This window comes from Mytilus galloprovincialis, chromosome 8, assembly GCF_965363235.1.
Source record: "Mytilus galloprovincialis chromosome 8, xbMytGall1.hap1.1, whole genome shotgun sequence".
NCBI lineage: Eukaryota > Metazoa > Mollusca > Bivalvia > Mytilida > Mytilidae > Mytilus > Mytilus galloprovincialis.
In genome coordinates this window covers 50,144,141-50,216,229 of record NC_134845.1, presented here as the reverse complement: position 1 = coordinate 50,216,229, position 72,089 = coordinate 50,144,141, and the positions used below count along the sequence as shown (strand labels likewise).

The following is a 72,089-nucleotide window of genomic DNA, read 5'->3' as shown; positions in this document are numbered from 1 at the left end:
TTAAGCTAATGCTAGTTTACTGTTAGTTTTTATGTACAATATATGTTTTATATATGTTATCCAATATTTCATGTTATACGCAATGTTTTACATGTATATTAGAATGTACATTGTATAATGTTATACCAGAGGTGAGACTTTAATAAAATATAGAATCTGAATCTTAAAAAACCTGAGTGATTGCACACGAAGATTGAACATTTGTTAAATCTTCATATTTTTTTTATATACAATATATGTTTTATATATGTTATCCAATATTTCATGTTATACGCAATGTTTTACATGTATATTAGAATGTACATTGTATAATGTTATACCAGAGGTGAGACTTTAATAAAATATAGAATCTGAATCTTAAAAAACCTGAGTGATTGCACACGAAGATTGAACATTTGTTAAATCTTCATATTGGAATTGATCGATTGATTGATTGTTGATTGCTTAGCGTCCAGTAGCAAATATTTCATTTATATTTAGGACGAGAACAAGTTAACAATAAATACAATAGGTAGGTTGTGTAATAGTAGAGGCCATCCTGGATGATGGTCGGGTAAATTTATGATGCCACAAGAAAATGAGGGTATATTGGGTATGGACAGAAATTTTGCCTAGCGACAGGCCTTTACGGACCCCTTTAAGAGTTTTTGCAAGGGTTCTTAACGTGCAAAGAGTGTGGCACTCTCTCTACAGGATACATCGGATTTAACGTCCCTATTCTGATCGGACATTGCTGCAAACTTGGTACATCCCGCACAACCAAACGGACGCCCCACTTTCACCCTTAGGGATACTGGAAAGGAAAAAATCTACCAGATTGGGAAAGAGATATTCTGCCATTGTTTGATAATTGTTGCAATATATATGGGGAATTTGATATAATAAAAAAAAAAGGTTTCTTAATCATATCCATTCTCAATTTAGTGACTAACTGTGTATCTGGCGTTATTTTGACTATCAGTTAAGTGGGTTTTTCCTCATATATATATATACAACTCGTCTAAACATCAACCCAACAATGTTAGATCTGTAAATTTGCTTTCGCAAATTTTTGGTTCTTCCCTCGCCGGGATTCGAACCCATGCTACTGTGATATCGTGACACCAAATCGCCTGCACTGCAGCCGTCCCGCTAGACCACACGACCACCTGGGCTCTTAAAAAAAGAGCTTTCGCTGGCCGTGTGTTACCTTTCCACGTCAGTTTTAATCTAGCGGCGTACTGCAGTACATGATATATAAGGCATGAAGATGTTATTGTTACAGATCAGCTAAATTATCTATAGTAAAGGATCCTACAAATTAATGTAAGATACAGTCACAGAAAATAATTATATTTATAAGTACGTCTGAGTCAGTGACAACCTCAGGGGCGGATGCAGGAATTTTCGAAAGGGGGGGTGCTAACCCAGGGCAAAGGGGGGGTGCAGGGGGTGCAAAACATATGTCCCGATACAAATGCATTGATCGCCAAAAATAAAGGGGGGTGCGCACCCCCGGAACCCCCCCCCCCCCCCTGGATCCGCCACTGAACCTTACAACAGATGTATCCATCGGATCGCCATCAATGATGGTGATACATATATATACATCTTGTGATCATCTTGTGATCAATCTTATTTGGCAATCGCCAACGGCAGTCAGCAGGGTTAAAGAACATCAGTTGTTCGACCTGTAAGTCAAATGCGTTTTGTTTAAATATACTTTTTCACTTTTTTGGTCTTTTGGAAAATGTTGTTTGTGCTGTTTTTAGACCCTTCTACAACGAAATTTGTTTTACATGCACACGTATAAAAATTACGGTTTTTATCCAACGCATTCATAGGTCTGAACGTAGTTTTCAATTTAGACTCGTTTATATTTTTTCGTTTGGGCTTGTATCATATTTTCCGTTCGGTTTATATGATCCGTTCACTTATATTGACTCTTAAAATTCAAGATTCTATCTATAAAAATGAGGGTACTTTTTATATGGCCTTCCAAATACCGTTTCGATCCCTAACATCACTGAAGTATGGTGACCTGATGCGGCCATTTCGCCTTTTCGCGTTTTCGCGTTTTCTCCTTTCACTTTCACGCGAAATTGAGAAATCGAGAAATCGGGAAATCGGGAAATCGAGAAATCGAGAAAGCGAAATCGAGAAATCGAGAAATCGAGAAATCGGGAAAGCGAAAACACGAAATCGAGAAATCTATTTCATTTCCCGTTTTCGCGTTTTCGCGGTTTTTGCTTTCTTGATTTCTCGATTTCGGGTTTTCGCTTTCTCGATTTCTCGATTTCCCGTTTCCCGATTTCTTGATTTCTCGATTTCTCTATTTCGCTTTCTCGATTTCTCGATTTCGCGTAAAAGTGAAAGGAGAAAACGCGAAAACGCGAAAAGGCGAAATGGCCATATCCGGCCACCATACTGAAGAGACATTTATTGTTGAAATCCGGATCTGGTGTACTAAAAAAATATTGACACCGTATGTTTGTGGCATAACATCGTGGCCACAAGTTATTTTTTTTTTTTCTGTTTAGTATTAAATTTATATTAAGATCCATTTTGTTACATCTTGTGATCAATTTTATTTGACAATCGCCAACGGCAGTCAGCAGGGTTAAAGAACATCAGTTGTTCGACCTGTTAGTCAAATGCGTTTTGTTTAAATATACTTTTTCACTTTTTTGGTCTTTTGGAACATATTCTTTGTGCTGTTTTTAGACCCTCCTACAACGAAATTTGTTTTACTTGCACACGTATAAAAATTGCGGTTTTTATCCAACGCAATCATAGGTTTGAACGTAGTCTTCAATTTAGACTCGTATATATATACATGTGTGTGTGTGTGTCTAGCGGGATGGCTACAGTGCAGGCGATTTGGTTTCACGATATCTCAGTAGCATGGGTTCGAATCCCGGCGAGGGAAGAACAAAAAAATTGCGAAAGCAAATTTACAGATCTAACATTGCTGGGTTGATGTTTAGACGAGTTGTATATATATACATACATATATATAATTATGCCGTGTTCATTTTATTTTTTTTGTACAGGTTATTTACTTGTACAAAAACTTTGTACCATTAATTACTTGTATGATGCCATCATACAAGTTATTACTAGTACAAATATAATTGTACCAGTAATTACTTGTACAATTTTTGGCGAGAACAATCTAATAACTTGTACAACACAATATATTTGGGTTATATTTGTTTCTTCTTTTGCTTTTAATCTTTAATCTAAAAACTCCTTTCTTTGGGTTTGTAAGTCTTGGAATTTTTGTCAATTGTTGGGTATTTATTTATTCGGTTTTTTTATTTATTCTTATCATTCAGCGTACTATATTTTTTAAAATCTACGTGTTTTCTTTTTCTTTTTTATCAACTGAGTATCAATGATAAAAAAAGTCAAATGTTAGAAGATTACAACAACAACAAAAAACAACTGACGCAAAGTAACAACATAAGGTAACATCACATCTTAAGCAAATTTAGCTAAACAGCTTGTTGCCACATACAGACTACTGGTGCAAAGTGACAAAGTCGTTAAAATCAAGAATAACATAAAACCCTTCTACCATTTTTTTCCAAACATAAATCATGATTAAAATTTGCATATGTAATATCATATATTCGAGACAAAGGTGAAGCTTTATAAATCAAATAACCTATTGGTTAGCACCAGACAAGGACGCATGACATCTAGAACTTCACAATAAGCTCAACCTTTTGCATTTACATGTAACTGTCTTACAGCCACTTTGACACTGCAGTGAACAGTATATACAGCTTGTGAACTGTTGTAGGATGCCTTTTAGGCAATATTCAGCACAACTCTTTTGATATTTCTACAGTCATTTGGACCTCGGGCTTTCAACTGTACAACAAAAAATAATTTCGTTTCCTTTGTGAATGAGTTTGAAACCTTTCAAGTTGTTTTGACAATCAATGCATAGGCAGTGGACGTTCTATTAATATTAAGTAAAATATGGACAATGCGGGAGAAAATAGTGTCCATCAGGAACATATATATATATTGACCTATAGATATACTGTTCCTACTTCCGTATTAAATCAACGTTTGACGGACTGGTCCGATTCTTTTGATATCATTACTGACGCCCAGTTCGGCTTTCGCCCAGATTTTGGAACTGCAGATGCAATTTTTGCCCTAATTTCTGTAATTTTTAAGTCCCTATCAGCAAACAAACGTCTTTATTGTTGTTTTGTTGATTACACAAAGCATTCGATACTGTTCAAAGACTTATGCTATGGTATAAATTATCAAAAATTGGTATTCAAGATAAACTTTTAACTGTAATTAAATTTTTGTCAGCTAATGTTCCTAGATACAGATAACAACGAGAAACCCTTGTATAAATGACCTAGATCAAAGAGTCTGAGCTACAAATGTATGTTTGCTGTTGATAAAACACAAGTTGAGTGAAATGTCATTTATTCAGAAATTAATTTAAAATGCAACTTACATCTTAACAATTATAATAGTACTGCATAAATGACAATGACTTTAATAAGCAAAGGTGGGGTTGAAAAAGTGCCACAAATCCCAAGAGGGAACCCCAACCGAGGACTCTGTATTCAACTAAAGGAACTCCAGAATTAGAAACTTGAGCAAGCCATGTCGACCTCAACAAAAAACACCCAAAATTGAATAAATATACACCTTTTAACTTTTGCATTTCAAATAAAAGTGTAGAGCAAACCATGTTGTCACCTACAAAATTAATAACACACATTATAAACAAAACAAAAAATGATATATACAAAATAATCATTGATAATGAAACTTGTAAAGGAAAGGTAGAGCAAGCCATGTTGACCTCTACCAACCCAATTAATAACATTACATATAGTAAATGACCGAAATTAAAAACTTAAATTTACAGAGCAAACCATGTTGCTCTCTATAATAGTAAATACTTTTAACATGTGTAAAAAAGTTTTGTTGATCCATACAAAAAATAAATCACAATAAGGTAAAGCAAGCCATGTTGACCTCTACCAAAGTACTTAGTAAGCGACTGTGATTATACTAAATCTAAGCGTTAAAATTATCAAGTCGAATATAATGTTGAAAAGCGTTCGACTTCCATCTACCCATGCTTTAGATTAAGGCTAAAGGCACACCTCTGGCAGCTGCAGATGTCGCAGCTCCAATTCGGAAACTGTGACCTTTATAAAAATTAGTGTCTTATCCTATGTAATTAAGCAAACTGTTTAATGAAGAATTGAAATACAAACCCGAAACAGGTTTTCCATATTTAAATCGAAATAAAGAAACATGTTGACAATTATGTAACCTTAGATATTCCTCAATAGCTTTAACAGGACAAAGATCATTTTAGGACGTCTAGCCATTGATAATGTCTTACTTTGCAGATTACTATGTTTGTAGAACTTCATAGTAATTGTCATATTGCTCACATGACCATTTACTCTTTCAAACTTTATACCTTCCCTTTGAATTACTCTATAGATTTCAGACTCAGTTTTAACTGTAATTTCTTCAATTCGTAAGAAACAAAAATAAGCTGTAGACATCATAGCCTTTGACAAAACTTGATTATAAATGCCTACTATTACTTTTGGTAAAGCCTTAACTAATTTAACAAGAATGTCATAGGTTATTGGCAACCGTGTATCAACAGAATGTCTCAACTGTTTTGTACCTTTTAACATTTTTTTAATAAAAAATGTGTCCGTTGGATCCTGTAAGAACTTAATTTTATGTATAAAACTGATGGCTGATATGTATGACTGTTGGTTGATAATTTTGAAAAAAACAAATGTGAAATAAAATGAGCAACCATGACATGAGTAGATGGAAGTACATTAACTCAAGGAAAATATTTCTGACAAAAATTTAAATACACACTTAGCATTCTAGTATATGATGACTGAGTAGCATCAGATAATGATGCACTAACAAGCTATCAGTCATAGATGCAAAAATTGAGGTGGAATGGCCACAGAAGTTGGACGTAACCAAGGAGCAATCTGATGAGCTTCCTGAAATGAAAAACGAGACAACAAGTCACAAATAACGTTTGTTTTCCCAGGAATATGTTTGGCTCTAAAACAGATATTGTACTTTAATGCAGCTAACACTTATCTTCGAATCAGTTTCATAATATTCTTTTCCCGAGCTGAATTATCTGTTAAAAACAGTATTTTATGATTTGCAAATAAAGGGCCCCATATATCATTAGCTAACACAATCGGGAAAAGTTCTTTCACTGTAATGTGTAAATCAACTAACTCCGGTGGCCATTCCCCTGAAAACAATTTGCTGCCAAAAACTGCAGCAAAACCACCATATGTACCTGCAGCATCAGAAAAAAGTTTTAAAAAATCTTATGAAAAATAGTGTCCATCAGGAACATATATATATTGACCTATAGATATACTGTTCCTACTTCCGTATTAAATCAACGTTTGACGGATTGGTCCGATTCTTTTGATATCATTACTGACGCCTAGTTCGGCTTTCGCCCAGGTTTTGGAACTGCAGATGCAATTTTTGCCCTAATTTCTGTAATTTTTAAGTCCCTATCAGCAAACAAACGTCTTTATTGTTGTTTTGTTGATTACACAAAAGCATTCGATACTGTTCAAAGACTTATGCTATGGTATAAATTATCAAAAATTGGTATTCAAGGTAAATTTTTAACTGTAATTCAATCTATGTATACTAATGTGTCTACTTTTGTATGTGTTGATGGTTTTAATTCTGATTATTTTACCAATGAGTTGGGCTTGATGCAGGGAGAGGTGTTATCTCCCATACTTTTTTCATTATATGTTAACGATTGTGAAATGGCTTTCATTAGTAGTAATATCATACCATATGAGATGAAAGAATTGAATTTAGTTCTACTTATGTATGCTGATGATATGGTTATTTTCTCAGAATCTGTTTTAGGGTTACAAAATATGCTGGATACATTATATGAGTATACATCAAAATGTTCATTGAGTGGTAATATTTATACAATTAAAATTGTAGTATTTAGGAAAGGTGGTAGAGTTCATGTCGGTGAGAAATAGTATTATGATAATAAGGAAATTGAAGTTGTTGATAATTTAACCTACCTTTGTGTACTTTTAAATTTTAATGGCAAATATAATATGTTACAACAGAAATTGTCGGAACAAGATAGAAAAGCAATGTTTGCTTTAAGAAGAAATGTGAAAAGTATGTTTTTACACTATGTCACTTTGTTATCACTGTTTGATACTTAGATAAATTCTTTATTGAGTTATGCAAGCGAAATATGGGGTGCACATAAAGCCCCGGCAATAGAGAGAGAGTCCACATAAACTATTGTAAAAAATATACTTGGTGTTAAATTGTCTACTAACAATGTTAACTTATGATATATCAAGAACTAAGTAGATTGCCTCTTATTTTCGCACGAAAATGTAAGATTTTCAAATATTGGTTTAAATTGCTAAACATTTCTAAATACTTGAAACTGTCACGATATTGAAAAATTGTTATCTGCTTACCCTTCCGGAGCACCTGAGATCACCTTTAGTTTTTGGTGGGGTTCGTGTTCTTTAGTTGTGTTATGTGTACTATTGTTTTTCTGTTTGTCCGCAAGTTTTCATTTTTAGCCATGGCGTTGTCAGTTTATTGTCGATAGATGAGTTTGACTGTCCCTCTGGTATCTTTCGTCCCTCCGTTCTTTCGACCAATATTAGCAGATACGTAATTTACAAATAGCTCTTCTAGAATGAAAACTTTTAACCAAAGACAGATAATTCTCATAGCCAAAATTTTGTTTAAATTTGAATTAATTGAATAATTTTCCATCAGAAGCTTTGTTTGGCTACCATACCAATATTTAATATATTAAGCGTGAATTAATTTGTTAGATATATTCTGAAAAATATATTATCCAAAATGTTGTACCTCTTGTTTAATTTTTTAAAAAATCTAATGATTTCTCAATAAATGAGAACCATTGAGTTATGTCAGATTTGTGAAGGTCATGGTTGCATATATACTGTATAAGCATCTTTCAACAGACTTAATTCAGACTAAATATTTCAAATCTATACCAGAGTTTAACATGTTTTTTGTTCCCATTGCCCATATATAATTACTACAGATTGAACGTCTAGTGCTTACATATGTGATCCAGCAATGCTATATCATGATCTTGGTTGATACTCGGAAAAAAAATAAAAAGTTGTGTTATATCATTTCAAAAGATCGTGGCAGAATTAATGATTTTTTGAAATTTGTATTTCTGTCACAAAACCCAAATCTCGCATATGTTTTGGAGCTCTTCAAAATTCGAACCAAACCACAATTTACATATCCACCCTTCCTGTGTCAAAATTATACAATAAATATACAACTTTCTATGTCTTCAATTAGTAAGTATTGTTTAAATTATGTCCTAAATTGTTCATTTTATTAAATCCGTTAAAAGGTCACACTCGCCGTTTTCTGACGTTTTAGCGTATTTGTTAAGTGTCTTATGAAAAGTAATAGGCAGTTGCAGTCTTTTCTACGATATGAAATTTTATTCAAATGTGTAAATTTTTTTTTTAAGTATGAGACAATGTCTGAAAAAGTCTAATTTTTGGAAATAAGAAAAAACAAAAAAATTTTTTTTAGACCCAGTATTTTAATAGCACAAATCGAAGAACACACATTGGGGATCTAGGAACTGTTGTCTGTAATTCAAACAATTGTTTAATAAGGAAACAATGGCTATTTTAAAAATGGTACAAAACAAATCCAGTTCTTTCCTGTTACCAAAGTGAATCAATTTTAAAAAGTTTCTAATGGGAATAAGGAATAAGTTTAAGACAATATTTGTGGTTTACTAGTATATCCTGCAATAGTTTATCAAATGCCAATTATTGATTTTAGCATTTGCAATACAAAAGGTTTAGAAATATACTTAAATATAGTCAGATATGTCGGTAACATGAAAGAATCTTGAGTAACAGCACAACGGTAACAGGACAGAGTTGGTAACAGAAAGGATTTTTCTGCTTTATTTTAAAGTTTAAGAAAAATACATCATTTTAAATTGGTCACAATTGGAAGATAACAGCAAACAATGTCATTTAACCTTTGAAACTGTATTTGCAAGATGAAAAATCTGCCTAGGTAAGGAAAAATTCTAAAATAAATTCCTTTCTGTTACTATCTACTAAACTAGAATTGCACAATGTTCTCTGTTGTTATCAAAAGCAAAAAACCTATTTTTTTTATTAAATATACTGTATATTATTTAGAAATTTATTTAATATGGTGGTGATAACTTATATTAAATAAAATGGTTGGCATGTAGTAGATTAACTTTTCGATTCTTCAGTGAAATTGTCTTGAACATCCTTCCTGTTACTGATGATGGTTATGCTGTTACTTTTTATCAGGTAACATGATAGAACGTAACAGAAAGGAATTACGCGATAGTTTTTGTCCTTTTTATCACATTAAATGTAAGTGTATTTCCTGTGAAATATAACTTTTAAAAAGATGATATAAAAACACACTTAATGCTGTGGTGCACACTTAAAAATATTATTCTCAGAAAGTGCAAGAAAAGACTGTAACAGGATAGAACACCAATAAGTATTTTTTCTATAAATTCTTACCTTGGATGGGCTTGATTTTCAAACCTGGCCGCCTTTCCAACTATTTCTTTGTACTAATGCATTCAGGAAATGATGCTCTTCACAATACATAATGGGAAAATAACTCTTGGTCTTGTAAACGTTTCCACAGGTAAAAAAAAAACGGTGGTAACAGGAGGGAAATCACCCCTGGGACAAATTTTTTTTCTCTTAAAATTTGCAAAATTTTATTACATGCTATAGTTATAATATAAAAAGACAAATTAGGGGCAAGTTTATTATATAATATATCATATATGTGAGAATCGGACACCTGTTTAATTAATTTGGATATTATTTGAATGATTGAGTTTTCAAAAAAACACAGGGGACAACATGATTTTAGGGGGGGGGGGTGAACATTTAAATTACAATATTTTATTGAAAGAAATATAAGAATGAGTGTTTAATTGGCAGGACATGGTGCATTATATAATTCAGTTTATACTGAAACTTAAAATTTTCAAAAAAGATGGTTGAATAAAAAAATAATTGCTGGTGAAGTGCGGGACATTGAAATTAGACTTTTTCAGATATTGTCTCGTATATGAAAAAAAATTGTGTCGAAGTTTTAAGAGAAAACATTGAAAAAAAAATATACGTGATCTTTTTGTTTTTGTCTAGTCAAAATGTCACAAAACGCCGTTTTCTTACATTTTTGTTACAAGTATGATAAGTCATATTATACAGTTTTGGAGGGGGGAATTTGATATTATAATAGCACAAAAAATACTATAGAACATTAAAATCTACTGTTCAGGGATTTTTTTGAACCCATTTTCCGATCACATGTCGCAAGTATTAACGACACAGTCAGCGACTACTTTTATCTAGTCATAATGTCACACCATGCTTTTTTACTTGTTTTGACGTTACGTTCTGTAAAACTTGACATGTAGTGCCTAACGTCGAAAATTGCGGAAGCCTTTACGTGCCATGTTAATTAACTTTTTCCAATTTGATATAACGAATTATGAATTTGATATAACAGATTATGAATTTGATATAACAGATTATGAATTTGATATAACAAATTATCAATTTGATATAACAGATTATCAATTTGGTATAACAAATTATCAATTTGAGATAACAGATTATCAATTTGATATAACAAATTATCAATTAGAAATAACAAATTGTCAATTTGATATAACAAATTGTGAATTTCTCTACCAATAGTACGATTTAATTATAATAATGAGATTGGTTGAAACATTGCGTAACCCAAATTGGCGCTTTTTTGTGTATTGATTCATTGTTTATCTGACGTCCAGCAACAAAGATGTCATTGAATGCTTATTCAAAACTTTCTTAACAAGTTTAATATTTCTGAAACCCTCTCCCTCCCCTTTTATCTATTATTTGAGGCAGTTTGGGGGACTAGTTTGAATGTTCTCTATTCAGTACATGGGACCTGGTGTCTTAGAACGAACGATTAAAATAGAAAGAGGATCAATTTATATTGCACATTTTCAAATCAAGAATGGATAGTGTGTCTCTAGGGACATAGGAACATGCAAGGATAAAAAATGCTGGCATGCTTCTTTATCAATTTCGATGGGCACATGCAAGGATTAATGAAACATCCTTAAGTTCACCCTTGCATTTTTCTTTATATATTTGTTTCAATATTTATTTTTTGCTTATGAAATTGGCAAATTTTATTAAATTAATTTTATTGTGGTTAATTTTGAATTTGCTTTCAATTGTTGATTCTTTTAACATTTCAAGTAATACAGGCGATGAAACAAACGATTCAACTAATAAAAATTTTATTCGGAAATTATCAAAAGCGGATAAAAGAATAAGCCCTTGACATGCACCATTTGCGAGTATGATGGTCTTGTAAAACAATGATAGTCCGTCGGAAGGGGGCGATAAATTACTGACCCATGTTTTATTAAGAGAGAGCAATATCACTTGCACATAAAAGTCACCCTATTAGATTTCGAAAAGAGCAGGCTAAGGTTACAAGGAAGCACTCGCACCCTCAAAGTGAAAACGGATTATTAAAGTTGTTATAACTTGTTTTCCTATCCACTATAAATAAATATATTTAAAGTAAAAGAAAAAGCAGCAGAAAAGACAGTGGTTTAAACTTTTTTTTAAATATCCTGTTTCAATCAAAAGAAAGAGAAAATATCTTTGCTCCAAGGGGATACTAATGTAAATGCATATTATTTGTTCGTTTTAATCTAACTGTACTTAAAAAAAATATGTGCCGCTTTTGCATTTCGGTTCTATACGTAGCAAATCAAGCAAACCGCTGATATAAATTATGCTGTATGATTGAGCTGCACGAAATAAAAAAAAAGTTCGACGTTATTTATACAATGCATGAAAAATAACGTCAAACTAACGTTACCAAAACTAACACCAACACCGTACGCGACGTCACCAGTGTTTAACATGTTTTTTGTTCCCATTGTCCATATATAATTACTACAGATTGAACGTCTAGTGCTTACATATGTGATCCAGCAATGCTATATCGTGATCTTGGTTGATACTCGGGGGGGGGGGGCACTTTCTATATAATTAGTGGTAGGGATGAGCCTCTGGAATAGGTCACTTTTTCATGCTCTATGATATATGAAAAGGGTGAGAAATTCAGATTAAATATATCAATAGGTTGATATTATCACTTGCTTGATTATATCATAAGTATCTGAAACCATGGAAGTAATATTACTTCCATGCTGAAACTAATCAGATGTCCGTATTTATTCTTGATGCGGTTAAACCACAGTCGTAAATGCATCAGTTATTTGTCAAACCAATTAAACTCTATTTATTCTGATGTGGTATTTCCACTGATGCCAGTGATAGATGCAATAAATCCAACTAGTTTGACATTGTCACCTAATTAACATTCAAGGGTTTGTATACATAAAACATGATAACAATTATTTAAAGTAATTCCATTGTGACAGCGTCCTTTACCAGGGAACGGCAAGGAAACTTTTTATCAGTTTTTAATTAATATGTAAACGTGTTAAAATCAGTGAATTCAAAGTGTTACACTCTGGGGTGATATTACATTTATCTGACCATAGATGTAATACCATCTATAATCTGACCAAACGTCTTTTTAATATATGTGTTGTATTTTGGAATTGAAATATTTTCATAATGATAGATGTAAAATGGGCAATAAGAAAAAAGTGTTTAAGATGTGATGAATTTATTGGAAAAGAAGGTGATATTATTGCGACTATTTTGCTTCTTAACAAGAACGTGATGATGAGCGGGAAAAATATTGAAATATATCTATAGGTCTGTTTTTTGTTAATTAATATATGGCAAGGTATATATTTTTGATTAACAAAATATATGAAAAGGGCGGGGTACTTGATGTCTTAGCTGCTCACCCTACCAAAAAAAGTTTGAAGTGCCCCCCCCCCCCCCCCCGATACCTCCCCTTCATAATTGATATAGACTATCCCAGGTTTTGAACCCAATATTAGAAATGACTGGACCTGTCTCTGTTTTATAATTCTTTATTTCAGGGAAGTGTTGTATTTACCCCTTGACTATATTGTGTAAAAGCGTTCCTTTCAGACCTAAAAAAAATGGAAAATCAACTAGTCTAAAATTTATTTTCAAGAGTTATTTTGAATACCTCTATTATAGACCTGTTTGTAAATAAAAAGTGCAATCTTAAATACTCTTTAAAATGATATTATTTTCATAATTTGTGTACTGTTTCGTAGCGGACTTTTGTCCCCTACGAAACTGCTTCTAAACACACATATTTTTGCAATTTTAAATGTTTCCTATAGACATTCCAGTTTGTTTACTTTATATACTAGAAAAATCTCATTTTTTTCTGAATTGGAGAACCATTTTTTATCGATAAAGATTAGACAGTACTTCACATATGAAGGGACAACTCATGTTACGTAGTGGACATTTTGATGCATTTCGTAGTTGACAAAACCGTTTCGTAGTGGACAAAAAGTTTCGTAGTTGACATCAACACTATTCTATGTTAATAAAAAAATAATAAAACTTACATGAAACTAACCTTTGTTATTTGCTTTGCACGAATATAATTGAAAAAAAGAGTAAAAAAGACTGCATGGTAGTGGTAGTGTCCACTACGAAACGTTTTTCTCCCTAACTTGTTTCGTAGGGGACCGTTTCGTAGGGGACGTATTCACATGTTTTATTTTTTTCTCACAACCCCAATATTGCAATAGTAACAAGACTGACTGTATTCATCAAAGCGTTATTAAGCTGTACACTGATATTTTTTTCATAATTTTAAAACCAGTTACTGAAGGAGATTTGACCCGTTTCGTAGTGGACATTTACAAAAATACGGCATCACTCTGGTCCATTTGATGTGCCCAATTTTTCTTACCAACAGTTTAATTGCGTTATAAAAGCATCACTTCTTTTGTAAGACCCTAATGTTTATATCTCTTGCAAACAAAAAATTACATTGATTTTATAAAACTGTTTATAAGCAAGTTTTAATGACTTCGTTTCGTAGTGGACATTGTGTTAGGGACACACCTTCTAAAATAAAAAATCCTATGTTAAAAGCTGTTTATTAAAATATGTTGGCTCTAAACATACTTTTAAATTATTAAAGAACTTATATTGAACAGATATATCATGTTATGGAGGGGTATTTGCAAAAAATACAAGTCGAGGGACTTAAATTTCCCGAGCCGCTAGGCAAGGGAAATTTTGTCCCAAGACTTGTATTTTTTTCAAATACCCCTCCATAACATGATATATCTGTTTAATTACACCGAATGAATTTTAATTTAAACTCTCTGTACTAGGAAAAGGAAATATTTATTTGAGGACAAGTACTATCATAAAATATACCGCGGGAACTATACATGTACTTATACGCGTTCGCGCTGTCTTTATGTAACGTCATATCCGAAAAAAATGGCGGGAAAATGCTCGCGAGGGTAAAAAAGGAATATCCAAAATGGCAAATACCATGGTATTTGAGGCATATTCACCGGCAGTGGTGAAAAACAGTCAGATTCGTTTGAAATGAGGAAGAAATGTTAGAATATGCGAAAAATACACTGGCTATCAGCCAATCAAAAGCTGGCATTCTTATATAAGGTGTAATTATAAGTAAAAGTAATATTTATTTCTACATTTTTTTACGATATTTGAGAGTATGAATGTTGAACAGGCGGTCTAGGGACATGCCATTTTGGTTGTTTTGGACCATTCAGGAATCAAAATCTTATCAATCCCTCTAAAAATAAACTGTTTCTTTGCTTAAAAATGTTATATCTAATTCAATGTACTGACTGCACAAAAAATTACTTGCAAAGATCAAACACATTTTTTTTAAAGTGGCTGGGACAAAAAAGTACGTTTTTATTGAAAAACGCCCATATATATGTAAGACTCAGATCGACGTCCGGTCTCTAATCGACGTCCGTTCCTCATATCGACGTCCAAATCTGACGTCACAATAGAATATCCTCCAAATCGACGGCCAATGTAATGCCTATCTAATCGACGTCTATTTTTTTTCTTCTCTAATCAACGTCCAATTTCTAGCTTCTCCAATCAACGTCCATTTTGGACAAAGAATACACAATTGACCCGAACCGACAGCAGCTGAAACCTTTAGACCTTTAAACATATAGGTTATATTTTTGATTTTTTTTAAAGATTTATAAAAGACTAGACTAAATATATGTAAACAGGTTGTGATATCATTTTCTTTTTTTAATTTTAGAGATTATATAAAAATATTAAGGAGATGTAGTATGACATGAATCATGTAAACAATTCAAATTAGAAAAATAACGGTCTTATTTATAAAGAAAAATGACAGACATAAACCATCGAAAACCACTGCACTACAGGCCCATAAAGAATATGTCGGGGTTATAAACATGTGTGTAAGCACTCAACCTAGATCAGTTGTATAACAGCACAACATAAAACATAATGCCAATTACTTGCGTATATGAGAACAGTTGTGTAAAAGCACAACATAAAACATAAAGCCAATTACTTGCGTATATGAGAACAGTTGTGTAACAGCACACATAAAACATAAAGCCAATTGCTTGCGTATATGAGAACAGTTGTATAACAGCACAACATAAAACATAATACCAATTTCTTGCGTATATGAGAACAGTTGTGTAACAGCACAATATAAAACATAATACCAATTACTTGCGTATATGAGAACAGTTGTGTAACAGCACAATATAAAACGTAATACCAATTACTTGCGTATATGAGAACAGTTGTGTAACAGCACAACATAAAACATAATACCAATTACTTGAGTATATGAGAACAGTTGTGTAACAACACACATAAAACATAAAGCCAATTGCTTGCGTATATGAGAACAGTTGTATAACAGCACAACATAAAACATAATACCAATTTCTTGCGTATATGAGAACAGTTGTGAAACAGCACAATATAAAACATAATACCAATTACTTGCGTATATGAGAACAGTTGTGTAACAGCACAACATAAAACATAATACCAATTTCTTGCGTATATGACGAACAGTTGTGTAACAGCACAACATAAAACACAATGCTGATTTCTTGCGTATATGTTTCACTCCAGGTGTAAAACTAAAAAATGTGATAAAAATATCTTGGCTAAGTCCGAATTATAATACTCTTTAAAACAATGGCTATACTTCTTTATTTTGTCTATTGTTGAATATTGAATAATGACCTCAAGATGTCGTTTGTTTTTCTTTGACGTTATGTTGTTTTCTCCTTGACATACACTTACATGTATGTCATTTATCAACATGCATAGGAATGACACATTACTATGTAGATCGATTCAATTAACTTTTTACCCAAACTTTAATATGCATGATACCTAATTCGGGCTGAAAGAAATCTATATGGAAAGTATGCATAAATGCTTGAACCCTACAAAATTTTTATAATAAATGTAAACAATGAAATCCTGAATTCATTATTTATTAATATTGGACATCAATTAAAGACGACTACACTCAATCGGGCGTAGTTTTAACAATGCATGCCGTCACATTGGACGTCGATTAGAGTATCAAAATATTGGACGTCGATTTGCAAATGTGACGTCAGATTTGGACCCAAACTTTTTATGCATGATACCTAATTCGGGTTGAAAGAAATCTATATGGAAAGTATGCATAAACAAAACATGTACATGTATAAGTTTTACCCAAACTTTAATATGCATGATAACTAATTCGGGTTGAAAGAAATCTATATGGAAAGTATGCATAAATGCTTGAACCCTACAAAACATGTACATGTATAAGTGTAAACAATTAAATCCTGAATTATTATTTATTAATATTGGACATCAATTAAAGACGACTACACTCAATCGGGCGTAGTTTTAGCAATACATGCCGTCACATTGGACGTCGATTAGAGTATCAAAATATTGGACGTCGATTTGCAAATGTGACGTCAGATTTGGATATCGATTTGAGAAACGGACGTCGATTTGAGGAACGGACGTCGATTAGAGGCCGGACGTCGATCTGAGTCTAACATATATATTTTTTTATTTGTGTTTATAATTTGTTGTTTGTGTTTGTTTGTCTGTTTTTATTATATTATTTTGTTCGTTTCGTTTCGTTTCGTTTTGTTTTTGTTTTATTTTTTTTGTAATATTTTTTACATCATTTTTTTATCACGTTGATGTGTTATGAAATGTACGGATGACACGTACACACAATTTAACTCCCCCTTATCGATACTGGTTCCTTGTCATCTACCACAGCTTACCGCCCGTACCAGTTCAACTAAGAGAAATTCATAAAATGGCTGACGAAGTTGTTGACGAGACCCAAAGTGGCGGATTTTTCTCAAATCTTCTGTCAGAACTGATTGGAAGCCCACTTAATCTCTTGCTTCTTGCTATATGTTTGTTTTTATTATACAAAATAATTGGCGGAAGACGTGATACTACACCCTCAGCGCCGAAGCCGCAGATTCCCCGTTTGAAGAAAACAGATTTTGCACTTGAACAATTGAAAGAATTTGATGGCAGGGGTCAAGATGGAAGAATTCTTATAGCTGTCAACTTCAAAGTGTTTGATGTCACACGAGGCAAACGATTTTATGGCCCAGGTAGTTAACAGAAAAATGCATACAATGATTTTAACTTAGAAGTAACACTAACTCTTACACTTCAGGGCTTGACTTATTCTAGTCTAGCTGCGGAACATGGTCCGCAAATAGTTAGAAAATAACATAAGGATCTCTGAGCTATGGTTCCGCAGCTAAGTCTAGTCCAAATAATTAGTATGTCTTGAAAGGGTATTATACTTTTTTCTTTGACATCTTATCCACAGAGGGCGTCCAACAGTGGCGGATCCAGAAATTTTCATAAGTGGGGGCCCACTGACTGACCTAAGAGGGGGCCCGCTCCAGTCACGCTTCAGTGATTCCCTGTATAAGCAACCAAATTTTTTCCCTAAAAGGGGGGGCCCGGGCCCCCTGGGCCCACCCCCTAAATCCGCCTCTGTCCAAGCAAAATTTAAGATAGCCTTCCAAGACGTCATAATTATTTTGTCTAGAATTTGTCCAAATATTGATATAAAGGCAATAAGAGAGGGGATTAATGCCCATTACTGTTGTGCGTCAAACAGTCATTTTGGGCTATGGTTAGTGTCAAATTGGACCACAATTAAAAATATTTTGGTTTGCCCAAACCCTACTCAAAGGTTGAGACAGTGGGTACTGGGTAGGTACATTTGTAGGTAGGCATTTTTTTTTTTTTCAAAAAGAGAAATTGAAGTATTGAGTGTTTATCTGGTCTTCATGTCTATCTGATTAAAAAAAAAACTTCTTCAAATCAGGACAATAAAAGAATTTGAGTAGGCAGCTTTTTTCTGGGTAGGTACATGTAGCGTTTGGGCAAACAAACCTATTCTTTTTGGTGGAAGAAGACTTCAAGTCTTCAGAAGGCCAATGGTGCCGACTTTAAAATCATTGAATTCTCCATATGCCGCATTCATTTCTGTGTATTACAACTTCATAACAACTTCTGATTCCTGACACCGATTTTTACACATGATTAAGCATCTGAATCATTTACATTGTCTTTTGTAAATTAGGATTGAAAAACAATCACTATCGTAAATATGTACCCTTTTATTTATGTAAATTATTAGATTTCATCTCATCTACATGAACGTTATTTGTTTACGTGTAACCGGATGTTTTTACTGTAGATATTTGAAGTACGCATATACATGTGTGAATTTGGTATCGGGACAACTCGCCCTGTTTACATGTTCGCCCTTGAAGTTACGAATTTGCAGACAAAAAGATTTTGTTTTTCATAAATAGAAAGGATCTAGACTATTTCTTATTAAATTATTGTCTTTATTCATTGTTTTCCTTTGTCATGTGAATTAGATGCCCTTCTACTTCAAATGGTTTGAATCTATTGATGAAATTATTCAAGACTCAGTTGACAATCTTGAGCAGTACTTGCTGTTGGGAGAATTTTGAATAAACTCTAAATGCTCATCATTGCTCATAGAATAAGAAATATAATCTAAACTGAATGTACCTCCTTCTGAATAATTTATTACAATATACATGATATAAATATAAATCCCTTTTGACAAGAGAAATCTGACTTTTGTCAGAAATATTTGTTTCAAATGTGCAAAGGTAATCACGTGTGGCGGCCATATTGGTTTGTTTACAAATATGTGAAGAAGCCTCCAGACCATGACCTAAACATTAACAAATGATTAATAGTCTTCTGAAAACGTAAACTTTATGCAATACTATTTCATGTATTTTATCAATCGTGATTATTTTCATAAATTTAAATTTGATTATTTAAAGAAATAAAATTATAACAATTATGATTTTAGATTAGAGATTCTACACAGACATGCTTTGATCTATTACATTTGTATCTAGCCAAATTAGTTTACCTGTGTGAAAATGTAAATAATGGTCTAAATGGATATTAATTTGTTTACTAAACAAGTAAAGACAAACTATGGATGGAAGATAATAATTCACATAAATATTTCAGGACATTTGATTTATTTTAATAAATTTTCAGTTATTTAGTATTTTGTAAAAAAAAGGGGGAGGTTTTTTTTTACATGTTGCGCCGTATCTCAAAAACAATTTATGATTATTGCTTAAAACTTTACACACTTCTTTGTTATATTAATCTTAAGATCTGTATACTTTTTGGTTTTGATTCAAAATGTTATTTTAGTGATATTTAGTTTTTTTGAAGAAAAAAAGAGGGGGGTTCATATGTCCCTCTGTATCTCAAAAACAATAAATGGAACAAAGCAGCCTGGGTTAGGGCTGCTATTATGGTAATTCAAATTAGCTTTTATTCACCTTCTTCCACCTCAGAGCTATCAGCTCTTTGATTTATGGCCTTGGTTAAAAATTGTACTGTGATTTGTCTTAATATCAAATATAGTTATTGTGAAACTGATTTGTCATAGCCATCAGTCTCAAACAATTGTTGTTACCGTTATGTTTGCAAAAAGAATAAACATGATAAACATGATTGACCATGTTGCCTGATTCATCAAAATTTTGTCAATTTTTTTTCGTACCGTTCTACGTTGCATGATTCAATAACACTTGTAATATAAGGCCTTTTTTTTTTAATTAGTTGGTTTACGGACAACTAGTGTCAAAGGTTAGGGTCGGAGGAGGTAAAAAAAATAAAAATAAAATAGCAATCTTCGATTTTTTTTTTGTTCACGTATAACTGTTCTGAAAAATTTGAGTTGGAGGAAAAAAAAAAAAAAAAATGCTGTTCATTCATGACATTACAGGGGTTGAGGAGGAGAAATAGTTTAGCTCTTATCTTGATATGCTTTGCATTTGATGGATGGATGGTCAATTGTTGTTTAATGTCTAGTGGCTAATCAGATGCATAATTAGGATGAGAATATGATAATGAGAAATGAAATGCTAAACTGACACACTGAGCCAGAATTTAAATGTGGTAGCTCACAAGGTAACAGTTCCCCCAAAGATATGTTACCTTACCCAAACACATTATTCTGACTCCTTTAATAATTGCAATTGCCCCAATAATTTTTGCCCCAAAGGACGCAAGCACTTCTACGGGTGTACTGGTAGGGGTGTCTGCCCTAGTTTTGTTTGGTGGCGAAACTGTTTGTACCTTGACAATGGCAACATTTTCATCAGCCATATTGTCGAATATGGCATCGCCGATTGTTTGCTTAGGTTTGCATTTGATAAAAGTGCTCTCAGTACGTTGACCATCAAAGTTAATATTCAACTGAAAGTAGATGAAGCCGTCAGACTCCATGGTCCTCCCTCGTTGGGTTTTTGAATTCGTCTGCGTCATTTCGAAGCTTTTCAAAATACGCCGTTCACTACAAACGCTTTATTGACACAGACAAAACGTTTTGGAACGCCTCGGATTTTTTTATTCACAGCACTCGAAAAATCGGGTCGGCGGAATAAAAAACAACACGAAATCAAAATTTTAATTTTATTTCACTTTTAAACAAAATCGGGTCGGCGGATCCGTAAACCAACTAATTAAAAAAAAAAGGCCTAATGACCAAATAACACTTGAAATTTTAACATTAGCACATAGTAGTGATTTTTAAACATTGATTTTTAAATACATTTAAAAGTATATTATAAAGGTTTTTATAATTTCAAAATGATATACAACGCAGGTAAGTTCATAAAGATCGTTATAAATATAGTGGTTACATCCAACATGGCGACCAAGGACAACCCATATATACATGTACCATGTGGCATGGTCGCCATGTAGGATGTACACACTTATTGACACCATATTTATAAGGATCTGTATGAAATTACCTGCTTGCTGTAAATAATTTTTAAATTATCAAATACACTTGTAATATACTATTATTTGATAATAACAGTCTGCACGGTTAGCCACTAGCCCGATGCCCCAGACTAGTAAAATTTCATTCGGACTAGTAAGTTTTTACAAAACTTTGTTTGGACCAATAAGAAAAATGTCAGAATATGGGTCTTCAGACTAGTAGTTAAAAAAGTTTTTGGTGCAGACTGATAATAATAACATTAGATATATGTTTCTTTATAAATGTTGTTCCAAATATATTCTCTAGAAATGAGTGTCAACTGTTAACTCTCAAAAATTCTGTTATTGGAAGTTTAATGTTTGTAGATGAATTAGTAATAAAAAGAAGGTCTTCAGGAAGCCTACATAAATTTTCTTCTTGCAGTGATAAATCGCAACTCATTATTAATTGTAAAAAGACTTAAGACTATGGGTTATTGGTCATCTTCATAAAAAGTTGCAAAATATGAAATTTAATAACAAGCACACTGTTTTAGAATCAGTAAATAAATTTAGGTTCTTAGGCAACCTGCTCTCACAAAATGGAAACTTATTGTCATCTGCTGAAGCACTTTCTAAAAAGGCCCTAAAAGTTATGTACTCTATCAAAAGCTATATATACAACATGTACAAGTGGTCTGAACGAATTACCTGCAAATTTATCTGTTCATTTATTTGATTCTTTGGTTCGTCCTATTCTTGCATATAATTGTGAAATTTGGTATATGGATGTGTACAAATCATACTATTATGCAATTGTTAGAGCCAGAAAAAATAATTCTCATTTGAATAAACATGATAAACTCAAGTTTTATAACTAAATGTAGTTAAGAGTCCTCCTGAAAAAAAATCACAATAAGTTTTGTAAATTTACACTTGGAGTTAAAAAGTGTGCTAGTAATATTGCCTCAAGATCTGAATTGGGAAGATTCCCCCTTTTTTCTTTCATTGCCACACCATGCAGCATCATGATGCACTCAGTCAATTTTATATGAAGACCAACTTTTGAGTGAAAACTCATCTGATTAACTTAGTGAGTGTTACTACTTTTCTAAATCACTTCATGATCAAGGTATATATACTCATGGTACTCATATCATATGTTAATCATACATGTATGTATAAGGTCTGATAATAATATTAGCAAACCCAAAGATGTAACTAAAAACAAAAACAGAGACTGTAAGAATTTCAGTAAAAAATTCATGATTATAGCTAAAAAATGTAATTCATTTGTAATTATAAGTATTGAATGCTTCTTTTTGTAACTTCATAGGGTTGTAAAAGTGTTGACCGTGCGCACATTTTTAAAATGAAGCGCTTCATACAAAATGTACTTCGGTCAACGCTTTTACACCCCAATGAAGTTACAAAAAGAAAGCATTCAATTCTTAAATGATAAGTCTAAGTACATGTATGGGGAAACAGTAAAAAAAAAAATAATAGAATAAACAGTTACATTTAATGATTTAGCATGGATAGTGATTTGATACTGAATGATGAGGTGAATATGTCATTATTTTTTTTTTAACTCCACAAACCGGACATGTCTTCTTCTTAACCTACAGGACTTTGTTTCTTTCCTCATGTTCCTAGTGGTCTTCTTTACCCAAACAAAATGGACCCTTACATTTCAAGTTTTGTTCTGATACCCTCTTTCAGTATGCCCATGTGCTGTTTTGCCAATGGCAATGTACTATTGAAATTGCCCTTTCAAGTTTGAACGATCAATATCCGTTCAGAAAGTTCAATAACAATAATGTTTTTTGTTTGTTTGTTGTACATGTTGTAATGTCTTTCTTAGTCGAACCACAGGTTAGTATTGATTTACTGCAGATGTTGTAAATATCTTTTTAACTCTACAAACTGTGAAATTGAGAATGGAAATGGGGAATAAGTCAAAGAGACAAAAATCTGACTAAATACATGTACATGTAGCAGAAATCACCTTCCAAAGGCCACCAATGGGTCTTCATGACAGTGAGAAAATCCTACATCCAAAGGTGCTTCTACTGGTTACTCAACTAAAATGTGTTCTATTTCAGCGATAAATGAACTAAAATTATAAATGATACAAGACGAACAAAGGCCAGAGGCTTCTGACTTTGGACAGGCGCAAAAATACGGGAGGGTTAAGCATGTTTTTTGAGATCTCAATCCTCCCCAGTACCTCTAGCATACATGTATCTAGCCAATGACGAAAAAACTATTAAACAGTAAAACTAATAATTAAGCCACAGCAACATTAAAAAGCAGTGTAATTTGCAATTCTGTGAGTGTTGAGTAAAACCTATTAAAAAGTCTATATATCATGATATATTATGGTTGTATCATTATTTTCGAGGCTATAGATTAAGAACTACAGTGCCTAATGGTTGTTCCCCTGTAGTTGTTGTTAATAGTAAAAATAAAAAATCAAACTTCTTGTATTTCAGATGGTGCCTATGGAGTATTTGCAGGCAGAGATGCATCAAGAGGTCTTGGTACGTTCTCACTTAATGAGGATGCTCTGAAGGATGAATATGATGATCTATCAGATCTCAATATGGAACAGATGGAAAGAGTCAAAGAATGGGAGATGCAATTTACAGGTAAAAAAAACTGATATTATAAAATTCAAAATACATTGGACCAGAAATAAAATTGAAATTGTTTGATGTTTCTCGCCTAACAACCTAAAAAATGTAAAAAGCAGCCCCAGCATAACAGAGGAGACATTAAGTTTTACCCTTGTCTTTCTGGAGGTACATCTGTTCATTCATCACAAAATTGGTTTCCATTTTCTATCTTTAGTTTGCCTCAACCAAATGTTATGAAACTTAGCCACAATGCTTATGGTCACAACATGCACAAAACACTTACATGTATATATCAAGTTTGATTTTTAATTGCTTTAATCACACTCATTTACATGTATAAATAGCAAAAACAAAGACAATTTCTCTGAAACAAGCACGTAAAAACCTACACCATCAGCGACCAATCACCATGGTTTCTGACTTGAACAGAAACAGTATTATCACAATAAATGGAAGTTTTCTTTCCCCTTCGAAACCTCAACTTGTAACATATATATATAGTCTTAGCCAAAAAAAAAAATTCCTTACCTATCCACTAGGCATGGATAGGCAACATATATCAAATAATTCGTTAAAGGTGGCCATGTTATGAATGTACATGTTGCATTCACATGTCACATGTCTATATGCATGTTAATACACATGTAGCACATAAAATGTAAAAGCAATTTATCAAGCATTGATGAGGACATACAGTATGCACTAAAATAAAATCAATTCTGGGGCATTAGACTAGTGGTTAATGGTGACAGACATCATGTAGGACACTTTATCAATCATTACTGGAACTGACTGTGAAGTTTGACCCTTTCAAAATTGCTTTCATAAATTTTCTCAATGTTCCCATCTTATTTGTTTATTTTTTATAACAATCTTTCACAATTATATCATTATATCATTATATCTTTATGTTTGTACATCAACAAAGAAAAATTCACAAAGAAAAGCATTAAACACAGTACAATTATGTCAACACTAAGTCAGTAGGTGGATACCATTTATACTTGTCTAGAGTCCTGCCTTTCATAGCCGTTTTAAACATACCAAAGAAATATGCATCTTTTGTTAACTGACCTGCTTACTAGCATTTCAATTTATAGCACTTAATGGAAATCAACCAAGGTGTTATCTAATTCAAATATGACTGCCGTTTGCACTGAAATTAAACTGGTGATGAAAGATTTTAAAGACATCAATAAAAAATCATGCACTTGCATCAGTTTATATCCAAATTAAAAAAAATGTTTAATACTCTAATTTTAAGATTATAACTTTGTTTTTAAGCTATTTTATTGTATGTAAATAAAAAGACTCGTGTATGTACATGTGTACAAAAATGATATATTTACAGATTATCATTGATCATCTCAACGAGATTGATATTCTAGCTTGAGCCGGGACGGCGAAAGCTAGAAAGGCAATCCAGTTGAGATGATCAATGATGATCTGTTTGTCGCTATCTTACCTATGAGGATGATGTCAATTTCGTACTAACGAAATTGACATGAAATTGACATCGTGGTCATACATTTGTAATAGGTAAAATAGCGATAAACAGATTATCATTGATCATCTCAACTCGATTGCCCTTCTCGCTTTCGCCGTCCCGGCTCAAGCAAGAATATCAATCTCGTTGAGATGATCAACAATAATCTATAAATACATGTAGAAAGGATTTGTGAACATCTAAAAAGCCTCTTGAATTTTTCAGTATAATACCTTCAACATGTTCAATCTGCATGCATATTTCTAGCAACTATCAACTTTATGTCATGCACTTGCCAATTAACTACATAAAATGTTATAAGATATAAGACAATTCTAAAAAATACTGTCAAGAGCATGAAGAAATTGCAGCAGCTGTATCTTTAAATCCTTGAAAAAGAAATCATTCTAGCTTCAAATTATGAATTTGATAGAAAAAAGTTTTGTATGTATCTCCGTTAAGGTTATTCCTACATTTTAGAAAAAAGACCAATCTACTTCTTTAACATGCTTAATGAATCATTTCTTAAAGAAGTTTGTATACAATGAAATTAGTTGAAAAAAGATTTAATTTAGCATCTTTTGAATTAGTATAAATTGATATCAATGTATTTCAGAGAAATATGATTATGTTGGACGGTTATTAAAGCCTGGAGAGACGCCCAGGGAATATTCCGATACAGAAGATGAACATTCAGAAGACAAGAGCACAGAAGAGAAGAAGAAAGACTAGTTTGTTTTTGTTAAGGTGTTGACTGGTGCTATCTGCCATGTTGAAGCTGCCAACTTATCTGTCTGGACCACATTGACATGTAATAAATCCATAGAGTTCTCTCCCTTTGTAGTAGTCCTGAATCATTAGTACGTAATCCAAAAATGTTGTTGATATGTTATGTCCAAGACATACAGTTCTTTATAGTAATGTGATTTACACATGTTGACGCTAAAGCGTTAGATTAATAATGATTCATAAATATATAGATATCTTGACCATATCGAGGATTTATATACATGGTTTTTGTGGTCAGTTGTTGCAGCTTAAACACGTTAAATGAAAGAAAAAGTATTTATTAAAAATCTTGTACACGATTGTCAAACTGCTTTTAGTCTAATTTTACTTTTTTTTTTTTTACTTTTTCATATTGTATAAATGTATGTGCTATTTATATTAAATGAGTATTACATGTATGTTATTTTTATCTATTTTGGGGGATCAAATTGTGCAATGATGTCACTGGTTTATTTTGCTATATCTTGCTTCAATATCATGAGTATATGCTAGTAGTAAAGCTTCTTACAGGTTACCTTATATATATTTTTCATGCATATTTCAAACTTAATATTTATGTCCGAAATAACATAAATATTTAAAAAGTGATAATATCCAAAATAGCAAATTGCAAAACCTTTTACGAAAAGAAATAAAGTGTACTTTGTGTGCACTGGTTGATCAAATCATTCTAGAAGGGAGAGGGACCAACAATACTTTCAACAAGCAATTTAAGCATTTTTTCACTATTTTTTCTTCATATTTGTTCCAAAACATTTTTGAAATGTCTGGTACCTGAATCTTAAATCATGATTATACCTTATTTTATATCTTGTAAATGCTCAGTAGAAGGAAAATAGAAAGAACCTTATCAGTATGAATATAAGTGCCTGATTACTATTCTTGAGGGGCGGTACAAGAAGGTGACATCCCAAAAAATTTAAACATTCTTTCCCAGATCCCTGAATTATTTATTAATTCCTGAGTCCCAATAGGTAAAAATCCTGAATTCTGATGACATAAAAGATGAAATAAGTCCTGTTTCTTGAATAATGTCCTCCGACCACTATTGCTTTCTTTTACAAGATTAACAAAGGAAGGCTATGTTAATGAGTTGACTTCTCATTGTTGAAGGCCATACAGTTACAATGTACCTAAAAATCCTTTGTTCAATTCATTTGAACTTTGGTGTAAAGTTGTCTTATTGCAATTGGAAATCATACCACATCTCTTTATTTTTATATAAGTAGGTAGATTTATGATAACATACTTTTGACTACCTTTGTGCAGTATTGTATATCATGTATATCTTGTTAGGTGTTATATTTCTGAGCATTATTTAGATTGAAAATTAGCTTTAAATACCCATGTTGCTTAATGTGAAAAGCTTGCATCAGAACTTTGTTTTCTATAGATTTTAAGATCTGTTTATGCACTAGTACTGCTGCAGAAAACTCAATTTAATTTGAAATGCATTTTGAAAAGTTGTCATTTCTGTATGTGCTACATGTATATTGTTATATATTTTTCATTGATTTATTCCAAGTTTTACTCATATTGTTTCTCTTAAAATGAGATAGAATAACTAGTTTTAAACACAAACAAGAGCAATTATGGAAACAGTACTTGGTAATTTACAATGTATGTTATTCAAAACTACAATTATGTAAGCTAATAGTTTGATATATTCAGTGCTTTAATTTTTCAAATTAAGTATGTTGTCTACGGCTATAGTGTGGGAAATATATACAGATTGCTTTGAAATTGATGATTTTGAATGAGGAAGCTTTTGCTGTAAATGCACAAAAGTAGACACCAGATTACACTTTGCCATAATGTGTTGAGGCTAATGTTTGTGTTAGTTTCGTAAATTATGTAGACAAATCCACTGAATTTAATGAAAAAAAGGATTTTAAATTAAGAACAGAATGAATCATGCTGTTCGAGGTAAATATATGGTAAAATCTTTTGAATTACTTCCATTTATATAAAACCAATAAAAAATGTCAATAACAATAATTTTGTTTCCATGCAATTTAATCTACCATCTTTACCATCTGTTTAAAAAATACATGTATGCTCAAAGAGCAACATTAGTCTAAAATAACCATATTAGAGACAACTATTTTATTTAGAAGCTGACATTAAATTTGCTGTTGTAGGATTATATTGCATTATATTTCACAGGTGCAGGTATTTTTCAATTTTTACTACTTGGTCCAAGGTACATTGAAGCCTACTTTTGTTAAATGTCAATATTAAAGTAGAAGATGGAATGGGATTATAGTGTGTAAAAGTAGAACGATTATTTTTCAGAGATTTGTTATTTTCATTTTGTTTGCTTGAGTTTTTTTTCTCGTTTTTTCTTCATTGAAAGATCTCTTTTCTATATTATTTTATTTTGTGACATTCCATAACGTTTTTGTATATTTCTGTAAATGAGTGATTTGAAAATTAGTGTTTGATATATAAGTCTTAACCCCTCATGTACAAATGTCTTATATGTTGCATTAGAATCGGTATGACATGTGGACAATAGATGATCTATAATACAGGTTTGAAATAGGATTTTTAATCGGGATATCTGGTGCACTCAAGTGGATTTTTTGAGATTGAGAATTTCAGACTAAATTTGATCATAGGATGTGCCATATAATTTTTTATGTTTTAAATTTTAGATTTTAAGAAGGAAAAGGGATTAACCACCCTAGGGAATTCTAAGTAATGTTAAAATGAAATTAAATGCCCATGAAAACTATTTAAGGAATGACTGTAATATTTTTTCTGTTTATGAAGAAATAACATAAAAAATTTGGTGCACATTGAATAGAGCACATAGTGTGCACCACATTTTTAACAGTGTGTACCACATTTTTTATGTTATTTCGGATAGACAGAAAAAATATTACACTCATTTCTTATAATCTAATTCTAAATTCCATTTCAAACAATAAAAAACCCACGAAAAAACGTTGATGAGGTCATGGTCACATGACAAAATTATGTCTATGTGCTGATAACAAAATAACGTCACCCAATCAGAAGACATGTTACATCCAAAATTAAACTATTGAAGTTTATATTGTTATGGGCTATCAAGTCAATGCTAATAAACTGAACTTACTGTAAAATACAAGTTACAAATTTATTGTTGTGGTTTTTGAAGAATGAACGAAAAATCAAGATTAGTTATTGGTGATTTTAGTAAATGCCTCGTGCAAATTATGCAATAAGAATTTTTTGGCAACACCAAATCGGTTACAATTTTTTACAATCATAAAAACATTGCATGTTGTTTGGAATATACCGTACCAGTTTACATTTTTAAGTATGTGAATCATGGTACCATGGTAGTATATTGTCATTGTGAGAATACTGATGTGCAGTCTTTATTTTCAGATAAGCAGATAGTTTTTCTCAAACTAACTCAGACAAGAAATTAGCATAATATATCTAAAAACCAAATATCTTTAGTGTGATTCTACTTGAGCTCTTTGTCCCTGTACAATTCATATAAGTTTTGCAGTAACAAAAAAATCTTTACCAAAATATCTTATTTGACCTGTAAATGATATGCATAGTCTTTCTCATTGTCGGCAACTTTAAAATTAGAGAGGAGTCCCATTTGATGATACATGTATAACTTGTTATGTGAGATACCTGTCAAGTACACATTTGTTGCTTAAATCTAAATGTTTGGTTGAATATAAAAATGAGAATTGACAATTTTTTGAAAGACAATATTGTTGTTCTAGTCTGTGTGGAGTTGCACTGTATTGTGTATGGTTGAAATGTATATATTGTTAGTGAGGTATGAAATATTTTATTTTATAATATTCAATAAAATATGTGATTCTCAAGTTGAACAAAGGTTGGTTAATTTATGTAGATTTGAATAAGAATTGTATATATAAACATTTTGGATTATAGATTGTCTATGTTTTTTCGAAACATGAAAGTTTCTCAGTAACTATCTCATCTTAGGGCAATAGTCCTAAGATTAGATCTCGTTGTAGGGCAAAAGTCCTAAGATTAGATCTCGTTGTTGGGCAATAGTCCTAAGATAGAATCATAGAGATGAGATGTCATTCTAAGGCAATAGTCTGGAAATGAGATGTCATTGTAGGGCAATAGTCTGAAGATAAAATCTCGCTGTAGGGCAATAGTCTTGAGATAAGATGTCATTGTAGGGCAATAGTCCTAAGATGAGATCTCATTGTAGGGCAATAGTCTGGAGATGGGATATCATTGTAGGGCAATAGTTCTTAGATGAGATCTCATTGTAGGGCAATAGTCTGGAGATGAGATCTCATTGTAGGGCAACAATCTGGGGATGAGATGTAATTGTAGGGCAATATTCTGGAGATGAGATCTCATTGTAGGCCAATAGTCTGGAGATGAGTTGTCATTGTAGGCCAATAATCCTGATATGATAGGTCTTTGAAGGGCAATAGTATTGAGAGAAGATGCTTTTATAATACAATAGTCCTTGGATGTAGCCAAGAAACCTTTTTGAGTTGAAAGAACATGGAGAGTCTTAATAAATATTCATTTAGCTCATGATGTCATTGCATTCTCTAGTACTAAACTGAAAAAAAAGAACCATCACAGTCAAGTTGAATGAAAAAAGGGGGAAATCTGCAGAATGGTCAACGGCAATTTAAAAAGAACAAGATATTGAAAATGTGTAAAACATGTGATACATTTTGATTTCAAACTTTTTAACAGCTTTTTATTACATGTTTCTCTTATGAAAATTTACTATTTTAAACACTGAATGCTTAAAGATTAATCTTAGAAAACCAATTTTCATGTTATGTCAAATTGCCTATTATGTAATAATACTACATTTACATGGAAACTTCATCTATTTTACTTTTAGCTCACCTGGCCCAAAGGGCCAAGTGAGCTTTTCCCATCACTTTGCGTCTGTCGTCTGTCGTCGATAACTTTTACAAAAATCTTCTCCTCTGAAACTACTGGGCCAAATTAAACCAAACTTGGCCACAATCATCATAAGGGTATCTAGTTTTAAAAATGTGTCCGGTAACCCGGTCAACCAATCAAGATGGCCGCCATGGCTAAAAATAGAACATAGGGGTAAAATGCATTTTTTGGCTTATAACTCAAAAACCAAAGCATTTAGAGCTGCCCCTAAATTGGTAATTTTAAGGAAATTTTACTTTTTTTGGTTATTATCTTGAATATTATTATAGATAGAGATAAACTGTTAACAGCAATAATGTTCAGCAAAGTAAGATTTACAAATAAGTCAACATGACCAAAATGGTCAGTTGACCCCTTTAGGAGTTATTGCCCTTTATAGTTAATTTTTAACCATTTTTCGTAAATCTTAGCAATCTTTTAAAAAAATCTTCTGCTCTGAAACTACTGGGCCAAATTAATCCAAACTTGGCCACAATCATCATTTGGGTATCTAATTTAAAAAATGTGTGGTGTGACCCTGCCAACCAACCAAGATGGCGGCCATGGCTAAAAATAGAACATAAGGGTAAAATGTAGATTTTGGCTTATAACTCTAAAATCAAAGCATTTAGAGCAAATCTGACACAAAGAAATAATCTATTAGGTCAAGATCTATCTGCCCTGAAATTTTCAGACAAATCAGACAACATGTTGTTGGGTTGCTGCCCCTGAATTAGTAATTTTAAAGAAATTTTGCAGTTTTTGCTTATTATCTTGAATATTGCTATAGGTAGAGGTAAACTGTAAACAGCAATAATGTTCAGCAAAGTAAGATCTACAAATAAGTCAAACATGACCAAAATGGTCAGTTGACCCCTTTAGGAGTTATTGCCCTTTATAGTTAATTTTTAACCATTTTTCGTAAATCTTAGTAATCTTTTAAAAAATCTTCTTCTCTGAAACTACTGGGCCAGATTTAACCAAACTTGGCCACAATCATTATTTGGGTATCTAGTTTTAAAAATGTGTGGTGATACCCTGCCAACAAACCAAGATGGCCGCCATAGCTAAAAATAGAACATAGGGGCGAAATGTAGATTTTGGCTTATATCTCTGAAACCAAAGAATTTAGAGCAAATCTGACTTGGATAAATTGTTTATCATGTCAAGATTTATCTGTCCTGAAATTTTCAGACAAAACAGACAACCTGTTGTTTGTTTGCTGCCCTAGAATTAGTAATTTTAAGGAAATTTTGCAGTTTTTGGTTATCTTGAATATTATAATAGATAGAGATAAACTGTAAACAGCAATAATGTTCAGCAAAGTAAGATCTACAAATTTTCAACATGACCAAAATTGTCAGTTTTCCCCTTAAGGATTTATACGACCGCAAAAATTGAAAATTTTTTGGTCGTATATTGGTATGATGTTGGCGTCGTTGTCTGTGTCGTCGTCGTCCGAATACTTTTAGTTTTCGCACTCTAACTTTAGTAAATGAGAATAGAAATCTATGAAATTTTAACACAAGGTTTATTACCACAAAAGGAAGGTTGGGATTGATTTTGGAAGTTTTGGTCCCAACATTTTAGGAATTAGGGGCCAAAAAGGGCCCAAATAAGCATTTTCTTGGTTTTCGCACTATAACTTTAGTTTAAGTAAATAGAAATCTATGAAATTTTGACACAAGGTTTATGACCACAAAAGGAAGGTTGGGATTGATTTTGGGAGTTTTGGTTTCAACTGTTTAGGAATTAGGGGCCAAAAAAGGGCCCAAATAAGCATTATTCTTGGTTTTCGCACAATAACTTTAGTATAAGTAAATAGAAATCAATGAAATTTAAACACAAGGTTTATGACCACAAAAGGAAGGTTGGGATTGATTTCGGGAGTTGATGTCGGAACAGTTTAGGAATTAGGGGCCAAAAAGGGGCCAAATAAGCATTTTTCTTGGTTTTCGCACCATAACTTTAGTATAAGTAAATAGAAATCTATGAAATTTAAACACAAGGTTTATGACCATAAAAGGAAGGTTGGGATTGATTTTGGAAGTTCTGGTCCCAACAGTTTAGGAATAAGGGGCCCAAAGGGTCCAAAATTAAACTTTGTTTGATTTCATCAAAAATTGAATAATCGGGGTTCCTTGATATGCCGAATCTAACTGTGTATGTAGATTCTTAATTTTTGGTCCTGTTTTAAAATTGGTCTACATTAAGGTCCAAAGGGTCCAAAATTAAACTTAGTTTGATATTAACAAAAATTGAATCCTTGGGGTTCTTTTATATGCTGAATCTAAAAATGTACATAGATTTTTGATTATTGGCCCAGTTTTCAAGTTGGTCCAAATCGGGGTCCAAAATTAAACTTTGTTTGATTTCATAAAAAATTGAATAATTGGGGTTCTTTGATATGCCAAATCTAACTGTGTATGTAGATTCTTAATTTTTGGTCCCGTTTTCAAATTGGTCTACATTAAAGTCCAAAGGGTCCAAAATTAAACTAGGTTTGATTTTAACAAAAATTGAATTCTTGGGCTTATTTGATATGCTGAATCTAAACCTATACTTAGATTTTTGATTATGGGCCTAGTTTTCAAGTTGGTCCAAATCAGGATCCAAAATTATTATATTAAGTATTGTGCAATAGCAAGAAATTTTCAATTGGACAGTATTCAGCAATAGCAAGAAATCTTCAATTGCACAGTATTGTGCAATAGCAAGAAATTTTCAATTGCACAGTATTGCGCAATAGCAAGAAATCTTCAATTGCACAGTATTGTGCAATAGCAAATATTTTCAATTGCACAGTATTGCGCAATAACAAGAAATATCTAATTGCACAATATTGTGCAATAGCAAGAAATTTTCATATTTTCAATTGGAGTTATCTTTCTTTGTCCAGAATAGTAGTTGAATCAACTTAAATCATTGCTTTATACAGTATACAATGTATATTTACTTTTACTACCAACTGATAAATTAAAACAATCTTTACCATTCAGTGATAACAAGCACTTTTTTTACATTTTAATATGTATTTAAATGAGTAGTTATTGTTGCAAACTCCATTAGAAATTTGAATTGAGATCATTTTTGGAATAAGGGAAAGGGGGATGTGAAAAAAAAAATTGGGGGGGGGGGGGGTTTCAATTTTTTTCATTTCAGATTTCATAAATAAAAAGAAAATTTCTTCAAACATTTTTTTGAGAGGATTAATATTCAACAGCATAGTGAATTGCTCAAAGGCAAAAAAAATTTTAAGTTCATTAGACCACATTCATTATGTGTCAGAAACCTATGCTGTGTCAACTATTTAATCACAATCCAAATTTAGAGCTGAATCCAGCTTGAATGTTGTGTCCATACTTGCCCCAACCGTTCAGGGTTCAACCTCTGCGGTCGTATAAAGCTGCGCCCTGCGGAGCATCTGGTTGCCCTTTGTAGTCATTTTTTAACAATTTTCAAAAATTTTTGTAAATTTTTATAATATATTTTCCACTGTAATTACTAGGCCAAGTTCATTATAGATAGAGATAATTGTAGCTAGACGAATGTCCAGTAAAGTAAGATCTACAAACACATCATGATCACAAAACACAATTTTGTCATGAATTTATCTGTGTCCATTGTTTAATATGCACATAGACCAAGGTGAGCGACTCAGGCTCTTGATTATGCATGATTTTACACAAATTATTGTTGCTCAAATGTCGAATGGATTTCTGAATTTAATGTATATATAAGTATACGATATATTGAGTAAAATACATTTAAGCAATATGATTTTATTGTTAATTGTTTTTAAAATATTTGCATTTTTAAATTATTCTTCAAAAAAGAATTTTTGACAGTATTACCTTAGCCTATAGTACTGTTGCAATATTGACAGAATCCCATATACTTTTTATTGTATAATTCTATTTAAATTACAGGGGAAATATGAAAAAGGGAGATAACTCTTTTTAATTTTGATCTCTTAAAGTTTGCATAATCTGTACTGGAACATCTGCTGAGAAATGAGCTGAAACTTGTATTTGATGTACATGTTTTTTATTTCAGTGCATTGAACAATATTGAAAATATTTTTTTTAATTACTGGTTTTACTTCTATTTGTACAGATTCTAATTTTAAAATAACTAATTTGGGTTTATATATTTGACAAGTTTATCTTTAATTTCAATTTTTCATCAGTTATAGAGTTTTTACATTATAAACCAAGCTTTTTTGCATGTGAACTGACGCATACCAACAAAATTACTTAAATTTAAATTTTAACACCTTTCTGAAAATTGTTTTGAAGTATTTTCACTCGCATGATTAAGAACAGTTTCATCCATCATTGCCTTGAAGAATTTAAAAAATTCTGTCATCTAATTAAACATTGATTTGCTGTTGCTAAGAAAAACTTAACTACAAATTTGAAATAAAACTTATACAAGGTTTCATTAAGTGTTGTCCCTTGAAAAGCTCAATTAATAACTGCCTTTGTTTACCTTAAGCTTTCAAAAGATGCTATAATACTTGAAAAATAACTAGAAGAAACTGTTTGCAGTTGCACCCCCTGACTGTTGAATTCAAGGCGTGACTTAGTTCATGATACAGACAATTTCTTTGGTTTAGATCATTCAAATATATATTTTAAATGATTGATTTGCTAACAGAGGTATCTTTTTAACCATACTTTTTGCTTCGGTTATGCTCAACTTTTAACTAATTATATTTATTTGCCAATGAGTAATTGTAGATTTTGGTATAAAAGTTCTGTATATAATTATACACTGATTGTTATTTAATTTGTTCTATTGTATGATTATTTAAATCAAATTAAAGGCAAAGTGTACAGTTGAAATCTGTTTATGTACTTCTTCTTACTAAATAAAATTAAGAATGGAAATGGGGAATGTTTCAAAAAAGACCACAACCTGACCAAAGAGCAGAGAACAGCCGAAGACCACCAATAGGTCTTCAACACAGCAAGAAAAGATTGCATCCAGAGGTGTGCTTCAGCTGGCCCCTAAACAAAAATGTGTACTAGTTCAGTGGTAATGGACATCATACTAAACTCCGAAATATATAAATGAACTAAAATTGAAAATCTTACCAGACTAACAAAGTCCAGGCTCCTGACTTGGGACAGGCGCAAAAGTGCAGCAGGGGTTAAACATCTTTTGTGAGATCTCAACCCTTCCCCTTTACTTATAGCTAATTAGAAAAAAAACGCATATCAATACGCATAGTAAAACTCAGATTTAGAAAAGTTCAAGTCTGATTTCAGAATAGGTAACAAAAGAAACTAAGCAAAATGACAATGATAAATAAATTAACGAAAGACTACTAGCTGTTACTTATATATGCAAGCTTCAGACCTCAATTAAAGTTTAACTAATATAACAAACATAACAGCAACCAATAAGATCCAACAACAATCACTGAATAACTGAGTTGGTGTCTCTAAACTTTGGACATGTACATATAGAAAATGGTGGAGTCAAACATGTTTGTTAGAGCTCAACCCAAAGCTTTTTAGCTCACCTGACCTGAAAGGTCAAGTGAGCTTTTCTCATCACTTGGCGTCCGGCGTCCGGCATCCGTCGTCCGTCGTCCGTAAACTTTTACAAAAATCTTCTCTAAAACTACTGGGCCAAATTTAACCAAACTTGGCCACAATCATCCTTGGGGTATCTAGTTTTAAAAATGTGTCCGATGACCTGGCCATCAAACCAAGATGGCCCCCATGGCTAAAAATAGAACACAGGGGTAAAATGCAGTTTTTGGTTTATAACTCAAAAACCAAAGCATTTAGAGCAAATCTGACATGTGGTAAAATTGATAATCAGGTCAAGATCTATCTGCCCCGAAATTTTCAGATGAATCGGTCAACCCGTGTTGGGTTGCTGCCCCTGAATTGGTAATTTTAAGGAAATTTTGCTGTTTTTATGCCCCACCTACGATAGTAGAGGGGCATTATGTTTTCTGGTCTGTGCGTCCGTTCGTCCGTCTGTTCGTTCGTCCGTTCGTCCGTCTGTCCCGCTTCAGGTTAAAGTTTTTGGTCAAGGTAGTTTTTGATGAAGTTGAAGTCCAATCAACTTGAAACTTAGTATACATGTGCCCTATGATATGATCTTTCTAATTTAAATGCCAAATTATAGTTTTGACCCCAATTTTATGGTTCACTGAACATAGAAAATGATAGTGCAAATTTCAGGTTAAAGTTTTTGGTCAAGGTAGTTTTTGATGAAGTTGAAGTCCAATCAACTTGAAACTTAGTATACATGTGCCCTATGATATGATCTTTCTAATTTAAATGCCAAATTATAGTTTTGACCCCAATTGTACGGTTCACTGAACATAGAAAATGATAGTGCAAATTTCAGGTTAAAGATTTTGGTCAAGGTAGTTTTTGATAAAGTAGAAGTCCAATCAACTTGAAACTTAGTATACATGTTCCCTTTGATAAGATCATTCTAATTTTAATGCCAAATTAGAGAATTTATTCCAATTTCACGGTCCACTAAACATAGAAAATGATAGTGCGAGTGGGGCATCCGTGTACTGTGGACACATTCTTGTTGGTTATTATCTTGAATATCATTATAGATAGAGATAAACTGTAAAGAGCAATAATGTTCAGCAAAGTAAGATTTACAAATAAGTCAACATGACTGAAACGGTCAGTTAGTGTTAGTAATCTTTTACAAAATTCTTCTCCTCTGAAACTACTGGGCTAAAGTTAACCAAACTTGGCAAAAATCATCTTTGGGGTATCTAGTTAAAAAAATGTGTCCGGTGACCCGGCCATCTAACCAAGATGGCCGCCACAGCTAAAAATAGAACATAGGGGTAAAATGCAGTTTTTGACTTATAACTCAAAAACCAAAGCATTTAGAGAAAATCTAACAGAATTTAATTGTTTATCATGTCAAGATCTATCTGCCCTGAAATTTTCAGATGGATCGGACAACTGGTTGTTGGGTTGCTGCCCCTGAATTGGTAATTTTAAGGAAATTTTGCAGTTTTTGGTTATTATCTTGAATACTATTATAGATAGAGATAAACTGTAAACAACATTAATGTTCAGCAAAGTAAGATCTACAAATAAGTCAACATGACCAAAATTGTCAGAGAACTCCTTAAGGAGTTATTGTCCTTTATAGTCAATATTGAACAACTTTTCGTCTTTTTGTAACTTGTACAAAAATCTTCTTTTCTAAAACTATGGACCAAATTTAACCAAACTTGGCCACAATCATTACTAGGGTATCTATTTTAAAAAAGTGTCTAATGACCCTGCCTGCCAACCAAAATGGCCGACATCAGTAAAACAGTAACAGGTGAGCGACACAGGCTCTTGAGAGCCTCTAGTTTAAAAAGACCGTCCTAAACATTGTCCATCCGTACACGTTTGAAGATGCAAATAGGCTCAAAATTGCGAACTTGGATTAAATGTGCATTACTAGGAGTACAACAACCCTCTTTCTGAAATAAATAACTTTGAACTTCATTTCAAACCGATGAGAAATGTTAAGTTTAACATCTACCTTCCGTTCGGAACTGTTGTATGTATGTGACCTAAATATACACGGTAACATCTAGTTGCTATTTCTGTGTCAGTTCGGTCTCTTTTGAAGAGTTGTCTCATTAACTATCATGCCACATCTTCTTGTTTATATTTGATGTAATGATGTGTCTCAGGTTAACAGTTTGCGTAACGTCCAGTAGCAAATAGTTCTTACATATTCAAGACACGAAGGACTTTGCAGTTTTTTAAAGTGTATAGTTTTCGACTGACATTGAAAAATCAATCAATGTCAGTTGAAAACAGACATAACTGTATTTGTGGGGGCAATATCAATCTCGGGCCTGACCTTTATATGCATGTACCTACCAGTGGTCAGTCTTCTTCTTTCTAAGACCCCAACGGTAAACATGTGGTTTTTCACTAAGATAGAACTAAGACTTTAATGTTTTATGTGATTTGAAGGAGTAAAACGTATGGAGAGTGATCGATTTCACACAATTTACAACGATTCAACTTTATAACAATATCATGTGTTGCCGTCTCCCGTGTTATTTTAAGTTTCAATTGTACAACCGGATCATGTAAACAATTGAGTCTGGAAGACCCCTCCCATTTTCCATCACCAGTCACGCAACTATGGTTGGCTAAAAAACGAATTCTACACATTTTGAAAGTTTGAAGATTTTTTTTTTTTTTTTGCAAAAAAATGTACTTTTCCGATGCGGTTTTTTCTTCTTCTGAATTTCGCCAGGATTTTTTTATCTTACCGCAGATACTTTCTAGTATAGAAAGTCCTTGCTTACCGGGACAGAATTTATGGTGTTTTACTGATACCGAGAGTAAACCCAATGGATGACTTAATGCGAAACAATCCAAAAGTTATGACCAAGTTTTTATACGACCGTCAAAATTTTGACGGGACGTATTATGTTATGCATATGTCCGGTGTCTGTCCGTCCGTCTATCCGTCAGTCCGTCTGTCCGTCTATCAGCGTTAAATGTAAAGTTAAAATTTTATAAAGAAATACTTTCTATAAGTATAAATATGGTAAATAATTTCTGACTGTTAAGAAGGAGTGAGCTTACTATTAATACATCTTATAAAATTACAGAGGTTTCTTAGTGTCTTTGTTTTTGTTTTTTTTTTTTAATTAAACCGTTTGTTGAATGTAATAATGTTATCTCTTGGTATTAGTTCATTCGGAATAAATCTTCTTTCATCTTTTAAAGCCGGACAAACAAAAATATAGTGGTATTCGTCTCCGATATCTCTTTTCGTACATATTGGACATTTTCTATCACTTCTGTCAATGTTATGCCATCTCCCCTTTTCTATTGGCAGTGAATGATTCAATGTTCGGAATTTACAAAGTGTATATATATATATATCCGTCTGTAAGGCGTAAACATGTCGCACCGTAACTTGAGAACGACTTATCCAAATTTCATGAAACGTATTGTAGTTGTTTCTTATGATGGTCAAATGATCTGTATACTTTTTGGTGAAAATAAGATTAAAACTTTTTGAGTTACGGCACTTTGAAACTAAAACAGGGGGGTGTTTTTTTCACATGTCGCACCGTATATCAAAAACGATTTTTCATTTTTGCTTAAAACTTTACACAATTCTTAGTTATATTAATTTTAAGATCTGTATACTTTTTGGTGATGATTCAAAATTTCATTTTTGAGTTATTGAGTATTTTGTAAAAAAGGGGGAGGGTTTTTTTACATGTCGAGCCGTATCTCAAAAACAATTTATGATTATTGCTTAAAACTTTACACACTTCTTTGTTATATTCATCTTAAGATCTGTATACTTTTTGGTTTTGATTCAAAATTTTATTTTAGTGATATTTAGTTTTTTTTAAGAAAAAAAAGAGGGGGGGGGGTTCATATGTCCTTCCGTATCTCAACTCAAAAACATATTTTCACACAGCTCATGGCGCAGCTGTTTATTCTACAAATATAATAAACAAAAATTATGACGAACAGCACCCCTCGGCGAGACTTTGACTATGTACAGATAAAAAATATCTTGAAGTGCAGATTGTATAGCGAAACTGCGGATTTATTAAAGCAACAGGTATTAGCATCTTGTTTGCAAAAAAAATTACGTTACAGAGTTCTGTTTGTAGCATATACATATATTGGATTTGCTCAGAAAAAAAGTGTTAGGTGAACTTGTTTGTATAAACCTAAAATTAAACGTTGTTTATACCTTTTCTTACTTTAACACATTTTCACACGCTTGTATGGACCCGCTTGTATACTAAGTACAAAAATGTCACTGACGCTTATTATTTTGCTGCTTTGCCAACTTTATCTTTAACAAGAAGATACTTTTGAATGAACATGTATAATAAAACAGTTATACAAAACAACTTCTTTAAATCCATGTTTGATATCGATTTGACATCTACACAAATATTATAAGTATAACGGTAACCTCTCGAAATTAAATTTTTCTCATTTTATACGCTTTTCTATGGTGTCTACCTGCACAGAAAGTGTTAAACGCTAGACCAAAGAATCCGATGTAACAGATGACTTCATTGTAATTTCAATTTCTATAAAAATGTTAATGGTAATCAAGATTAAATATATATATAAAATATGTAATTGAATATCAATACTTCACTGAGATCTGCTTTTGACTGACTTAATTATGTTTTTTTTTAACGACAAAGGCTGACTGTGAAAGCATTGGTCACAACTGATCACAACTAACCCACAACACATCTACATGTATGCGCTACGACAAAAAAATGGTCAAATCGCGGGTCATCTGTGATCATCGTACGACAGTCTCACGATATTTTGAGCATCGTGGTGCAGTCGTGGGACGAAAATTGGACATTCACCTTTTTTGCTCTACGATTTTTTGTCGTGTCACTGTCTTGTGGCTGTCGTAAGAGTGTCTTACCACAATCGTGTGACTGTCGTTGGTACCAACATAAACGATTTTAAGAAGAACAAAAATCGTGCGACTGTCGCTATACATTCGTGATACAGTCGCACAATTGTCTCACGAACATCAGATTTTGTACGATGCTCGCACAGTGGTACGTTCGTCTTGCAACCTATTTTCGTTGTATTCAGAAGAATACAATTCGGCAGGAATGAATGTTTGGAAAACATACCGTCTGCCGTTTAAAGAGGATGGCTATTCCACCAGGACGCTTACGTTTGGCCCTGCTGAAAATGTGCCTCGCCGGACTCCAACAAGAGCAAAATATCATCCATTTATTTTTCTTTTCGTGGGCATCCTGGGTTAAACTCGCCGAACAATTATAATATAAGCTAATACGAAAAACGTCGTTTACTTGGACCGGACTTATAATGACACTTAACTATATAGAAAGTAAATGGCAAATAGCTTGCAACAAATCAGGCCTTCTATATATAATGGTACTCCCAGAGTCAAACGCGCGAGTGACCCACGACTGTTGTGCGACAGTTGTAAGACAGTCAACGACAAAAAAATCGTACGATCAGTTGTGACCGGGTCTTACGATCTGTTTTCGTGGATGATCTAAAAAACAGTTGTCGTGGCACTCTCGTGCAAAATGCAAAAAAAAATATTGTGTGTGGTTACATCAGCTACGACATGTCCACGATAGTTCCATGATGGGTACACGACAGAGAAAAAAGAATTGTAATTGACTGTCGTAGGTAAGTCGCAAGTCGGTCGTGCGACAGTCGTACGACAATTGTGAGTTGTTTGGGTTTTTTTCAGGTTTTCATGTCATGGGATGCGCGTCTTACTGTCGTGCCACTGTCGCACGACTGTCGAGCCACTGTCTTGAAACATGCCAGACTCTATCCGCATGAATACAACGAAATCACCGGCAGATTCTCGCTCCAACTCTTGCATCAGTGAATACTATACTGCCCAAACATCAGGCGCCGTTCGATCCATGGTCTAACCCACCAACGTCGGGCGTTTCGCTAATTCCTATACTGTTCACGGGCTCGAATCAACGCTAACAGGACCATATTTTGCTCTTTCTGAAGTCCGGCAAGGCACCTATTCAGCAAGCCCAAGCGTAATTTGTTCTGGTGGAATAGCCATCCTCTTTAAACGACAGACGGTGTCTTTCTAAACATTCATCTCGGCGAATTGTATTCTTCTAAATAAAACAAAAATATGTTGTACGACGAACGCACCACTGTCGTACGACAGACAATCAATGTTGTGCGATCATCGTACGAAATTTGGTATATGTGAGACAATCGTGCGACTGTATCACGAGTGTCTTGCGAAAGTCGTAGGATTGTCATACGACAGTCGTGCAACAGTCGTACCATTTTTCTTTATCAAAATGGTTTATGTTAGTACCCACGACAATGTGTTTATCGCACAACAGTCGCACGACTGTGGCAAGACACTATCACGACAGCCACCAGACAGTGACACGACAAAAAATCGTAGAGCAAAAAAAGGTGCATGTCCTATTTCCGTCCCACGACACACAACACCGCCACGATGCTCAAAATATCGTGCGACTGTCGTACGATGATCACAAATGACCCACGATTCGACTATTTTTCATGTCGTGGCGCTGCATAGATGTGTCTTAGGTTCGTTGTGCCCTTTGACTCTAACTGTTTGCTTTTTTTTTAAATTATGGATGCACACACAGACGCTTCTGGACAGGAATCACTTTTGTGTACTTACATCATCGTATATATTTCGAACTGAATATGTAACACCCGTCCCCTCGTATTTGAATTGGGAGACTGCAATGTAAAATCTATTGTGTAAGTTATACTATGACCATATCGAATTACAGAAAAGAAACAGAATTACTATAACTATACGAAACACGGAACGGAGAAATGCATGCCTTAATTAGTTGCAAACTCAACATTCTTGTGTTTATTGTATTTGAGACCAAGAGCTTACTACACTTATAAAGATGAACAGGGTGCAGGCATATGTGGAATACTCCAATATATTATTGCAGTTCAAATAAAATTATCCTTTTACTGACTGCCGAACAAACATATCAATATCAATTTTATCACTATCAAATAATCTACATATACATGGACAATTTGAAGACAAAAAATGAAGATTTAAACTCAAACTGGAACCAGACTGTCGTTCCATGGTTCATACAAGACATATTGCAAAAAAAAAAAAAAAAAAAAAAAAAAAAATCACCCGAACATTAAAAAATGCAGTTCATGTTGCCATCCCGTCAAATGTTCTATCCGTTTTGCAGAAATTGAAATTTGATTAATCTTTGTTTTTTTGTCCTGACGATGTATTTGCCACTGTACGTAAAGCGAAAATCAACGAGTCATTATTATGTTTACAGTGACTGTCAAAGTTATAATTACATGTACTTAATATACTGAATATGACGAGGGACAAACATTCTAACTGATAAACAGTATTGGAATAAGTAAACATCGTTTCTGCACAAGGCCATATCTAAGATTGTAATGACATATATTGGAATTTGTATACTTACAAAGCGGGAGGTAAAGGTACATGTATATATTAGAAAGTGCCCATCGACTTAGAACGAAAGTTAAATCGTGAAATTAACATATAGAATACATTTTAAGTGATGTGCAACAAACTCTGTCATTGAAGATTTATAAAACTAACAAATTAGAAATAATTTCAAATAAATAAAATGAAAAATTTAACGAACGTTTTGGTTCGTCTGTCTGTAGCTAGGTGTTTGTTTGTTTTCGCGTAAAGTTATTGAAACATTTCAAATTAAAATTAACTGATGTATGAAGATGATATAAAATGCTTCAGGTTGCACAATCATTCTTGACTTGATGAAACATTAAAGTGAGTCCAAGATGTTGACTAACAAAGTACTAGCAGTACTAGCAGTGGCTGCTCAAATCTTGATATTTTCAACAGATACAGGTAAATTAACATTTGTAATGTCAAATGATTACAATTTACGTAAAACAATACAGTTAATTGTTTTTACAATTTTTTTGTACTTTGTCTAAGTGACTATTTCTTATAATTAAAGATTTGAATAAAGATGCAATTAACTATATAAACAATGCGCAATAAAGATTCAAATATTTTTTTCGAAATATTTTTCCTTTACTTGGACCAGGTGTGGATTAAAATTGTGTCTTTTAAATTTATTCACAAATTTTATCGAGTTAATAAAAGGTAGACTTGTTGATTCTATTTTACCGACAGTCTAAATCAAAAATAATATATCAAGCTTTTAATCTAATCAATTGAAAACTTGATATAATTATATTGTGTTAATAAAGACTGTCAGCAAAATAGAATCTACAAGTCTACCTTTTCACCAATCATGAATTACCTCGTTATTTTTTTTTCTTTCAAAAACTCTTAAAATTGATATTTCATTGTTTTTTAGATGCTGCCTGTAAGGTTCCACCAGAGCTTCAGGGCAAAGATTGGGTATACGAATACACAGACGTGTCGACAGGAGAAACGATGACAAAAACCTTAAGTTTTGGCTCTACAACCATACAACAAGGCATCAGTTTAGATGTTCAGGGATCAAATATAAACGCATGGACTTGTCTATCTGATTTAACTATCTCTGATACTGAATCAGTTGCTGTATTCAAGTGAGTACTAATGAGGATCTGTGTTGTGGGGTCTTCCTTTTTGTATTTATAAATTTATTGAGCCGTTTTTTGCAATTCATCAAATATTTTGGCAAGTATTCTTTATTTTTGAATTTTAGCACGGAATTTAACTGTTTTTATTTTTTGGCCCATTTTCTTTATTATTTTGGACCATAATTCTCTTCTACGTGAACCCCACCCATACCCTCACTTAGATACGTAGTTACACCAAACGTCATTTAAAAAAAGGGTTCATGAACTCGTTTTCAAGTTAAATCAGTTTGAATAATAAAACTTTGAATCAGTCGAAAACTGCATCTTTTCCCGATAAATCACTGTTTGACGTCTTTGAAACTTTGAAACTTTTTATTTCACTAAAGGCCTCACATGAGGCATAATAGTACAATAAATTTAACAAAATATATATTTAATGCATGAACAAACATATAATATACATATGAAGTTGATGTAATTGCAGCTGGAAGCTGAACATTACAAATATGATTATTTGAAAACAGACATAACAAGTTTGCAAAATTAGGCCAGTCCTATAAGTGTATATTTATCGTGACTATTCATTAAATCATACAGGCTAATAATGTTACTGTTGCTTTAGATATGAGGAGGTATAAATTTCTGTCTTTCAGCACTAAAAAAGTTACAATTAAATCGTGAAAATAGCAATTTACGTTAGCAACATCATTACCTCTCCTGTATCTGTATCGTATGCCCACAATTAGATGAAACAACTTTATATAAAAATTTACATCTAAATCAATGTTTTTCGTAAAGATAAAAGAATAATTATTAAGAAAATGTGGTATGATTTTCAATGAGACGACTCTCCACAAGAGACCACACGACACAGAAATTAGCAACTATGGCTTTTTTTTCTGAGTCGGAAAAAATATTTTCTTTAGTTTTTTCTGAATTTAACACTTTAAAAAGTATGTTGGAAATTAGGATTCAGAATATTTTATTTGTCATCTCTTGACCAGAATAATGATTTTCATCAAATTGGGTATCAGACAATTTTTTTAGAAAAAAAAATCGCACCCTGTTAAATGGCCATTCCCTCATTCCCTACGTGTCGATGAATATTTTTGCAATACAGTATTGTATTTGTTGTAGAAGTGACATCACTTTCGATGTATTCCCGGTTATGGGCAGACGGTTATATCTTTGTATGAGATTCACAAAAGTCACAGATGACCTATTTTATTTTCATCTGATGTCGGGTAGGTATGACCCTTTTTTATTTTCATCTGATATCGGGAAGGTATCTTTTATTTTCCTCTGATGTCGGGTAGGTATCTATTATCTATTGCATTTAAAAAATCACAGCAAGTTTTGTCTTAAAAAAATTAGATAGTATATCGGAATGAAAGACTTATTTTAATAAATTAACCGAGTGCTATCATTATATGCGACTAATCATAAAATATCCACAATTTATGATGTCATCACTGATTTGTATAAAGCTTCGTTTTCATATATATATATATTGTCTTTTAAATCTTAAATTAAACTCTTTAATGTTATTTTACGATGACAAAGGTAAAAACATGAATTATTGTTTGACCATTGCCGATTGTTGATGACCTAATGTTTACTGTTGACTTGTGTAATATATAGTTGTCTGTATCATTGTCCAACCGACGTGCATTAACTACACATATATATCTTTTCCACATTAATGGGCCATTAATTAGAAGACATAAAGAAAAAAAAATATACCGAATAGAAAATAGAAACGGGGAATGTGTTAAAAAGACAACAACCCAACTAAAGAGTAAAAAACAACACAAGGCCACCAATTTGTATGTAATACAGCGAGAAATTCCACACTCGGAGGAGGGCTTCAGCTGGCATTTGAACAATACATGCAATAATATATACTAGTTCAGAGAATTGGACACTAAACTTAAATCTGAAACATTTAAGGAATGACTGTAATATTTTTTCTGTCTATGAAGAAATAACATAAAAAATTTGGTGCACACTGAATAACGGCGGGTTATTTAACAGTGTGCACCACATTTTTTATGTTATTTCGAATAGACAGAAAAAATATTACAGTCATTTCTTATAATTTAATTCTACATTCCATTTTAAACCGTAGAAAACCATGAAAAAACGTTGATGACGTCACGGTCACATGACTAAATTATGTCTATGGGCTCATAACAAAATAACGTCAGCCAATCAGAAGACGTGTTACATCCAAAATTAAATTATTCAGTAATGTCTTTTAGACAATTTTACGAGGCTAAAATATGAGTTTATGAAAATAAAAATATCTGTACCAAGCATAATCTTCATAACACTCGGTTCTAATAAGTTTCACTATTCGTCCACCTGTTTACAAGTGCGTACAGTGGGTGTAATACAACACTTTTAAAGAAATAATGACATTAACATTTTTGTTTTTTATTTCAACATCTGCCCGAAAAAGTACAAAAAGCATATCATATTTGATATCATTAAAAAGAGGACACGAAGCTGGTACACAAGACATGATAACACAATTTTTTTTAAAATACTATCTTAAGCTGAGGTAACACATTTACGATTTTTACTGCCGTCCTTGACAGGACCTTTCCCGATTAAAATTTGTCAAAAGTCTGATCAAGATCCTGTGAATCGTGGATGGAAATTCAAACTTTAGATAAAATTTGTAATGCCAAAAAAAAAAATTTAATCACGACAACAATCAGATATTGTTCTGGAAGCGTCGATATTCAACCGTTTCTAAGCGAATTTATCCCAATAATCTCGTTCTCAATCCGCTTCTAATCCAATTTGTATCTTTCGCCTGGTAAAATTCGACCGAGTCTGTCACGACTGCGTCCCGATTCTACCGAATGTCATCTGACAGAGATCAGACAGTGCCCAGACAGTGAACAGACGCTGACGGAAGTTATCCGTTCGAAAACTGTCGGCATAATCGGAATGATCAGGTAATGTCGGAACGTAATCCTATCATGGTTCGCTCTATCCCATTGCAAACGGCTTTGTCTGGTGTCAGTCGTATTGTATTCTGTAATTGTTGGGACTCTGACGTGGCTATCATTGACGAATTCCATTTTAATAACGGGCCCGGGACTGTTCCGGAACGGTTTCGGCAAAAACGGTTCACAATCGACAAGATCTGAATGCAATCTGGACTTAATCGGCAGAAAAACAGCAATGACAAATTTCTCCAGATCATTCCCGTTCCACAGGACACCGTCCATAATATACATAACATTGTAAGGATTTTGATCTCATACAGCAGAATCTGTCACGACATATTAGGCACGATTGTAATCCGACTAGACAAAATCGGCTGCATTTCCCTGAATGTTACGGGACGCACCTAACTGTCGGGGTGCTTCGCCGAACTATTCGGACCTTTTCAGACCCGTAAGAATCTTTTACGAACTTAAACGACTGCGTTCAGACAGTGATAGGACATTCAAGATAATTTAGGATAGTAATCCGACTTTTTTTCTTTTCGTGTCGTATCGTTGTCTGATCTCAAATGGGAGCAAAAAAACGGCAATGCGTGAACCCCGCATTAAGTTGTGGTTACACATTTCCATGGCATTACCTTTCCCGTTTTAATCTATCAAAAGTCTGATCAAGATCATGTGAATCGTGGATGGGAATTCTAAATTTGACGCAAACGTGTAAAAAAATATTCAATCACTACAACAATCAGATATTGTTCAGAAAGCATCGATATTCAAACGTTAACCAAGCGAATTTGTCCTGATAATCCCGTTGTTAATCCTAATCTTATTCGACTTACATCTTTTGCATGGTAGAAATCGTCAAGCCAGCGTTCCGAATCTACTGAATTAAATCCGATAAAGATTAGACTGTTACCAGAGAGTTAATCGACGCTGATGGAAGATATTGTCGTTAGAAATAGAAAACTATCCCCATATTCGGAATGATCAGGAACTGTCTGAACGTACTCCTATCACGGTCCGCTGTACTGCATTGCAAACGGCTTTGTCTGTGTTCTGTAATTGTCGGGACGTGGGTATCATTGCCGAATTTCGTATTAAAAACTGGACTGTTCCGGAACGGTTTTAGCAAAGACGGTTCGCAGTCGACAAGTTCTGGATGCAATCTGGAGTCAATCGGTAGAAAAATAGTAATGTCAAATTCTGCAGATCATGCCCGTTCCACAGGACACCGTCCAGAAAACACAGAACATGTTGGGATTTTGTTTCGATACAGCAGATTATGTCATGACATAGTCACAATTGTTATCCAACTAGACAAATTCGGCTGGGTTTCCCGAATTTTACGGGATGCACCTAACTGTCGCAGGTGCTTGGTCGAGCTTTCCGGACCGTTCTCGATCCGAAGGTATCTATAAAGAACAGTGGCGGATCCAGAATTTTTCATAAGTGGGGGCCCACTGACTGACCTAAGAGGGGGCCCGATCCAGTCACGCTTCAGTGATTCCCTATATAAGCAACCAAATCTTTTCCCGAAAAGGGGGGGGGGGGGCGGTCCCCCTGACCCCCCCTAAATCCGCCTCTGAAGAACGTATACAACTACGTACAGACAATGATAGAATATTCAAAAATTGAGGACAGTAATCAGAATTTTTCACTTTTTGTGTCTTATCGCTGACTGATCTCAAACGAGTCTCATAATCGGCAATCTGTGAATAAAGTCATCATAGATAACATGACTAAATGTTGTACATGTATATACGCCAGACTCATCAGTGACGCTCGAACCCAAAAAAGTTAAAAAGGCCAAAGAAAGTACGAAGATGAAGAGCATTGAGGACCGAAATTCCTCAAAGTTTTAGCAAACACAGCTAAGGTAATCTATGCCTGAGGTAGAAAAGCCTTAGTCTTTCAAAAATTCAAAATTTTGTAAAGTTAATTTAAAACCCCGCATTTAACTTGTCAACCCCAGTCACACCATACCACGATCGCACCACGCTCACTGCGATCTAAAATGAATTCAGATCGTAGTTAGGTTGCGGTATGAGGGGCATGCGCATGTTTATTTTCGTTTCTTTTACGTTGCTACTACGTCCTCATAACATTCTACATCGATCCTGCTACGATTAAACCACGTTCTCACCACGCTTATTCTGCGAAATCACTACGATAATCACTATTTTTCTACGCTCATCACGTGCTTACTAAGATCATACCACGATTTATCCGAGTGCAACACGATCTTACCACGCTTCTACTGCGATTATAGCTCACTCTTATCACGACCATTCTACGATCCTACCACATTCATACTGCGGTTTAACTACGCTCTCAGCAATAACGCCAATATCGTGTTCAGTATTAATACTGTTTCATTTCTTCTATTTCTCACTGATATTTTCATGTCTTTGACAATGCGCATGATGGTCGTAGTGTGAACGTAGTCAGGTCGTAAGACGAGTGTGACGAGGACGGCATTTTCGTTCTAAAATCGTATTACGGTCCTTAACAGGGTGGTATAAACATGATATCGACATTGATTTCGCCACGACCATACCACGATTACTTTGAACATGTATCATTCCGCCGTCACCGCAGTGTCACTAGGCCACGATCATACTACGATCTCTGAAAACATGGTATAATCGTAGCAAAATTGTTGTAGAAGCGTTATGAGGACGCAGTAGCATCGTGAAAAACACAAAAATCTACATGTTAATGCCGCTCATACCATGACCTCATCACGATCTGAATTAATTTGAGATCGCAGTGAGTGTGGTGCGATCGTGATCTAGCGTGACTGGGGCATTCAATAATGGCAAATAGGTCAGGAAAACAACGCATGAAAGCTTTGTTCACATAATATATACTTAAATGTTTAAAACGACGATCTATCAAAGACTATTAAATGTTTAAAACGACGATCTATCAAAGACTATAGGGATCATACTTTACAACGATATGAATATAAAAAAAATCTATTTTTTGCAAGCTACAAATCGTGCAAAAGTGCCCAATTATATAGATGTTTACTTTTTTCAATTCGAGCGTCATTGATGAGTCCTTTTAGACAACACGCGCGTCTGGCGTATATACAAAATTTAGTCCCGGTATCTATGATGAGTTTATTTACGTAAAAACACATTTTTGTGAATAAAAAGATGTCTGTGAAATAGAATTTTGAAATTAATTATGTGAACATAGGTTTTATAATATGTTTTTAGAAAACAAAAATAAAAATTTGCTACAAGAAAAGAAATGAAAATTTCAGTATACATTTTTACTAGTAGAGTTATCTCCCCTTAAATTGCCAAGTTGAAAAATTGAGTTAAAAAATATTTGGTTTTGTTTGAACATTTAGGATAATGCAATGAATCCCATATTCTGCTTAATACAAATAAGAGTCTTACATATAAATTGCAAGTCTGTCTCAAAATTTGAAGCCTTAGGCAAAGAACTAGAAAGATTGTAGAATCCAAGATGGCGGTATACAATGAATCTACTTTATGTGTTACATCATTTCAAATAAGCACAAACGTTATAGAATAATTACAACAACATAACATATTTGTTTTGTTTTTTTCAGACAAAAATAGCCTTGTTACACCAAAGGAAAGGGTATTCAGTCCCGTATCCGAACCGGAAACAAATGCTGATGTATGTAGTACGTACTGTTCTTACGGAGATCCAAAGCCAATGATTCGAACACTTCGCAAACCAGGTAAACATTACTTAACATTATATGGGTATCTATTATGAAACTTCATTGCTAGCATGATGAAACGCCAAACTTGCATGTTATCAATATGTATTGAATTGTCTTGATTGAAAAACAAAACAAACCTAGATCACCTAGTGTAAACCAACTTATTTCTGGGATACCTTTTTCGCGTTTTACTCTTTCGAGTCCACTGCGTGGCTATTTAATTTTGTAATTTTCTAGTTTACTTGATGTAATTATAAAAGAAAGATCCAATTTTTGTACATATTTGCGTTATTTTTCTACACCCGAAGTCGCAAAAATAAGTTAGTTTCCAGTACTTGACCATTCTTTGTAGATGAGATATTAAAGATTTAATTATGTAAATAAAAACCAATTGTTCAGAGAACAATTGAAGGTCTTCCCACCAGTTAATATCTATTTTGATATCAAAATATTAAAAATCAGTCTAAAATGTCAGTTCCTATGGCTTTATGGTGTTTAAATATTAGTTTAAAGAAAAGGTCAAAATCTAGAACGTCCTATTAACCTTTGACCTTGACCTCAATTTTAAGGTCACAAACCAAGGACATAGAATTAAAAGACCATAGGTCTTAAATATGTATGGTTAATGAGTAATATCACTTTACGCATAATTCTAAATATAAGAGGGGCGAAAACTCCCATTTATTGTCTAAGCACCCTTTTAACCAAAATTTATAAGTTACTACACGTCCCAACTAAGAATTTTGTAAAAATAATTTGTCGATATCTTCTAAGATTAATGAAAATGAGTGAAAATAAGCCAAAATCAAAATTTAGAATATGACCTTGACCTTTGACCTTGACCAAATTTTTGGACCAAGGACCTCAATCTAAAGACCCTTGGTCTCTATCACTATTGGTTACCATTTAGAAATGCATATCACTTAATTCAAATGAAAAAGGAGAATAACTCTCATATGGAGTCTCCGTAAAGCTTCGGTTCAAATGAATATCCTAATCCTTAAGATATAACGAGCAATTTGGTAAAATAAATTTGTCGTAATCTTAAACGTTTGCAAAGGAGTAGTGGCCTGAAGAAAAACAGTGTTTGGGGAGATAACTCTTACAATGTTAAGTATTTTGTTACGCGGTTGTAAATTTTTAAAGCGTATAAACTATACGATATGATATTCCAAATATCTAAACGACATCTTTTGAAACATCAATACTACGCAAGAAACAAAATTAGGCGGAAGAAAAAAAAAATAATATTAATAATCAGAACAAAATCAATAGGTCTTTCCACGGAAAGGTGGAAAGACCTAATTACATTTTAAAGCAATATACAGTGTACATAAAACAAAATGACGAAGAGAATATAACACAGAAAGAAGACTTGAGAAAAAGAACACAGTCGGTGATGATGGTCGATTGAACTTTACTCATATCTGATAAACATACAATATTCTTTAATTTGGGGATTTTTTGGCGCTTTTTATTCGCCACCTTTGCTAATTTTTTGTCATTTATTCAGATTTGGATTTATTGCATAAATTCCATATTTGATTATATAATACAGAATATTATGATTTTATGGTATGTTTGAATAAATGACCTTTATCGCAAATAGTTATTTAATTCACTGCAAATGAACTCAAACTCCTTGGAAATTAAGGTATGGTTTTTAATAAGACTGGAACTTGGTATTATGCCTGTCTGTTATTTTCAGGGGTTGGATTTGCCCTCTTTTAGTTTACCTGACTCTTCTTCCTTTCTCTATGTTTGGTATGAAAATTTAGGTGTCAAAAAATTAATTTTATTGTAAGTAAAAGGATTTTTGGCAGTAAATTTGAGTTCTCTTGTTAATCTTATCATCACAGTGGGTAACCCCTTATCAATATCGTAATATGAAACTGGGAACTTTCCATAGCAACTGTCTATGTACTATGCAATTCTTAATCAAATGCAGTCAAGGTCAACATGGTCATCTCATGATCATGGTATATATAAGTTGCAATTGGTCAATTATAATTAGAGTGACCAATCAGGAAACCGCACAAGATAGCACCATTGCATGTGAGGGGACGCTTGGTCTTTTACGATTTCGTTTTGAAAGCTGCTAGACGCCATTTTTTGATTTCAAGAGAAAAAGCCAATTCTGTTAACCCACCCTCCCACACCTTTAAAATATTGTTTCAGCATATGTTTATGTTTTGAGTTTATTTGTTGTTGCTTTTTTTTTTTGTTTTTTTTTTTTTGTTTTTTTATTGGGTTACATATTGTATTCTTTATACTGGCGGTTTTTATTCGCCACCTTTGCTAATTTTTTGTCATTTATTCAGATTTGGATTTATTGCATAAATTCCATATTTGATTATATAATACAGAATATTTTGATTTTATGGTATGTTTGAATAAATGACCTTTATCGCAAATAGTTATTTAATTCACTGCAAATGAACTCAAACTCCTTGGAAATTAAGGTATGGTTTTTAATAAGACTGGAACTTGGTGTTATGCCTGTCTGTTATTTTCGGAGGTTGGATTTGCCCTCTTTTAGTTTACTTGACTCTTCTTCCTTTCCCTATGTTTGGTATGAAAATTTAGGTGTCAAAAACAATATTAGGTCAATGTCTTGTTTATTAAATTATAATCCTGGTACCTTTGATAACTATTCAATATTAGATTTTACCGAGCCCTTCCCCAGTTTTGTGCCGAATACAATTTTGTTTCTTATGACATTGACCTAAATTAAATATTGTCATTACACTGCAACTTAAATTAAAACATTGATAGCTATTTTAACTGGAACACAAATTTTAAACTTATTTTCATTCCTTAATGAACCCTTGACTGTTGAAAAAGTATTGCATGATGAAATTGACATTGCACAAAATATAGCTGTGTTACAATATTTAGAAAATAAACACAACTAGTTGCAGTATAAATCGGATGTATTTCTTGGTTGGGAATTATTGAGGAGTTGTTTTATTTTCAGACACCGCTGATAAGTTACCAACTGATGCAGATCTGTGTGAAAATTGTGGCGATTCCTGTGTTGTTTCGGGTAAGAATGCAGATTATTATCTTTCAAAACGTTTAAACCTGCTACATTTGCAGCTGTTCGGTATGAGCCAATGCTCCGTGTTGAAGACCGTACTTTGATGTATAATGTGTTTTCTTATTCGAAATAAGTCTTGGATGGAGAGTTGACTAATTTACACTCATACCACATGTACCAACTCTCCTAATTTCTATGAACGTTTCACAACAAGAAGTTCACTTTAGATTAAATATGGTCTTGAATTTCAACTTCATCATAAAGTTTCAAAATTGCTATAATTTGTTCATCAATACATCTATCTTAAAAACTTTATATATTACTTTGCTTAAACTTGAATCACTTCGTAACAATTGATTCTTAAATTTGGATATATTGTCACAATACGACGATCTTGTGCATTTGTGAACCTAAAAGCTTGAGGACTTCCTTGGCTGCAACCCTAGATAAAAAATAATCTGAAAACAAAAGTTATCGATGATGATATGGAATCCCTCGCCACAAACACTTTTTGGATCGTGGGTGGTGGCCAAAGTAAGTTATGCAAAACACTGTAAAGAATTATTGAAAATTTTACCAAAACTGACGTAACAACTTAAATAGTGCATACTTAAGAAGTCAATAGTATGAAGTTATTTTTTTTAACAGTATTATCACAACTATTTCTGTATGAAATTAGTAAATTTTTGGCCTCAATTAAAAAGCATCAATAGTTTTAGGCAAATTTCAGCCCCACGTGAACCTTCTTCTTTCAATATGATCAAATATTAGATTTCATTCAAGTATAGAGTTTATTTTAAATCGTTTCAACACACATTTGGTTTATGAAATGAACATTTCCAATAAAAAACATACATTGTCCTTCTAAATACATTGACAACTAGTTATACAAACGTTTTTTTTTAAAACTTGAACCAGTAATGTAGGACAAGTGAACTGTACACGACACTTTGAAAAGAGTCCGATACACAACCTTCATCCTAACTAAAATCAATGTTTGTCTGTAATAGATTTGTATAATCATAAAAAAAGTGATTTTGTCCAAAATTGTCATATTCTGTTGCCCTAGAATATGAATAAAAAACTTAATGTAAAAAAATGTTCATACAACAAATGAAGATAAAAGCATTTAGTCTTTAAAAAAATAATGAAGCAAATATTTCAGTGAAATCATAATTATATTACAGCGAAACAATATATTTATACAATGCAAAACAAACAATTATAATGATTATATCGATGCACCCTCTTAACACCAACCAAACTAATTAAAGATATAAATTGCAGGATTAAGTGATATCTATATAAAAAACCACTATCAACACCGTATTCGAATTCACGAACATTCACGAATTAAAACAAGTTAATAGTTTATGAATTGCTCCGTAACTAAGCATCTATATAGTGTGATGAACCAGTATCTGCGGTTTCGATGGCTATTTGAAACCGATTTACGCCAATACCAATCCCGTTTTGTCCCCTCGAGCTCTCCAAACTGGACAGGCTTTTACAAAAATCATATGTATGTACACATCATTGACTTTCTGGAAAGGTATTTGCCTTATTTTAAATATCTGTTTCTGAAATCTAAATATTAAAAAAAAAAAGTTTAACGCCTTTTTTAGTTCTTTATCACTCTTTTTATATTGTTCTGAACATGCGGTTTCGTTTTATTATGTTCACAATGTATAATGACTTCTAACGGACAATTACATTTTTAGAGCGTTTTAAAGGCACTAATTATATTAAAAAAATACGGTTGCAATAGAAAAAAATCTTCATAACAGTTCATATGCAGCTGACATCCTTTTGACTTATAACAATAATAATATCTTAACATTAGGCCAACTAAAATTAATCAGTAGATTTTCATCCAAATTTTTGAAAACAATGGGGCGGGTGGGAGGATTTTATTTTTTAAATTTTATTTCATATGAAACCTTCTTGTCACGTGTTATTCATATATGCAAGTGTAATAATAAGCTTATATCATGTAAATACATCCATAAGGTATCGTGTGTAAGACAATAACAATCAAAACCAATGAGTAACCAAAGACTCATGAAACCAAAAGACATTTACATCAACAGTTACAAATAATAAGTAGGAAACAACAACTCCACTAAAAACCAGGTGTGAAATCAGGTGCTCTGGAAGGGTAAGCATTTCCTGCACTGTATACGGCACCCGTCATGTTATTTCTTTGTTCAGTTCGGTAATGACGGAAAGTTGTTATTGCTGAGGAAAAATATCACTGAAATATGATTTCTGACACACTTTTGTAATGATGGCCAATCAGCTCATGATGGCGACCATAAAATTGCTTGAGCGATGACCTTAATTTGATTGATTCTTAGTCCTGTCTTATCAACTTTTGAGAAAGCAGTATTCCTCGTTCAACAAAATCAATGTACGTTGAGCTTAAGCTCTAAAGTAATGTATCAATTGAGACACATATACTCCATATGCTGGTGCCGCTTTTTCAAATTCGTAAATATATATCTCTGATTTATAGCAACCACTATTCTACATGTAATTGCAGCTTTAGAAACCTATTTTATAGTAAACATCAGAAATGTGGAGAAATGCTCTTTCCAGTTGGACTACCTACATTAAGTGTATTTTGCTTTCTAAGCAATGTTTTGTTGTTCTTATAAAATGAAGCAAGTGCATTGGTATGCAACACGAGTACGATAAGTACAGAATAAAATGAAAACTCAAACAGTGTTGAAATAATAGGGTTGGTCCTTTTGAATATGCAAGATGCAAATATAATTAATACAATGTAGAACATAAAGTTGTTTAATGACTCTATCGTGGGTATTGGCACAGAGGATGTTTGCTGTTTTTCTACAAAATAATCGAAAGGCATGGCTAAAGTTAAATCTAAGAGTTTGCTTGAAATTAATAACTTAAAAATGCGTATGTTTGTTGATTTTCTGAACTCAATATACGGTCTGACACCAATCTAAAAAGTTCATGTTTATGTCAAATTCTTTATTCCAGTCAAATGTGTTCCACGATTGTTACGCTTTTGGGTTTCATTCACAGTCCAAATTTTTTGACACAAAGTCATTGTATAAATAAAACAAATCCAAGGTGTTTTACTCACAAACATTTGTGTCATTTCTGACATACGGCGATTTGCGTTCTTGGACACGGCGTATTACTCGTAACTCGAATATTTCACGCCCTTCTCGAAATCAATCTCTATTCTCGGTAAATGATGTTGTCATCATAGATCAGCAGAATATATCGACTTAATCATTCAGTAAGAATACTCTAAGAAATACGATAACCGAAATTTGAAACAGGAAGTTTAACATGAAACGAAATTATCAACGGTTACCGGTAACGGAAATGAACGAAATCCGGAAATCGTAATTTTTTTTAAAAATAAAAAAAAATCGGGGCGGGAAGATTTCAGAGGGGCGGGCGGGGATGAAAATCTATCAATTAATTTTAATTGGCCTTAGGGAGGTAGTTAATTTTGATTAAACAATTTTTTTATTAAGGGCTATACATACAATATCTAACAAAGGAATAAAACATAATTAATTTACTATTACACACATACAAAGCAGATGTATATAAACCCAAATATGCATTTTAAAATATAATTAGTGATTTATGGTTCAACTTATTCTTGATTCTTTTAAGTAAAGCTTATGAAGAATTAATTGTTTTGATTATATGATTAAATTGATCATGCCAAAAAAGATTTAGATAAGTTGTTCACCTTAATAAATAGCAATAACTTAATTTTTGATGTAACACGTCTTCTGATTGGCTGACGTTATTTTCTTTTCAGTCCATAGACATGATTTAGTCATGTGACTGTGACGTCATGAACGTTTCTTCAAGGTTTTCTACGGTTTAAAATGAAATTTAGAATAAATTATAAAAAATGACTGTAGTATTTTTACTGACTATTCGAAATAACATAAAAAAATGTGGTGCACACTGTTAAATTATTGTTAAGTCATTGAATAGAAAAATGTACAAAAAATAATATAAGAAGCTATATAACTTCTGAGTCAGAGTGCAAAAAGTAAAATAACAAAAATACTTATCTCCGATAAATTCAAAACGGAAAGTCCATAACCAAATTTCAAAATCAAATACTTGTATAATTGATAGTTTTATTGCTTTATTTATAACAAGTTAAAAATATTCTAAATGATATTGCAATGTCAAAAGCAATCCGTGTTTTGAAAGTACCAATTATTTATAGCGAAGACCACACATTTGCATGATTTTATTTAGATAAGTTGTTCAACTTTATAAATACATTGTAGCAATGAAGCTTTTGATTCAGAGGGTACACAAGAAAATAACAAAAAATCGTAACTCTAAAGAAAATTCAAAATGGAAACTTTATAATCAAAAGCTCGTATTTGGGATAGATGTTTTGCCCTCATGTAACACTATTAACAGTTAAAGATTGATGAACTATTCCACAACTATTTCTTATGACAATCTTGTGTTTGCAAAATTCTAAAACGATATTGTACATACTACTACAATATCAAAAGCTTTTTAGGTCTTTTTCGCTCTTTCTATAATGTTCTGAATATCGTGTTGCGGTTTCGACATCTGTTCACAATGTATAATGACTCCAAAAAGACTGGTGATCAATATGCAATTCGGAACAGATTTAAAGCTGTCCTTACTGTCACACTGGTTGCTTTAGAAAACAGATTGTTCATAATGGTTCGTACGCAGCTGACATACTTTTCATTGATCCAGATATCGACGACTGTGCCCCGAATCCTTGTTTAAATGGTGGTCAATGCATTGACGGTGTTGACCTCTACACTTGTAATTGTGCTGCAGGATATGAAGGAAAAATCTGTGATAGAAGTAAGATACCTTTTACATTTTTGATAGAACAGATCGAACAACCATTTGCCTTTTATTGACTGTAAAAACAAAATATTGAACAAAGATCATTTTGTCTTTTTTAGACTTAAGATTAACAAAATGATATGTTTATTTAATTCAAAAACAACAATAATACTAAAATGTTTAGTTATTTAACAAAACCATTCTAATTGCTGTTATTGAGTTATCAATGTATCAAAAACATCCACGGACATGACTAAATTTGCAAATGAGAGCAAACGCTAGTTACATTGATAAATGCAATTCATAGTTTAATAACTACGGACGTTACTGAACTTGAACATACATTAGGTAAATGATCGTCCTCAAAGGCAATGCTGTTATTGAATAGAAAAATGTACAACAAATAATATAAGAAGCTATATAGTTTCTGAGTCAGAGTGCAAGAAGTAAAAAAATAGTTATCTCTGATGAAATTCAAAACGGAAAGTCCATAACCAAATTTCCAAATCAAATACTTCTATTATTGATTGTTTTATTGCTTTATTTATAACACGTTAAAAATGTTCTACATGATATAGCACTGTCAAAAGCAATCCGTGTTTTGAAAGTACCAATTACTTATAGCGAAGACCACATATTTGCATGATTTTATTTAGATAAGTTGTTCACCTTAATAAATAACAATGAAGCTTTTGATTCAGAGGGTACACCAAAAAATAACAAAAATCGTAACTCTGAAGAAAATTCAAAATGGAAACTTGATAATCAAAAGCTCGTATTTGGGATAGATGTTTTGCCCTTCATATAACACTATTAAAAGTTAAAGATTGATGAACTATTCCACAATTATTACTTATGACAATCTTGTTTTTTTAAATTCTAAAACGATATTGTACATACTACTACAATATCTAAAGCTTTTTAGGTCTTTTTTGCTCTTTCAATAAATTTCTGAACATCGTTTTGCGATTTCGATATATGTTCACAATGTATAATGACTCCAAAGAGACTGGTGATCAATATGCAATTCGGAACAGATTTAAAGCTGTCCTTACTGTCACACTGGTTGCTTTAGAAAACAGATTGTTCATAATGGTTCGTACGCAGCTGACATACTTTTCATTGATCCAGATATCGACGACTGTGCCCCGAATCCTTGTTTAAATGGTGGTCAATGCATTGACGGTGTTGACCTCTACACTTGTAATTGTGCTGCAGGATATGAAGGAAAAATCTGTGATAGAAGTAAGATACCTTTTACATTTTTGATAGAACAGATCGAACAACCATTTGCCTTTTATTGACTGTAAAAACAAAATATTGAACAAAGATCCATTTTGTCTTTTTCAGACTTAAGATTAACAAAATAATATGTTTATTTAATTCAAAAACAACAATAATACTAAAATGTTTAGTTATTTAACAAAACCATTCTAATTGCTGTTATTGAGTTATCAATGTATCAAAAACATCCACAGACATGACTAAATTTGCCAATGAGAGCAAATGCTAGTTACAGTGATAAATGCAATTCATAGTTTAATAACTACGGACGTTACTGAACTTGAACATACATTAGGTAAATGATCTTCCTCAAAGGCAATGCTGTTATTGAAGAGAAAAATGTACTAAAAATAATATAAGAAGCTATATAGCTTCTGAGTCAGAGTGCAAGAAGTTAAATAACAAAAATACTTATCTCCGATGAAATTCAAAACGGAAAGTCCATAACCAAATTTCAAAATCAAATACTTGTATAATTGATAGTTTTATTGCTTTATTTATAAAACGTTAAAAATGTTCTACATGATATAGCACTGTCAAAAGCAATCCGTGTTTTGAAAGTACCAATTATTTATAGCGAAGACCACATATTTGCATGATTTTATTTAGATAAGTTGTTCACCTCAACAAATAACAATGAAGCTTTTGATTCAGAGGGTACACAAGAAAATAACAAAAATCGTAACTCCGAAGAAAATTCAAAATGGAAACTTGATAATCAAAAGCTCGTATTTGGGATAGATGTTTTGCCCTTCATATAACACTATTAAAAGTTAAAGATTGATGAACTATTCCACAATTATTACTTATGACAATCTTGTTTTTTTAAATTCTAAAACGATATTGTACATACTACTACAATATCTAAAGCTTTTTAGGTCTTTTTTGCTCTTTCAATAAATTTCTGAACATCGTTTTGCGATTTCGATATATGTTCACAATGTATAATGACTCCAAAGAGACTGGTGATCAATATGCAATTCGGAACAGATTTAAAGCTGTCCTTACTGTCACACTGGTTGCTTTAGAAAACAGATTGTTCATAATGGTTCGTACGCAGCTGACATACTTTTCATTGATCCAGATATCGACGACTGTGCCCCGAATCCTTGTTTAAATGGTGGTCAATGCATTGACGGTGTTGACCTCTACACTTGTAATTGTGCTGCAGGATATGAAGGAAAAATCTGTGATAGAAGTAAGATACCTTTTACATTTTTGATAGAACAGATCGAACAACCATTTGCCTTTTATTGACTGTAAAAACAAAATATTGAACAACGATCCATTTTGTCTTTTTCAGACTTAAGATTAACAAAATAATATGTTTATTTAATTCAAAAACAACAATAATACTAAAATGTTTAGTTATTTAACAAAACCATTCTAATTGCTGTTATTGAGTTATCAATGTATCAAAAACATCCACAGACATGACTAAATTTGCCAATGAGAGCAAATGCTAGTTACAGTGATAAATGCAATTCATAGTTTAATAACTACGGACGTTACTGAACTTGAACATACATTAGGTAAATGATCTTCCTCAAAGGCAATGCTGTTATTGAAGAGAAAAATGTACTAAAAATAATATAAGAAGCTATATAGCTTCTGAGTCAGAGTGCAAGAAGTAAAATAACAAAAATACTTATCTCCGATGAAATTCAAAACGGAAAGTCCATAACCAAATTTCAAAATCAAATACTTGTATAATTGATAGTTTTATTGCTTTATTTATAAAACGTTAAAAATGTTCTACATGATATAGCACTGTCAAAAGCAATCCGTGTTTTGAAAGTACCAATTATTTATAGCGAAGACCACATATTTGCATGATTTTATTTAGATAAGTTGTTCACCTCAACAAATAACAATGAAGCTTTTGATTCAGAGGGTACACAAGAAAATAACAAAAATCGTAACTCCGAAGAAAATTCAAAATGGAAACTTGATAATCAAAAGCTCGTATTTGGGATAGATGTTTTGCCCTTCATATAACACTATTAAAAGTTAAAGATTGATGAACTATTCCACAATTATTACTTATGACAATCTTGTTTTTTTAAATTCTAAAACGATATTGTACATACTACTACAATATCTAAAGCTTTTTTAGGTCTTTTTTGCTCTTTCAATAAATTTCTGAACATCGTTTTGCGATTTCGATATATGTTCACAATGTATAATGACTCCAAAGAGACTGGTGATCAATATGCAATTCGGAACAGATTTAAAGCTGTCCTTACTGTCACACTGGTTGCTTTAGAAAACAGATTGTTCATAATGGTTCGTACGCAGCTGACATACTTTTCATTGATCCAGATATCGACGACTGTGCCCCGAATCCTTGTTTAAATGGTGGTCAATGCATTGACGGTGTTGACCTCTACACTTGTAATTGTGCTGCAGGATATGAAGGAAAAATCTGTGATAGAAGTAAGATACCTTTTACATTTTTGATAGAACAGACCGAACAACCATTTGCCTTTTATTGACTGTAAAAACAAAATATTGAACAAAGATCCATTTTGTCTTTTTCAGACTTCAGATTAACAAAATAATATGTTTATTCAATTCAAAAACAACAATAATACTAAAGTGGTCAGTTATTTAACAAAACCATTCTAATTGCTGTTATTGAGTTATCAATGTATCAAAAACATCCACAGACATGACTAAAGTTGCCAATGAGAGCAAATGCTAGTTACATTGTTAAATGCAATTCATAGTTTAATAACTACGGACGTTACTGAACTTGAACATACATTAGGTAAAGGATCTTCCTCAAAGGCAATGCTGTTATTGAAGAGAAAAATGTACAAAAAATAATTAAAAGAAGATATATAGCTTCTGAGTCGAAAGCGTTCCATATTTTGAAAGAACCAAATATTAATAGCGAAGACCACACATTTGCATAATTTTAGTTAGATAAGTTGTTCACCTTAATATATAGCAATGAAGCTTTTGGGTCACAGAGTTCACTGGAAAATAACAAAAAATCGTAACTCCGAAGAAAATTCAAAACGGAAACTTTATAATCAAAAGCTTGTACATGTCGTATTTGGGATAGGTGATTTGCTCTTCATATAACACTATTTAAAATTAAATATTGATGAACCATTTCACAATTATTTCTAATGACAATTTTGTTTTTTCTAAAATTCAAAAACCGACATTGTACATACTACTACACTATCAAAAACTTTTTAGGTCTTTTCAATAAGATAAGAATTTGTAATTAAACAAATCAGATGGAACCAAAAACAGAATAACACATTTTGTGTGGAAATCACTAGGACTCTGTTAGCAGATTAAAAAATGTTCATCAATAATTTTCTTTTTTTGTATTTCCTATTTATTTATTAAAAAATTACATGTTTCAGATAACGTTGCTTTCATGGAGAAATTTGAATACTAAACATTATACTTTATTTAAAGAAGGGTATTTGATTCAAAATGGCTACTTAGATCCTGGGATATTGATAATAAACTGTACATTACTAGAAAAAAACGAAATATTGATGCCAACGTTTAAAGCGATCATAATGTAATACAAAAGAGGGACAAGAGATACCAGAGTGACATTCAAAGCCATAGATTGAAAATAAACTGACAACGGCATAGCTGAAAAAGAAAAAGACAAATAGACAAATAAAAGACCACAATATACAAAAATATGCATGAGTGAGTGTGTAATTGAACACAGAGAGTATACAAAAGAATATCGAAAAGGTCAATAAGCGATCATTATAAAAATCAGATTTTTAGCCATATCAATACAGTTGAGTAATATTTTCCAGAATTACAATACAAATACAACATTATAAATACCAAAAATGTTCTGTTTTAATAAATGTGTACATTTTGTAACAACGTACTTAGTGGAAGAACTCATTTGTAACCAAAATAAATGTACATACATTGAGTTGATTATAACATTATCATGATTATGTAGATCAGCTGTCAACTATCAACTATTTAGTCATGGCTTGAATTTCATTATTGTTATCATCTTTTATCTCCAGTTCCTTGTACAGTATCGGGAAAGGAGCCGTTCACAACAGGACCTACCGACGGAAGCTACAATTACATGGATACTATAACTTACTCATGTAATCCTGGATATGAAGTACAATCTGGTAACCGTGAACGTACATGTCAACCTGACGGAACATGGAGCGGAAGTACTCTGGTTTGTGGTATGTTTCTGCTTTCAATTCAAATAATTTGAATTTACTTTGAATTGAAGTCAAACCAAAGTTAAAAAATATGACTTATTCGTTGGAACTTTTTATGTGAAAATAACGATGCATAACAATGACTCAAAATTAATGAGAGAAAAATAGATTCACATAGGGATTTATTCATCCAATGTATACATTACAGAAAAAGTAAAAATAATTGTCAATTAGACAAAAAGCATAACGAAAATGAATGTCCTGGTCCAATAAGCCAAACACACATTGTATAGTGAGCTTTCAAATGCGCTCCATCATTCAAATTGCTAACAATGTAAACGAGCTAACTTACAATATCATACTTATGATTATTTGTATCACTGTGTTACCATTGTTATATCACGCGAAAGACCAATCGACTGCCTAAGCTTTTACTCTTGATCAAACTATTTTATGATACGGTTTTAAGTTAGTACTTTTGTAATACATAATCACCGCGATATAACGTTTTGCACAGATGCGACCCAAAGAAATCATCAATAAATTGAAGTTATACATGAAGAACTACAACTCATTCATTATTAGTTACTAGATGTATATTTATGTCCTTGCAGCGGCGGTTAAGTGTCAAGATCCAGAGAATGGTCAATTTACAAAAAAACAAACTTCTCCTGGCTATAACTTCCCGGATAGGGTAACTTATTCTTGTATATTTGGCTATGAAGTACAATCTGGTGATCTCGAACGTTCATGTCAAGCTGACGGAACATGGAGTGGCAATCCTCCTGTTTGTAGTGAGTATCATGTAGACACTTTGATTAAATAATTAATTTCATCACTTTCGTGACTCTTATTCAATTAAGGCATCGGTGGACAGAAAACACAAATTCATAGATATAGACAGTTTTTTTTTGGACGTGTCTCGCTGCATTGAAGACCCATTGGTGGCCTTCGGCTGTTGTGTGCTGGATGGTCGGGTTGTTGTCTCTTTGACAAATTCCCCATTTCTATTCTCAATTTTCGTTTGTTGTACGTAGAAAACATTACATCTTATAGCATTTGTGAGAACACCATAGGTATCCATTCGTTTTCATTTTCAGTTTACATAATTCAACAAGCTTTCTCACACAAAGGTTCATAAAACACGAGAGTACACCAAGCGACACCTAAAAGCAAAAGTTTAAATTTGTAACAGAACGAAGAAATAAAAAATAATTAGGAGACAATATTCCGTTAATGATACAACTTGAGTTAAATATGATGTGTGATTTTTTAAGGGAACGTGGTAAAAGATTAAAATTGAGACAAGTAAATATATTGATGTTAATAGAAATGTAAGATTACACAGGATGTTTCATAGATTATCAGCAAACTTATATTACGAAAAATGATAAAACCGTATCCGAAACGAGATGAAATGGTTGCTTCTACAAATCCATATATACTCATCCCAAACTAATGTGCATTGTGCATGTTGTGTTTCTTTTTAATTCTATTATTCGAGTTTATCATATATACAATTGATGCGAATCGGAAGTTTCCAAATTAATATTTGTGCAAATTGTTGGTTTCCAATTACTTGACATCAAATAATATACAATTACTGTCTTTTGATGAGGTAAATATGCGGTTTTATTGACTTTTGAAAAACTGATATTCCCTGAGACCGAAACAAAAGACAGTAATTGTTTTATTCCATAGTCCGAGAGAAGAAAATGTATCTAATGACAAACATATACCAATTTTTTTTTTACATGAAACATTTTACCATAACGTTGCATGTAAAAGCGCGTGACGTTAAGCGCGGTGAATAACACTTTCTCAGGTGAATATGCTTTTTTATTCAAAATCCAATTCATATAGAGAAACCTACTAAAATAATACCAATATGGAATAATAGTAATCTTAAGGTGGTACCCAACACTTTCACTAAAATTAATTTGGCTCGTTTAATTTTCATAAAATTTTGACAATGTACTTACTTTGACCCCCTTACAAAAATATAAAAATTTCAAAAATTTTGAACCAACCGTTTTTTCAGAAAAATTACACTGGTTATATAACAGTTGACAAACACCAATTTTGATCATTGACAAGCTTTATATTCCCTTTACAACACAACGTTATTAAAACGTTTAGCTGACATTACAGAGTTATCTCCCTGTAGTGTTAGGTACCACCTTAATCTACAAAAAAAAAACAACAATACAACATTTACCAAACAACAGCGGAGAGGTGTTTTTTATATATATACAAATCAATACTGGTACCAAATTAACACGCATGACGTTTCTATTTCATTTATTTCTAAAATTTTCTTTTGATGGGATTCTTTTAAATCATTGTATACATGTAACAATGGCAAACTCAGACTTTCAACAATATCCTTTGATAAAAAGTTTGGTGTCTTCATCCTTAAAAAATAGGAAATTGCCGTTTTAACTTTCATGAACGTAATCAATTACACAGACTATTTTTTACTTTATTCACAGAAATGACGATCGACTTTTTTTGTGAGACTCTTTTGGAAAAAATTGAAAACAAAGGAAAATCCGAGAAGAGATTGGCTGAAAGTCCTGAGGAAAGCTCTGGGATTGATACCCGGGGAAAAGGGAAAGCCAATGGCAAATTGAAAAACTTGAGGAAAGGAAGAAGATGTGGTTACTATAAAGCACTCGAAGCTTTGATATTAGAAACATGCTTAGAATCATAAGCGCCAGCTCCTGTAAATCCCTATTTTGTGTATAAACGACTTATTCGTAACTATTCAAAAGCTTTACGATTGAAAAAAAAAAATTACGATAACACCACAAGATATTACTCGTCATTGATTTACATTGATGTAGATTAAAAAATTAGATAGATTACGATACTTTTTTTACATTGTCTAAATTTCTCTCAAAGTGTATCAACTAAAGTAAAGAGATTATCATAATCTGTTTGTCTACCAATAAATTAACACCATTTAGTTTAAACATATTTATTTATAGTGGATTGGGAAACAAGTTTTGCAACTTATATTAATCTCTTTCCTCTTTGCGGGTGCGAGTGCTGCCTTGTAGCGGCATGAGCCTGCTCTTTTTCGAAATCTACAAGAGTGTCTTTAACGTGCAAGAGATATGGCTCTCTCTTAACACGGGTCAGCCATTTATCGTCCCCTTCCGACGGACTATCATCGTTTCCTCAAGACCATACTCGCAAATGGTGTCAATTAACACCATGTTAAACGGCTTGAATATTGTTTTTTTTTTAAATTTCAGGTATAACTTATGGTTTCCTTAGATAAATATTTACCAACACTAAAAACAAACAACTATATCACAGTTTGAATCTCCCTTAACAAATAAGCATTTGGAAGAGAATATTTTCAAACAAGTAGAAACGATTACACCAGCGTAGTCATGGACAAACACTTTTTCATCGACCCAATTAAAAACATTCTTCCAACTAGATCGCCCTGTGGGAGTTTTGTTTCAACTTTCCATTTCTGTGGAGCAACATCCCAGCAGCACCAGCATATGGAGTATATGTGTCTAAATTGGTACGTTACTTTAGAGCTAGCTCAAAGTTCGTTGAGTTTGTTGAACGAGGAATACTGCTTTCTCAAATGTTGCTAACACAGGGCTATGAACCAATCAAGTTAAGGTCAAAACTCAGGAAATTGTACGGTCGCCATCATGAGCTGATTGGCCATTATGACAAAGGTGTGTCAGAAATCATATCTGATATTCTTCCTCAGTCATAAGAACCTTCCATCATTACCGAACTGAACAAAGAAATAACACGACGGGTGCCATATACGGTGCAGGATATGCTTACCCTTCCGAAGCACCTGATTTCACTCCCGGGTTTTAGTGGAGTTCTAGTTGTTTCCTAATTATTAACTGTTGATGTAAATGTCCTTTGGTTTTATGAGTCTTTGTTTACTCCTTGGTTTTGATTGTTATAGTCTTGTTGACATTCTTTTATATCTTCATCACTTGATAGGGTTAAATGTCATTAGAACTATTCTTTCTTTCCTTCCGGTAAGTTTTCTTATTATTTTTTTTTTTAAAGATTATTACCTTGTATTGACAAAGGATACAGTTGTTTTCCATTAAACGGGCGAGTCAGTATGATTTGTGATATAGCTCTTTTTCGGTCTTTAAAACCAGTAATTAGATCAGAACATTTACACGATGAAAAAAGGAAATTCCTTCATTTTCGGCTTACCAATAAAGGATTTAGTGCAATCATTATATATGTTGTATAGGATTAATTGATGGATATAAGCTAAAGACCGGTTCTTCATGTTAGTAAAAAGTGCACAATACTCCAATAAACATTAATAAAGTTAAAAAGCACCAGTAATAATGAGATGACCGTTTGATTTATCAACAATTTAAGAACGAGCAAAAAGTAAAATCACAAAAATCACCAAACTCCGAGGAAAATTAAAACGGAAAGTTCCTAATTAAATGGAAAATTGAAAAGCTGAAACATAATTAAGGCACTATATATTATATATAATCACTGTCATATTCCTGATTTGGTGCAGGGATTTTCTTACTTCAAAGTGGAAGATGAAACCTAGTTCTATAGCTTGCTAAACCGCTCGCTTGTGAAAATCATCTAGATATTTTTGACAAGTCGTCAATGGAGAGAAATTGCAATGAATGTATGGATTGGAAGACATTGTCTGAAATAAGTGCGGTATTACGTAAATCGAAAATTGGGATCAAACTTATTCAGTAAATAAATATTTATAACAAATCCTAATATTATTAATATAGATACAAAGTATAACAAGGCAAAAGTACTTGTTTTAATCAAAATGCTCATAAAGAGAGAAAAAAAAATACAATAGAGTTTTTCAACTAACCATTTTCCGGCTTAATATTTGAAAAAAGGAAATCAAGAAGATAATACAGTTTATGCAGTACCTGTATTATGTTTACCATTTTTATAACGATGCTTTATTTGTTTAGCAATGAGAACAAAATCTGGTAATATAATTGCAAGGATAAAACAAATCAAAATTGTAGCGCCTGACCAACCAATTACCGTAGCAGACAATCTATGGTCTCGAACTGACATATAACGTCGTCGATAAGATGACAATGTAGTTTTGTCGATTCGTAGATCCGGTAACGATATTGGATTTCCATGACTTGCAGTCGAACTTTCACATACGCATACACAATTTAATATCTCATCCACAGTTCCTAAAAAGATTCAGAAAAGTTTTACGTAGACAAAATAATACGTGGTTTGAGTGACAATGAGATAACTCTCAATCAAAATCACAATTTTAAAAAGTTAACTATTGTAGGTAAATGTACAGTCTGCAACACAGATCCGTGGCTCATACCGAACAACTAGTTTCAAAGGGCCCCAAAAATGACGTGTGTTCAACAGTTTAAACAGGAAATCAACGGTCTGATCTATAAAAAAAAAAAAACTAATAACAAGAAAGATTTATGAACCATACCAACAAACGACAAATACTGAAAATCAGGTTTTTGATTTAGGACAGGTGTGAACACATGCAGTAGATTAAAATAGGTGCCAATATTGACTCTTAACCAAAACCATAGTGTAACATCAAAACAAAGAAAGACACTCTATAAAATATCAATTTAAATGCCACAACTCAATCAAAAGACGTATAAAACTTTACTTTATCTGAAACAATATTTTGACATCACTACATGTATGATATTAGACAGGATTATTTAGATATTCGAGAGGTCTCACTAGTAATCAATATCCTACCAGCTCTGAGGATGTAAGTGCTTACCTCTTAAATTGTTAATTTTGTTTGATTACGGTGTTGATTGATAATGATTATCAATTTTCCAGCCGAACGTTGTTGGTACTTTTGGATACTCTGGCTTCTTCCATCATAGCGGTTAATGGGACTATAAATACGATACATTATTAATCACTGCTGTGCAACTTGTCTTTATTTATTCTTTTTTCTTGTAGCACACATTTTGGTTGTTTTTGATTATTTGTAGAAATTTATTGGGGATTGCAAATACTGGCTGAATTCTATCTCTGAGGAATGTGTTCTCATATTGGTTATCATTTATCAAATTCTCAACAATATAATATGTAGAGATTTTATGTAAGTTAATTGATAGATTGAGTATTTTTGTTGACATACCCGTATTTTCCGTCGAAATAGGTTCAGTAGTTGGAAGAGTGTGGTCATCATTAGAAGTTGATGATACATCTTTATGAGTTGTCGTTTTCGTTGTATTTGTATAAGAACCCCCAAAAATGTTGCCATTCCCTTGTGTACTTGCAGGTTGCGATGAAAGTCCATAATTGAAACCTTTAAACATAACATGACATAACGTATTTTGTTAATACTAACATTTAGTTTAACGAAACATAGGTTACTTATAATTTGTCATTAGATTTGAAAGATTATTCAGAAAACGCGAGTACTTTTAAATTATTATTCTTATTTTTTGTCTTACTGTTTGATAAATTTATGTTCTTATCGGCCAAAAAACTGTTAAAACAGATGATTTTTTAAGTTTGGTTTTGTGTTGTGCTGTTTTGCCATTTTCATAGGTGGAGGGAGGGGGTAAGGGGGTACTAAAACATAATATATAATTGCGATAGAACTGGGGTTTATGTCAAAGTGAAAATTTCTCGACCAAAGAGCATTACAACAGCCCATGGCTACCAATGGGTCTTAACACAGCGAAAAAATCCCATACTC

The 72,089-nt window shown here is 32.7% G+C and overlaps 2 protein-coding genes across 2 annotated transcripts; both read left to right on the top strand.

The window, feature by feature from the left end:
* Positions 1–17,404: 17,404 nt before the first annotated feature.
* On the top strand, positions 17,405–26,764 carry LOC143042139 (membrane-associated progesterone receptor component 1-like). The gene is made up of 3 exons (XM_076214394.1): positions 17,405–17,752; positions 23,933–24,088; positions 26,179–26,764. Exons 1-3 carry the CDS (start codon positions 17,443–17,445, stop codon positions 26,292–26,294), a joined length of 582 nt encoding a protein of 193 aa, XP_076070509.1. The 5' UTR covers positions 17,405–17,442; the 3' UTR covers positions 26,295–26,764.
* A 17,756-nt stretch (positions 26,765–44,520) lies between these two features.
* LOC143042138 (uncharacterized) lies at positions 44,521–68,343 on the top strand. Its single transcript, XM_076214393.1, has 12 exons — positions 44,521–44,669; positions 45,148–45,364; positions 46,496–46,602; positions 51,905–52,039; positions 55,002–55,070; positions 59,814–59,927; positions 61,044–61,157; positions 62,281–62,394; positions 63,519–63,632; positions 65,222–65,395; positions 65,989–66,168; positions 67,867–68,343. The coding sequence occupies exons 1-12, from the start codon at positions 44,600–44,602 to the stop codon at positions 68,085–68,087; spliced, it is 1,629 nt and encodes a 542-aa protein (XP_076070508.1). The 5' UTR covers positions 44,521–44,599; the 3' UTR covers positions 68,088–68,343.
* Positions 68,344–72,089: the final 3,746 nt, after the last annotated feature.

Bases quoted from the DNA above. Each gene is read 5' to 3' on its own strand.
- LOC143042139 (XM_076214394.1), top strand. From the start codon at position 17,443: ATGGCTGACGAAGTTGTTGACGAGACCCAAAGTGGCGGATTTTTCTCA. The intron at 17,753-23,932 runs GTAGTTAACAGA...CTTGTATTTCAG, and splicing joins CAAACGATTTTATGGCCCAG to ATGGTGCCTATGGAGTATTT. The intron at 24,089-26,178 runs GTAAAAAAAACT...AATGTATTTCAG, and splicing joins ATGGGAGATGCAATTTACAG to AGAAATATGATTATGTTGGA.
- LOC143042138 (XM_076214393.1), top strand. From the start codon at position 44,600: ATGTTGACTAACAAAGTACTAGCAGTACTAGCAGTGGCTGCTCAAATC. The intron at 44,670-45,147 runs GTAAATTAACAT...ATTGTTTTTTAG, and splicing joins GATATTTTCAACAGATACAG to ATGCTGCCTGTAAGGTTCCA. The intron at 59,928-61,043 runs GTAAGATACCTT...TCATTGATCCAG, and splicing joins AGGAAAAATCTGTGATAGAA to ATATCGACGACTGTGCCCCG.